At 51.0% G+C, this 72,089-nt stretch overlaps 2 protein-coding genes and 1 pseudogene across 2 annotated transcripts; 2 read left to right on the plus strand and 1 right to left on the minus strand.

Moving 5' to 3' along the window:
- The first annotated feature begins 35,389 nt into the window (after positions 1-35,389).
- LOC149328361 (uncharacterized) lies at positions 35,390-36,052 on the plus strand. Its single transcript, XM_089558970.1, has one exon. The coding sequence runs from the start codon at positions 35,390-35,392 to the stop codon at positions 36,050-36,052; it is 663 nt and encodes a 220-aa protein (XP_089415096.1).
- Positions 36,053-36,259: 207 nt separating this feature from the next.
- On the minus strand, positions 36,260-39,013 carry LOC149328362 (uncharacterized; annotated as a pseudogene).
- A 26,248-nt stretch (positions 39,014-65,261) lies between these two features.
- On the plus strand, positions 65,262-66,945 carry LOC149328363 (uncharacterized). The gene has a single exon (XM_089559990.1). It carries the CDS (start codon positions 65,262-65,264, stop codon positions 66,447-66,449), a length of 1,188 nt encoding a protein of 395 aa, XP_089416116.1. The 3' UTR covers positions 66,450-66,945.
- The last annotated feature ends 5,144 nt before the right edge of the window (positions 66,946-72,089 follow it).

Consider the following 72,089-nt stretch of genomic DNA (forward strand, 5'->3'; position numbering starts at 1 on the left):
GAGGACTGGAAATTACTCAGTAATTCTCTGCCATCTCGGTGGACGGTAGACACCCGAAGTGAAAAATAGAGGACGGGACCCTTAGCGAAAAAGAGGATGTGCTTAAAATGTATTTCAAACATATTGTATTAATTTCATATTTAGCATTTTTTTTGTCCTTATGCTTAAACTGCAATACGAATGCTTTCTAAGTATACTACGAATAATATTTTGAACGTTCTTCAAAATGCGTGAAAAGTACATTTTTGCCCGCTTAGCATATTTATTATGCATTAAAATATACTAAAATATGCAATAAATACATTAGATGTCATTAGAAATACACTAAAAATATACGTTAAATACATTAAAAATATATCCACATCGGCTTAAAAAATGTCTACTGGTCGGCTTAACAGAATGAGACCGGTTAATGCTGCAAGTGCAGAACAAATTGTACAAGCTCAGTGATCATCAATCAATGTAAATGAGATTATAAGGTCACGTGATGGCATGGGAACGGCAAAGATACCTACTCTGCAAATCATGACGGAAGAAACTCAAAAACAACGAATACTCCGACAAACTGTTGTTGTTGTGACTGAGAGAAGGATGAAGAGGAAATTGCACGGGCCTGCTACTGGCTCTAGCCAAGCCACCACCGCTGCCACGTGCAGATAGAGGAGAGTTAAAAGCTCAGAGGAAAGAGAAAAAGGAAAGAAAAGACGCGCGTCGCAGCAACAACTGCGTCCGCCGGAGCGGACGCTGCTCAAAAAGAAGCGGCCGAAGCCGCGCTCGCCGAAGCGAGAACAGATACTCCTCGTGGCCATACTTGGCTTGCCTTATATATATATATACCCACCGGGTGCGACGCACTATCTTTCCCGGTGAGGCGTTTTTTTGCGCAAAGACTGTGGGCCCAAAAATTATCCCAGAAGAGCCCTACTGGCCGCGTTCGAATCGGGAGGCGATCGAGAAGAGAATTGCTAGTCGAAACTTGCGTCAGAAATAGGTCAGCAGTCGAACTGTCAGGCCGATGGGACCCCGATGCCGAGGCTGCGGCGACGGTCGGCGGTCGCGTCGGCCAACCTGGTCGTTCCCCAACTCCAGTCACACTGCACCGACGACGACGACGACGGCCCCAACGACCCAGCGTCGTCCTAGTGTGACATCGCCGCCGACCAAAGATGCCGACGAGACCCGTCGGCCGACGTGTTTTGGGCAGATCGGTGGCCGAGCGAAAACATTCGCCGACCAAAAGCGAGTATCGAGCTCAGACCGCGAAGTGCAATCATTAATTAGATAAATAATGCACGCGCAGCAACATTCATCAAGCCATATGGCCACTTGGCCGACGCGCCGCACCGCTCGTCGCTTGCGAACTGCCGCCCCGCTGCAAGCAGGGACACACGGAGTGATGAGTATCGCTGCGCCGCACTACCCAAGCTCCGCCCGCAACCGGCGTCACACTTCGCCGCCGTGCTGCAGTGCCTGAGCGCTGCTTGGGATGGTGTACAAATATCGCAAGAAAAGACCAGATCGCCTTGTTATCAGAAAGACTGCTCGAGCAGCGACAATGCATGCCTGCTTATGTTTCCACCTTTCGGCAACGGCATCGCTCGCCGGCGCTCAGGGCGAGGAGCTCTTCTGCTACCTGGTTGCCGTGGTCGTCGCTAGGCCTATAGCCTCTTTCGCATCGAAGCCGCAGCGGCCGGCGCTTCGGAAGTCGCATGCGCTATAATAAAAGGCCTACTCTACATATCGCTTTACTGTCAACAGCATCATCTTACAATAAAATAATAATATGGTAAATTTTCGCGATGCCTTCAGGAGCGAAGCGAGCCGGGGTCCAACGCCGAGCCAGCGGCAGCAACGAGGCGGTTGTGGCAAGAAGTTTGCTCGTATCACAGTCGTTACCTTTGCCAACAGCTCAGAATTGGTCAGCGATCCTCAAAAATGACACATTTTTCAGAGTTCTTGACCCAGGGTTTATTATTTACGTCAAGAACACACTTTAGCTCATTTTTATGACGCCGGCAGAAGGGATACCAAAATTGCATACGGGATACGCACCCCGCACACCGTTACCTCATATGGGCCCCTGCTCATCAGGGGTTGGCAGGAAACGAGGCAGCAGACTCGGCCGCCCGCGCGCTCTCTCACCGGGCTGTTTTCTCCTCCCCATCCGATCAGGAACCCGATTTTAATCCGGTATATACATTCAAAGATATTACAACATAGTATCAAAATTGTCATCGCCTTTACCCTAGCCCATGTAAAGGCCTGAAGAAGGCGGATGAGCGGCTCCTTCTGCGCCTTCTCACCAATACATTGCTGTGCCCGGCAGCGCTAAAACATTTTGACCCCTCCTTTAGCGGCAGCTGCCCACACTGTAGTGCAGTGTCTTCTGACACGTATCACATGGTGTGGGCCTGCCCCTCCAACCACGCTATTCCCCCCATCCCCAACCCAACCCGGGAGGACTGGGAGGCGACTCTGCTCGGCTGCCTTAGTCGGGCGCGCCCGGGCGGCGGCAACCGCCACTGGGGTCCCATACTAGGGACCTCCACTTAGTGTTTGTAAGGATCGGTCCCTTACGGGCTGATCCAAACATACCTCCTGTTCATTTGTAATAAATGTTTTCACCACCACCACCACCACCAGAAGGGATCCAGGCTGGACGGCCAGCCGGCATGCTCGGCGTACTTCACGTTCGCTCAAGAAAATACAAAACAGCCATGATAGCAGAGAGGATGCTTCCTAGATTAGAGCAAGAACAATATGCTGTGCAAAAGTGGATCTTACGGACTGCGGACAGCGAATTTGCTAGAATTTAAGTATTCTTTGGAAGAATTGATTGCGTATTTACGGAAGTACACTTCAAATACGTTCACAACACGCAAATGCCACTTCATGAAACGCGATTTCGAGCACACGACTGTTCAACGGGAGCTAGAAGTGTGCTGCAAATACGTTTAAAAGGACTGCCCGTTTGTTATAATTGAAGTTTATTTCGGATGAATTGATTTCAAATTTACGAGAGTACACTTTTAATACATTGACAAGATGCTAAAACTGCATACATATATGTTTACAAGGACTGACCGTTTTGTAGAATCGAAGTATATTTCGGATGAATTAATTTCATATTTCCGAAAATACACTTTTAATACACTGACAAGGTGCTAAAACTGCATACATAATTTTTCATGCATTTGAAAAGTGCTCGAAGTATGCTTTAAGTGAGGTATTTTCTGCATATTTTAAGAATATATTTCGAATACCAAGCATGAAATTTCAGGAACGTATTTCCTACATATTTTTAGTGCATTCACGAACACAAAATATGTTTAAAATACAATCTAAATAGCCCACCATATATTCCAAACGTATTAGTTTTTGCTAAGGGGAGGAACGCCACCAATCGTTTGGCGCGATGCCTTGCCCTTTGAAAGCAACGTTTTTTGAGGAAAGGAAATTCTCTGTCATCTCTGTAGACACCCGAACCGCACTGTACAGGAAGGGAGGAAGTGGGAGTGAAAGAAAGAGGGGCCGTAATGAAGGAACTGAAAAATGTATTTGAGGAAAGGAAATTACACAGTAAGTGTCTCGCATATCTCGGTGGACACGTCAAAACGCGGACACATCTGCCGACACGGCTACTCATCATCATCATTATCGTTTATTTTACCCTTAAAGGCCTCTTTTGAGGCATTACATAACGGGGGGGGGGGCAATGGAAATGCAACTGAGAATAATACTTTAATACAACAAAACATAATTCAATACAATAAAATGAAAAACGATAGGTCACTATACAACGTTGGTCAATAATGAAGGGCGCAAGGCTGAATTAGGCTGCTAACGACAGTATGAGGCATTAAAAGCTTTCGGCTTAAAATGGCACAACGCTGTCAGTACCAGCGCATGTAGCGCGCACCTGTCACTACCACCACGTAGCTTAAAGCACGATTGAGGTGTCCACTGTTCCAAGAGGGCAGTTATTCGCATTTCCTTTCAAAGCTCCCGCTCCATCGGTTTCGCGGCTTAAAGCGCGATGAAGGACCAAGGTGTGCACTGATGGTTACAATGGGCAACGGCGACGGTGACAGCGGCGTCGCAAAACGCTGAAACGGGCACCAAAGAGCCGCGCTATGAAACAACAGATTCCACAGAGATATGCAGCCAGAACTGGTTGCCGAGACGAGTTGTTCGACTGAGCGTTGGGCTCACAGGGCTGCTTCTAGCGCCTCCTGCGACACAGCGTCGCGAAGGAACGTTGGCTAGAGAGATGAAGCGGAAGCGTGCTCTAGTTGGTGGAGGCGATGAAGAACGGGTGTTAGTACGTCTGGAGAAGCAGCGGCACAGGCAACACATGTATCTCAAGCGGAAAAGGGCAGCGAATGCTGCCAACGCCTCCGCTTTGAGATCCGTCACTGGTTCGGTTGCTTTTCGATACGTGTAACCCGGCTCAGCCAAGTTGAGCCACACCATTTTGCGTTTCGTCTCCATCGAAACACGTCGTCGCATCAAAATGAAACTTGTTTCGAGGGAAGGCAATAGCAACTGTCTTGCATCTCGATGGACGCTTGAATAACGGCGTAAGGGAAGGAATTAAAGAGGGAGTGAAAGAAATATGACGTGATAGCGAAATTAGTTAATTTCTATATATGCAGAAGGCCATTCGCAACACTCATAGATCCCTGGAAGCACTGACCCCGCTCTTGGCGCAGCGGTGTAGAACGCTAAAGCTTCGCCTTTAAGAATGGACCGCGATAGAACGGGCAGCAAGCCACTGGATGTGCGCTGTGTTGTTCGCCGCTCAACGCGTGATTCTTGCGGCTCCAGGACGCGATCACATAACAGTAAACCTGTTGGCGAACCTGCCGGACTCAGCCTACCTCCATTTATTAGAATACATCAACCAGATCTGAGACGGGCGTCCCCTCCCTCCCGAGTGGAAAACGTCACTTGTGACGTTTATCCCTAAAACAGGTAAGGCCGTGAATACGGACAACCTGAGGCCCATGTCACTGACCTCATGTGCGGGCAAGCTTATGGAGATGATGGCACGGGATCGCCTCTGTCCATACCTGGAGAGTAAGGGCTTCTTTGCAGTCATCATGTTCGGGTTTCGCCCCCACATGTCTGCACAGGACGTCCTTCTCCAGCTGCACAGGGATGTAATACAGCCCACAACTACGCAACACAATGACAAAGCCATCGTCGCCCTTGATCTCAAAGGGGCTTTCGACAATGTTAAACACGGAAGCATCCTGGCCAACTTGAGTTCTACCGATTGTGGGGCTAGGACCAACGCGTATGTACGAGATTTATTGACTAATCGCCAGGCCTTTCTTCGGATTGAGGGCGAGGAATACGGCCCTTACATGATGGGAACACGGGGTACCCCTCCGGGAGCAGTGTTATCACCGCTCCTGTTCAACATTGCTATGATGCGCCTCCCAAGCCAATTGGCCCGCGTGGAAGGCATTCAACACGCGTTATATGGAGATGATATTACAATTTGGACCACTCAGGGGAGCCTTGGGGATATGGAGGACTGCCTTCAGCAGGCTGCTTCCATAGTCGATGCATATGCTATTGACTGTGGGCTCCAATGTGCTCCAGCGAAATCAGAGCTTCTGCATGTCAGAGCGAACCCAAAGGATAGGACCGCAATAGACATCTGTCAGGAGGTCCTATTATAGAGGTGGAGGCGCTCCGTATTCTGGGCCTTTTCATTCGCCACAGAATCAGAGCGGACTCCACTATTGCGAAACTCAAGAGGGTAGGCGAACAGGTAGGCGCACGATCCGCCGCGTTTCCAACAAGCGGGGTGGTCTGCGGGGCAGGGACGCGCTTCGGCTCGTCTATGCCTTCGTGACTAGCCGGATCCTCTACGCCGTGCCATATCTCCGCACTACTAAGCAAGACGAGGCGCGAATAGACGCCATTAACCGCAAGGCAACTAAGCGAGCCGTGGATCTCCCGGTGGCTAGCTTTAATGCTAAACTCCTACCAGGAGCTGCGGGAGGCCCACCTCGTGAACCAATACACGCGGCTCATGCAGACGGCTCCTGGGCGCCGCCTGCTAAACCACTTACACATCCAACACGACTGCACTCCAGAGGAGGAGAAGCGTATCCCAGTACTGTGGCGCCATATGCTCTGGGTCTCCCCGCTCCCCCGTGTTTCCAACAAACGCGGTGGGTTACGAAGTAAGGATGCCTTGCGGCTGGCAAACGCCTTCGTAACTAGTCGAATTCTCTATTCGACTCCTTATCTCCACCTACGGAAACAAGAGGAGGACGCCCTTGAGGTCATCCTTCGCAAAATTGTTAAACGTGCCCTTGACCTCCCTATCACTACTTCAAACAGCCGGCTTATGGCTCTTGGGGTGGTGAATACTTTCCGGGAGCTCCGGGAGGCGCACCTTACAAACCAGTACACGCGCTTGTCGCTAACGGAGTCGGGTCGCCGCCTTCTTGCTCGACTCCATATCCATCACACCCCTCCAATGGAAGACAGGTTTCGCATCCCGGAACTGTGGAGACGTGCCCTCCACATGCGGCCTCTTCCAGCAAACATGTCACATGAAGACCATATTGGTCGGCGCCTGGCACGAGCGGAAGCGCTAGCCCGATATTATGGCAACAAAACAGGTGTATACTACGTGGACGCCTCCGGCCCTCACCATGGGGGATGGTACACGGCCGCGGTAGTTCACAACAGCAACACAGTTAACGGCCTAACTTTTAGAGCTCGCAGTGCAACACAAGCAGAAGAGGTCGCGATTGCTCTCGCGGCCTCACATTCCAATTCAAAATACATAATCACCGACTCGCGAGGGGCCTGTCGGAACGTCGAACAAGGCTGCACTCCCTTCCTAGCCTATCGAATATATCAAAATTGCATACGGGATACGGACCCCGCACACCGTTACCTCATATGGGCCCCTGCTCATCAGGGGTTGGCAGGAAACGAGGCAGCAGACGCAGCCGCCCGCGCGCTCTCTCACCGGGCTGTTTTCTCCTCCCCATCCGATCAGGAACCCGATTTTAATCCGGTCTATACATTCAAAGATATTACAACATATTATCAAAATTGTCATCGCCTTTACCCTAGCCCATGTAAAGGCCTGAAGAAGGCGGATGAGCGGCTCCTTCTCCGCCTTCTCACCAATACTTTGCTGTGCCCGGCAGCGCTAAAACATTTTGACCCCTCCTTTAGCGGCAGCTGCCCACACTGTAGTGCAGTGTCTTCTGACACCTATCACATGGTGTGGGCCTGCCCCTCCAACCCCGCTATTCCCCCCATCCCCAACCCAACCCGGGAGGACTGGGAGGCGACCCTGCTCGGCTGCCACGACTTACAGGCCCAACAAGCCTTAGTCGGGCGCGCCCGGGCGGCGGCAACCGCCACTGGGGTCCCATACTAGGGACCCCCACCTAGTGTTTGTAAGGATCGGTCCCTTACGGGCTGATCCAAACATACCTCCAGTTCATTCGAAATAAATGTTTTCACCACCACCACCCCAGTAACATGGACATCGAAATGCACGAAAATAGCCGACAAGCGCGGGCTCGGGCTCTTGAGAGACAACACGGCTCCCGACCCGGTGTATATTATTTAGTCGTATATTATTTAGTCGTATTATTTAGTCGTGTATATTATTTAGTCCCTGCCCACGAGGGCCTCCGGGGAAACGAGACAGCGCACGCATTGGCCCGAGGACTAACACACCGGGACCCCAATGCGGTCTCGTCGATCAGAGAGTCCCTTCAGACGAGCGAGGAGCTGAACAGGTACCAAGATATTCTTAGCCATTACAGATTAGGAAGACAGACATTACCTGGAGCATGCAAGGGCTTCAGCAAAAAGGAAGAGGTCATATGGAGAAAGTTACAGGCGGGAGTTTTTCCGAACCCACTCGCACTAAGCAGATGGCATGATCCACATGGTGTGGACATGCCCTAGCCACAACGAACCAGACAGGAATATAGAGTCCTGGGAGGCTTTAATGGCCAGCCAGAAAGAAGAAGAACAAAAAGAAGTTATCCGTCTGGCCCTGGACACCGCTGAATCCCAAGGGATCCCAGCCTGCTGAAAGGGGAGGAAGATGACGGCGGTCAAGACTCGTCTTTTTCGCCCTCTGATTACTTGACGGGTGCCAATAAAGTTATTTCATCATGACGACGGTGCAAAGTAAGTTCGCATGGCGGGTGGCAGTCCGGCTCAGCAGACTGTAGCCAAAGTGCTGTGCTCTTCGACAGCCGGTAATGCCGCCGACAAGATTCGTCGGCCAAGGCAAACTGGTCGCGATGTCCGCGGACACGCCACTCTTCTTCGCAACTCAAAAACCAGGCAAGGAGAGTGGGATCCATGGCGTCTAGTATCAATTTCGTAGCCCATCGCCCGCGCGAATTGCTTCAGCGCATTCCGTTCAACTAAGCGCAGTAAATTGGGGTGACGTCACGATGACGTAGCAGGGAGGCGGATCCGTGTCGTCACGCCGCCGTCACAGCGGCTCGAGCCAATCAGCGAAGAGCGAATGCGACATGTCGCAAAAGGCGACACCGGGAGAATACCACCCCTGTTGTTTCCCGTGTTGTGACGCTGATGTCCGGACGCCGGCAGCGCTATTTGTCTTGAGGGCCGGGAAGTGGCCAGCGTCCCTGCCGCTGGGCGGTGGCGGGTTGGGGGGGGGGGCGCAGTCCTGTTCCCGGGCGGTGACTTCACCATGCCGTCAGCCCCACGCGGCTTTCCGGCACCGGCACCAGAACTGGGATGAGTGGCTGCCGGCCAGGTCTCTGTTTTCCTGGGAGCTCTGGGCGCCTAGCCTTGCAGCCGGGCACCTTGAGCTGCCTGAATTTTCCTGTGCAGTCCCGGGAGTTGGCTTGCCCACAGACTGCACAGGACGGAGTGCACTCATGCGGTGTCTTCACTCCTTCGACGGTCGACACCGCATTGCCACACAGGCCACACTTTTGATCCGGGCAGGGGAATGTGTCCGCTGGGTACCGCACTTCACGCAGGCCGGGATCGTTTTCTTATATGCACGCACAAGGGTGACTTCTGAGTTGTAGTGAACGTATCGCGGCAACACTTTGCCCACGAAGGTGAGCGCCGTGACGTCCGATTTTCCAAGCTTGCGGATATCAGCAAGCTCTCCAGCACGCCACTGGATCTTGTTTTGGAGGGACTCACTGGTCTCGTGCTTGGCCACGGTGATGACGCCGCGGCACACGTCACCAGTGAGTTTCAACTGGCCGTACATGGAGAGCCGGCCCTTCGGTGCTGTGAGTTCGAAGCCCCGCAATAGCTTGTCTGCGACGTGCGGCTCTCGGGTGCCTGCGACGATCAGGTTTTGCTCTCATGTGGGGAGCAGGCTGAGGGATGCTGCGGCCTTGGCGCCCACGTAGGCCGCGAACGCTGCTCCCAGCTCGCCATGTTGATAGACATCCTTCAGAGGGACGGTCACCCGGGACTTCAGGGTGATGGCAATGTCTTCGGGATGAAGCCGAGGAAGCGGCTTCGGTTTCCAAGCAGGCCGGGTCTTACAATGGGGTCCACCGTGAAGCGCTGCTGCGCGCGCAGCAGCGTTGTGCCGTGTTGAGCGGCCTGCCGACGCGGCGTCCGCTTTCTTGGAGGTAACGTTCCGCTCGTGGGAGTGGCGTTGCACTGGCTTGAATAGGTTCAAGTTCTCGATGGGTGCAGTGTCCGGGGTATCAGGCGCTGGATATGCTGGAACCTCGAACCAGGCCATGGCGTCCGGGTCATAGCCACGTTGTACGTTTGGGGAAGCCATCTTGCTGCGGGAGGGCGACTCACTCACGGCCGGGCGCCGGCGTAGGCGTTATGCCTAGCGCCGCCGCCACGATACCCAAGTGATGATCGGCCCTAAAAGGCCTAAATTTTGCCCCACCTGTGTGCCAGTGGTATCCACAGGTAGCTATCGACTTCGCGAAGACAGACGCGGCTGTGTTGACGGGGTTGCGGTCGAAGTTCCGTGGCTCCAGCCAAAAGTTGGCGGAGCCCTCCACTACAGTACCTCTTTCTCCCTTTCTTCTCTTACTCTTATTCGTTTAATTACGGCGCGGTTCAGGTGTCCACCTCTATGTGAGACAGATACTTGGCCATTTCCTTTCCTAAAAACAATTCTCGTCTCAGTCTCAATAATCTTCGGGATCTGTCGTGTCTGGTTGGAGTCTCATCTCTTTCTTCACGATTCTCAACGGTTCATTATCAGATTAGACATTTTTATATAACCGGCATGCAGTTCAGGATAACAAGTCTACGCAATCTCGTAAATAAAATGCGATTAAAGCAAGCTTGGATTCGCGAGGGAACTTCTTCATTGCAGTGGGCAGAAAATACAAGTTGACTTGAGGCACCTATGCATGTTTTCCAACATGGTTATGAGACTCTGCAGTCCGGTAAGTTGAATACAATGGCGGTATTACAACTCCACCAGTGCGGGTCCAATTCATTGTAAAAATATGCATTCATTTTTATGTCAGTCTTCCTGCTTTTAAGGCGGTAGCCTTTAATGCCTTGTCGTTGTAAGCAGGAGTTGCCGACAGAAAAGTCACGCTTTTAAATTGCTCGAAATGCTCGTGACGTCACAGTGCGCTAATTTCAAACGGGTCCAATTGTACTTTGACTAGTCGACCACTTAACGCGACCTCTTGCCAAGCTCTTCCCTGGCGAATAAAATGTTTTACAATCAATAGTAACCATGCTACCAATTAAAGGGATCGTATAGTGATGCTCCAAGTAAATTGGACTAAGATTCGTTAATTAATGAATTAACCAATTGACCTAATTAACCTTTCCACGCAGACCAGACAAATAAATAAAATCGAGTAGGAAATTGGTCGAATTGGGGCATCGAACCAGGGTCTCCAGAGTGCGAGACCAGCACACAAACCCCTCCGCCAAGCCACCTTTTTAAGCATGAAATGCTTTTAGCTCCTGTTGTCGGCAGTGTGGTGACGTCACGCCGAACCGAGAGCCATCATCCGGGCTCTGAAACGAGAACATCCGGGCACCGTACGAGACTTCACGAGATTTAACGAGACTCTCTAAGCCCTCCTACGCGACCGGCATGCAAGCGCCGGTTGGTCTCCAAACGAGTCACAAAAAATAACTGCTGCCAGTGCCTTCTCAATGTTTGTCAAGATATCAGTCGAGCTGTCGCTTGATAATGCACATAATTATAATTTCCGATTTCTAATAACGTCCAAAAAGCACATACATGCCGCAATATTTAAGCATGAAATGCTTTACGGTGCGGTTCGGGTGTCCACCGCGATGACAGAGAATTACTGCTCCATTTCCTGTCTCAAAAAACGTTGCGTTCAAAGGGCAAGGCATCGCGCCGAACGGGTGGTGGCGTTCCTACCTTCCTGTAAGGTGCGGCTCGGGTGTCCACCGAGATGGCAGAGAATTACTGCGTAATTTCCTTTCCTCAAAAAGCGTCGCGGTCAAAGGGCAAGGCATCGCGCCGAACGGGTGGTGGCGTTCCGCGGACTGCCTGGCAGCGCTACAACACGCTGTCGCGTTCCACTCCTAAAGGCGAAGCTTAAGCGTCATTAATTAGCAGTTTATTAGTATTTAGTCATTAATCAGTCATTACACACTAATCAGTAGTTTGTAATTACTTCGTCATGAATTATGTGTGACGTAATCCAGTGGTAACATCACCAGTGTCACATATGCAAAGTGGTGCTGAAAACGCTTTCGCCTCTACGCACTTCGGGCAGTTTCGAACGCGCTGCATATACATTCTTGTCAGGCCTGCGTCTCGTCGTGTCCGCGCGCGCTTCGCATTATGCCCGTAAACATTTCATGCTTACTCTACTCTCGGTTACGGGAGAGGCAGAATTTTTTAATTTATTGCCTGGCTTTCGGGAGTTTTACAAAGCAAAATAGATAAAGGGCTACCACTTGGATGGGGTATCATTTGATCTTATAATGCTCTTGTTCCTCCACTATACTATATGGCACTAAAGTGATAGTATTAGTGATTGGTTTTATTAGATGATAAATGGAAGGAAAAAGATAGTTGCCAGCGCCGGCGCCTTCCTTCGCTGCTGGAAGCACCTGAGCTGGGGCAGCGGAAATAAAGGATGGCAGGCAGTGTGTAGAAGGGAAATGAAAGAGGTGAGGGGATAGTAGAAAGGACAGGAGGAGAGGTACACTGACAATAAATCTCTTTACATATTAACATAATAACATATATACAGGTCGCACGCGCGTGAAGGTCTTGAGAGCACAATACAAATACACGCGCATGGCACAGAGCACCAGGCTCGATCCTGGCCGCGGCGGCTGAATTTCCATGAAGGCGAAATTCTAGAGGCCCGTGTATCGTGCGGTGTCAGTGCACGTTAAAGAACCCCAGGTGGTCGAAATTTCCGGAACCCTTCACTACGTCGTCTCTTATAGTCTGAGTTGCTTGTGCACCTTAAACCCCAATAAACTAAACCAAACCAGCTTGAGTGGGGGCGTCCAGCTGTTCGCTCAAGAATGGCAGGCTATCATTGTGATAAAGATCCACGACCTGTTGTTGTTGCGACTGAGAGAAAAATGAAAATAAAATTGCACGGGCCTGCCAACTGGCTCCAGCCGAGCTACCACCGCTGCCACGTGAAGATAGAGGAGAGTTAAAAGATCAGAGGAAAGAGTAAAAGAGAAGAAAAGACGCGCGTCGAAAAAACCTCGTCCGCCGAAGGTGACGCTGGCTGAGAAAAACGGATAAGCAGCCGAAGCCGCGCCTCCTCGCCAAATAAAATCCAAACTTTTGATTCAAAGTTCCAGGTCAAAGGTTGTCCACTAGGTGGACCACACATGGTTAGGTCTACGCGCGTAGCAACACTAGTCACGACTTATCTCAAGGTCATGTCGAGGTCATTCAGAGGATCACGGCGAAATGCGTGCAAACTATAGAATTGTAGCTTTCGTTACAAAGCTTCCAGGGACTCCCTGACAGCGCTGCAAGACGCTGTCGCTTTCCACTCCAAAAATAGGCAGTGGCTTAGCTCGGCTCTGCCAGGATATACGTAGCGAAAGCAGGCATGCGACACAGTGGCGAAGCTGGTTTGACGTCACACCAAACCGCGGCGGTGGCCCCCTGGCGAGGCACGCCATGTGACCTCATACCAGATGGAGCGGCGTTCGCCAGTTGCGGCGGTCGCTAGGCAACGGCTCATGGTGGGTCTCTGTGCCTCCTTGGAGAACCGCCACAGTGAAATTGCGAGTTCGTGGCCAATGTAGCTTTCGGTACAAAATGCGAAGCTTAACCGTTGTCAAGTTTTTCTAGTTTTCCGTACTTCGCATTAGCGCGCCGCCACGGAGTGCTCCGGCAGATGTTCACTTCGTCGTCGCCACTTCGTTGCGGAGAGGATGAAGGGAGGCTCTCAGGTGTGCAACGTACTGCCTCCGAGATGTCCACGTAGGGTTTAACCCTGCGCACGGACCCCGTCCGCGCAAACCGTGTTGGGAACTCCGTGACACGAGATACGTGTCCGGACTTAACCTTCACTCGCAGCTGATGACACGCAGACTGACTCAACAGCGAGGAGACCCTCGGTAGCGACCACTGCGTCCTTTACACTACACTACGCACAAGCCCCCTCAAGCATTCCAGAACACAAGCCCGTATCCCAGATTAGACGAAATTCAGGCAAAATTTTAACTCACCTGATAATACACCTATTACCGTACAAGGCTACGCTGCATGGCCGCAACAACTGCTGACACACCTCTGCTCGCATGAAACTTAGAACCGGCTCTCAGAGGTGGCCACCGACGTCTATAACCTTCTTCTACAACTCTGGGAAGCCCGGCGCAGCCTCGCCCGCCGTTGGTGACGCCAGAAACACAATAGAAAGCTTTAAGCTCGAATTGCGTAGCTTACCCAGAAAGCGGGAGCACGCGGCCCAACTCGTCGACTCCAGCTGGACGGATAGATGCAACACGACCATGCGACAAATGTCCAGCAGCAACACGTGGCGCATCTTTCGAGCCATGCACGCTTTCACTGGCAACATGGCTCAACTGGCACAGAAACTTCGGGACCAGTATTTGTGTACAGCCCAAGACCACCCTGCATCAGCGTACTTTTATGCAGGCAAAGCAAGGAGGATATATCCTCCTTGAGGCAAAGAAAACACGGACCTGTAGGAACTTTTTCAGCTCCTTGATCTGCGGGCGGCTCTCGCCAGAATGAAACGGGGCAATGCGTCAGGAAGGGATAAGGTCACCTTCAAGCTTTTGACGAATCTGCCCGGCTTCACACTCCCCTGTGAATCGATGGAAAATGGCTCTGGCCACTTTTAAGGCGGAAGCCTTTAATGCCTCATCGTTGTAAGCAGCAGTTGTCGACAGAAATGTCACGCTTTTCAATTGGTCGAAACGATCGTGACGTCTTAGTGCGCGAATTTCAAATGGAGCCAATTGTACTTTGGCTACTAACCATGCAACCAATTAAAGGGACCGTATAGTGATGCACCAAGTAAATGGGACATAGTTTAGTTAATTGCTTACTTGAACAATTAGCCTAATTAACCTTTCTAGTAAGACCAGATAAATAAATAAAACCGAGAAGGAAATTGGCCGAGCTCGGGAATCGAACCCCGGTATTCGGAGTGCGAGACAAGCACACTACCACTCCGCCATGCCAGCCCGATGGTTCGGAATGAACAAAGGCGCGTCTAGTGCATACGGTGTCTTCCTTCACTCCAATCTTCCGCCCTTCCCGTTAGGGCAAGGTTTAGGTGTCCATCGAGATATGAGAGACAGATGCATTTCCTCTCCTCAAAACCAATTTACCGACGAGCAAGGCATAGAACCACACGGGCGATGGCTTTCTATGGACTCCCTGGTAGTGTTGGAAGACGCCGTCGCGTTCCGCTCTTAGAGGCGGATTGGTTGGTTGGTGGGTTGGTTGCTTGCTTGCTTGCGACTGAGAGAAGGACGAAAAGGAAAGTGCATGGGGCCTGCCTGCCGACTGGCTCAAGCCGAGCCACCACCGCTGCCACGTGCAGAAAGAAGAGAGTTGAAAGGTAAGAAGAAAGAGAAAAACAGAGAGAGTAAAGACGCGCGTCGCAAGAACCGCGTCCGCCGAAGCGGACGCTGGCTGAAAAAACAGATAAGCGGCCGTAGCCCGAAGGCTGCAACCGCCTCTTAGAGGCGAAGTTTAACATCTTAACCACACATCAGTGACACAAGCAGCAAATCCACGCTTAAGGCTTTCGCCTCACCGCACTTTAGGTCGAAAAAGTGCCCCCCTTAGTTTTTATTCCTAAAGCAGGCAAAGCAATTGACACAGAATACCTCCACCCCATCCCTCTCACCTCCTGCGTGGGCAAACTAATGAAGATGGTGCGGGAACGGTTATCTGCATATCATGAACACAAACATGCCTTTGCAAGCACCATGTTCGGATTCCGCCCATACAATTCCGGACAGGATGTCCCACTGCGACTCAACTGGGAAGTCCTTGACCCCCTAGAATGCCCCCCTAATGACCGGGTAGTACTCGCCTTGGATCTTGAAGGAGCATTTGTTAATGTAACACACGAGATCGTACTCAGTAACGTAAGCCAGACCGACCGTGGCCTCAACACATTCCGATACATATGCCAATTTCTAATGAATTGCCAATCCTACATCCGCATCCAAGATAGAGAGCATGGTCCTCACCTACTCGGCACGCAGGAAATCCCCCAAGGCGCGGTACTCACCCCGTTGCTCTTCAGTCTAGCTATGATGCACCTGCAGGCCAAGCTGAGTGGCGTCGCCGGCGTGCAGCATGCCCTGTACGCCGACGACATCACTCTGTGGGCCACGCAGAGCAGCACAGGGGACATTGAAACCAGCCGGCAAACAGCGGCAACGATAGTAGACCGCTATGCCCGCCGCTGCAGCCTTCAATGTTGGCCTCAAAAATCGGAATTTGTGCACCTCCGCTCCTCACAAACGTGCATAACTAAAATGTATTTTTCTCTTGAGTGTGGACCCCTGTGCGAAACTGATGAGATACGGGTACTCAGACTCTATATCCACAAACACAGACGGGCAGACACTACACTGGCCAAACTCCGCAAGGTGGGAGACCAGGTGGGCCGTATGGTACGCCGGGCTTCCAACAAATGCGGGGGGTTAGGAAGTAAGGATGCCTTGCGGCTTGCAAACGCCTTCGTAACCAGTCGAATTTTCTATTCAACTCCTTGTCTCCACTTACGGAAACAAGAGGAGGATGCCCTCGAGGTCATCCTTCAAAAAATTTTTAAACGCGCCCTTCACCTCTCCACCAACACTTCAAACAACCGGCTTATGACCTTTGGGGCGGTGAATACTTTTCGGGAGCTCCGGGAGGCGCACCCTACAAACGAGTACACGCGCTTGTCGCGAACGGAGTAGGGTCGCCGCCTTCGTGCCCGAACGAGACGAGCGGGAGGCGTTAAAGCCCCTCAATGAAACAAAAGTAGCGAAAAGCTTTGATCTTTCCGACACTCGTACTCTCCTGGCGCGCCGCCGGAGAATCGAGCCTCACATTGGCCGAGGCACCGTAGTCACGTGTTATCGCGCGCTTTTGGCTCCGCAGCAGACGCCGGCGCCATTGCCGGGGCTGGTAGTCGCGCTTCATTTTCTTTCTGTGCAACAGTTTTGGCGGGAAGCGTTTTTTTTTTTCATCTTTGACGGCGTCTACGTGTTGCGGCGATGCCGAGCTTCTGTTGCGCGTAGAGGCAACACCGAGGTAGCAGTGGCAAAAGATTTTTTGTAATTCCTTCCAGAAAAAGCAACGCGGCTCGCCGAAAGGTTTGACAGCACATGATTGGCCGGGCAAACTTCGATAATGTTGTGGATCCGCGTCTTTGTGAGATAAGTGGTACTTTTTCAGTTGCAGTAGCGTTTTTTTCGGATGATTAGGTGTGAAGCGCCAGCGGCTGCAGTCTTTCTTCGCACTAAATGCCGTTTTGCATGATTTTAAATAGACTCGTTCGCTAGCGGGTGCGAAAGCCGTGCTGAAGTGGAGGTTTAATGTTGCTCGCATTGCGCGGCGTGTCAGCTTGGTTTCAGTCGGGCTCGTTCGCATGTTGTTTGAGCCCCGCCGTTTACGTTGCTCGCTATGCAGGTCCAGGCTTCATGTTGCGTGCATTGCTTGCCGTATTTGTGTTGCTGCAGCTGGACTCCTAGGCTCACGAACTCGATACTAAAGGAGCGGTACTCGCTTTTTGAGCCTACGCTGCTCGTGCTGCTCGCGGTGCAGGTCTAGCTTTCATGTTGAATGCATCGCTAGACGTATTTGTTTTGTTACAGTTGCACTCCTTCGCTCACGAACTCGACACCAAAGGTGTGGTACTTGCTGTTGAAGCTCCTGCTGCTCATGCTGCTGGTGATTAAGGTCTAGCTTTCATGTTGCACGCATTGCTGAACGTATTTTTCAAGCAGGGTTCTAAACCGAAATCGGGCGTTACTGTGCCTAGGCACATTCACGCACCTGTCGCTTGAGTACTCGATATCTGCGTTGATAATACTTGAGAATGCAAGCAAGGACCTCTAAAACATAGTTTCCGACATTTTGGGTTGACGCCGTCGTCGCTGCCGCAAATTCCTGCGAAAATCACGCTGCGTGGAGCTATGTAACGTGGATATAGGTGGTGTCAAATGAATCACTAACGAAGGGGCGCGCGCAATGATCCAGACCATTTCCAAAGTTCGATATTGGAAAAGCTCCTCATGGCTTTTAATGCGGAGTGGTGACGTGTTAACAGTTGTGTATCCTTTTTTCAGTTATGAAATGTCACGCTGTATATTTTTTTCGTGCCTTGTATCTCCCGCGCCACAATCTCAATGCGGTCGAATCGGAGGCAGGAAATGCAACAAAAATCATGCGGGCGCGCGGTACGCTGCGCGCCGAAGCGCGAGCTACGAGAAAGCCACTCGTCGAGCGATGGTAGTCACTCTAGTGCCGCGAACTCGCTCGCGCGCGCCACTTCCAACGTGTGCTCCGCAGTCAAAGCGATAGAAGAACAAGAAGTTTCTATAAAGCAATCCAACGTTGGTCTGGGCAGTTATTACAGTAACTGATGTTTCAACCTCTCATTTCATGATGTCATTTTGACCGAAGCCAAGTCACAAAAGGCAACGCAAAGTTCATTTGGGCGCGCGGTCTGTCGGGCGCCAAAAGGCGACGGTTGGTAGCATGGAGGAAGGAAAAAAAAGAGGAGAGTCCCTTTCCACACAGCACCCTGGGAGAAAAGTGTGGAGGAAATCACGTGGCTTTTTCTCGATTGGGAGGCCATCTTACTCCGGCAGCTTAGCAACGGCGTCGTAGTTGCTGTTTACAAACCGGGCGATACCAGACGGCCGCGGCGTAGCATTTGAGGTGCGGCGTAGGCGTGCTTTCCTCAACTGCTCGAGTTTGTTTTTGATCGTGCTCACAGGCTGACGTTGGCGCCGTTCACTCATATCTCAGGTGGAATTCGCTGCAAAACTCTCGTTGCGTGCATTGATTTCAACGTGCTCGGCGACCACGATCGCACGGGCATTTCGTCTACTGCATCACTGCTCGGAGCCGTCGGGAGACCGCCGCTGCATTCGCGCTGTTCGTTCACCAGTGATTCAATACGGCGTGCGCTAGAGCGGTCGACGGTGCGTTGTGCGGACGTTTCGCGTCCTGTACGTGCAGTGTGTGTGTGCCATTCGCGCTCCCGTTTACATCGGCAGTGAAACCTCGTTGCTACCTATGCGTGTTCTTGCAACGCTCCAGCGATTGTCACTGACGTCGGTATAACTGTCATTTTCGTTTTTCAACGATTGCGCTTGTTTGAGCGGCGGGTGCCATGACATGGGCGGAGAGCGATATTGTAAAGGAAGCAGCTGCGCTCGCTTTGCTCTTAGTATACAGAAACTTTGTTACATGCCCGTTTGAAGCGTGTAAGGATTGAAGCGTCTAGCGAGCTATTTTCCTCTGGGACGTGCCGGGCTCAAGTGTATTCGTTCATATTGTAGCGTGCAACGCGAAATCGAACACCGGAGCACGAAAAACTGCGGCGGTCCCTCAGTGGTCCGAGCGCGCCAGCGAGAGCCAACTAACTTCTTTCTCCTCTAGTGCATGCACTACTTCTGTCTCTTCGAATGCATGTATCAATATCGTGGCCAATTATGTGCTTTTGGTCACGCGCTATGTTTAGACCGCTTTCCTGTAGCAGGTTTGCAATTGCTTTTCTAGCTGATGTCATGGTCAAGAAGTGCGAAAAAGGCGAAGCTCTAACTGAATTTGGAGGCCTTTTCTCACATGTATTTATTGTGCCCATGTCCTGTGATAGTGTTATTTGTCGTAAAAAGTACGTGGTGAAATGAGGATCCGCATGTGCGCTGAATTTCATTGATATGCTTGGGGTGGTTATTGTGTTCAGGAAAGTAAAAACAGCGCTATATTTTACACAAACCACACAGAAAGACGGACAGCGCCCGTCCTGTCCATCTTTCTGTGTGATTTGTGCAAAATTTATGCTGTTTTTACTTTCCTGAACATAATGTCACACCAACTAGCCCAGCAAAAGGGCCTGTGGTTATGTTGAAGAAAAATAATTTGATGCATTCATTACGTACAACAGATCGACTTTCATTGCCTGTATTGTCGATCACAAGTAAAGTGTGCTACTATGCAGTGGCATTACAAGCTAGTATTTCACCAAGTAGAGAAAAGTGGAGCGTACAGTAGAGCGTATTGACCTTCACCTCTCCCGGTGAAGGCAAATTTCTAGCGCTGAGCTAAACAAGCAAGCATACTAGTTTCGTCGAATGCAGCCTTCAGATTCCCGGGGACAGGCGTTGCCAGGGGGGGAGGAGGGTCTTATGGCGTTTGTGACCAGGGCCGAGCAGTTGGAGACGGCACGAATACGACGCAGTATGAAGCAGTAACTGGAAGTAGCCGCCTGTCTGACACGGGTATTTCCGCTTTATTAACTTTTCCGCTGACGAACACCAGCATAGGGCACCCTAAACCGGCAAGCAGCCAAGCGCCACTCGCGCGCGGGCTGCGCCCATGCGGTAGCACGCTCCTTCGTTGGCTTTGAAACGCGCGCGCAATCGGCGCGGCGGCCAAATGTAAACAGAAGCCCGCCGGAGTAAGATGGCGCCGAGCTTGTTTCCGGCTTCACAAAATGTCACGTGACGGCCTGTCCTCTTTTTTCCTTCCTCCATGGTTGGGAGCGTCTGCTAGCTGCTCCCGGCCTAGATGCCGCCACCGTCGGCGCCCGGGAGGAGCCGAGAGAAGGAGCGCCGGCATAGGAGGAGCAGGGAGGAGATGTCGCTACTTTTAGTTTATTTAGAAGCTTTAGGAGGCGTTGCCATCGCGCGCTATCTGTTGGGGCAGCGGCGTACATTGAGAGGAGGAGGGAATGGTTTTAGTGGGCACCGCGTGATGGCACTACGTGCGCCACCAAGTGAAGAGGAGAAGTAGCGGAAACATACTTTGCTACTCGCTTAAGTGCGACTTCTGTAATTCCCATGCTCATAATTACTAATACACACCCGAGTACATGTCTGTAAAGCACCCTTCTAAGACAACACCGTATTCACTTGACGTTTCTTTGTTCATTCCATACCATTGAGGTGGCGTGCCAAAGCCAGGCAAGAAATAAATAAACAAATAAAAAGAATGCGTGGTGGAATGGTTACCGCACTCGTCTCGCTTTCGGAGGACCTGGTTCAATTCCAGAACTCGACCAATTTATTACTCGGTTTTATTTACTAACGTTTCTTGGATTTTTCGCTTACGTCCAATGCCGCCGACGATGATATCGGCTTCTCCGAGACACGTTGCCCTTAACGCTGTTGCGTCAAAATAAGCTGCGGTTCAACTACCGCTGAACCCGGTTAGAGAGCGAAAGCCAAGGCATACCGGCCAAGAGTACGCGGCTTTGCCTCTACAACGTTGAATGCGTTCCATACTCTGGATAGGCAACCCACCCATTCTGCTACCCTGGTAGGTGGTAGGTAATGTTTGATCGCAAGTGTTTGCTCCCGCAATGAACGCTACGGCCTATTGCGGTGGTTATGCATGCTTTCCCTGGCAACACAACTCAACTGGCACAGAAACTTCGGGACCAGTATCTGTGTACAGCCCAAGACGCCCGTGGATCTGCGTACTCTTATGCAGGCAAGGAGAACACGGAGCTGGATCAACCTTTCCAGCTCCATGATCTGCGGGCGGCCCTCGCCAAAATGAAACGGGGCACTGCGCCAGGGAGGGATAAGGTCACCGTCAAGCTTTTGACGAACCTGCCTGACTTGGCATACCAGTCCCTCCTCGCCTACATCAATGCAATTTGGCGCGGGGACACCCCCCTTCCAATTGACTGGAAAACGGCTCTGGTCACTTTCATCCCTAAAACAGGCAAACCAGTTGACACAGATAACCTCCGTCCCATCTCTCTCACCTCTTGTGTGGGCAAACTCATGGAGACGATGGTGCGGGATCGGTTATCTGCATATCTTGAACACAAACATGTATTTGCGAGCACCATGTTCGGATTCCGCCCACACAGATCCGCACAGGATGTCCTCCTGCAACTTAATCGGGAAGTCCTTGACCCCCTCGAATGCCCCCATAATGACCGGGTAGTACTCGCCTTGGATCTCAAAGGGGCATTTGACAATGTAACACACGAGATCATACTCACTAACCTAAGTCAGACCGACTGTGGCCTCAACACATTCAGATACATATGCCAATTTTTAATGGATCGTCAATCCTACATCCGCATTCAAGATAGAGAGCATGGTCCTTACCTACTCGGCACGCGGGGAACCCCCCAAGGGGCGGTACTTTCCCCGCTGCTCTTCAATCTGGCTATGATGCACCTGCCGGCACAACTGGATGGTGTCGCCGGCGTGCAGCACGCCCTGTACGCCGATGACATAACCATATGGGCCACGCAGGGCAGCACAGGAGACATTGAAACCAGCCTGCAAACAGCGGCGACGATAGTAGACCGCTACGCCCGCCGCTGCGGTCTTCAATGTTCCCCTCAAAAATCGGAATTTGTGCACCTCCGCCCCTCACAGAAGTGCGCAACTAAAATCTCTCTTTCTCTTGAGAGTGGTCCCATACGCGAAAGTGACGAGATACGGGTACTAGGACTCTACATCCACAAACACAGACGGCCAGACACTACATTGGCCAAAATCCGAAAGGTGGGGGACCAGGTGGGCCGTATGGTCCGCCGGGTTTCCAACAAACGCGGGGGGTTACGAAGTAAGGATGCCTTGCGGCTGGCAAACGCCTTTGTAACCAGTCGAATTCTCTATTCGACTCCTTATCTCCACCTACGGAAACAAGAGGAGGATGCGCTTGAGGTCATCCTTCGCAAAATTATTAAGCGTGCCCTTGACCTCCCCATCACTACTTCAAACAGCCGGCTTATGGCTCTTGGGGTGGTGAATACTTTCCGGGAGCTCCGGGAGGCGCACCTTACAAACCAGTACACGCGCTTGTCGCTAACGGAGTCGGGTCGCCGCCTTCTTGCTCGACTCCATATCCAACACACCCCTCCAATGGAAGACAGGTTTCGCATCCCAGAACTGTGGAGACGTGCCCTCCACGTGCGGCCTCTTCCAGCAAACATGTCACACGAAGACCATAATGGTCGGCGCCTGGCACGAGCGGAAGCGCTAGCCCGACATTATGGCAACAAAACAGGTGTATACTACGTGGACGCCTCCGGTCCTCACCACGGGGGATGGTACACGGCCGCGGTAGTTCACAACAGCAACACAGTTAACGGCCTCACCTTCAGAGCCAGAAGTGCAACACAAGCAGAAGAGGTCGCGATTGCTCTCGCGGCCTCACATTCCGATTCAAAATACATAATCACCGACTCGCGAGGGGCCTGTCGGAACGTCGAACAAGGCTGCACTCCCTGCCTAGCCTATCGAATATACCAAAATTGCATACGGGATACGGACCCCGCACACCGTTACATTATATGGGCCCCTGCTCATCAGGGGTTGGCAGGAAACGAGGCAGCAGACGCAGCCGCCCGCGCGCTCTCTCACCGGGCTGTTTTCTCCTCCCCACCCGATCAGGAACCCGATTTTAATCCAGTGTATACATTCAAAGAAATTACAGCCTACTATCAAAACAGCCATCGCCTTTACCCAAGCCCATGTAAAGGCCTCAAGAAGGCGGATGAGCGGCTCCTTCTCCGCCTTCTCACCAATACATTACTGTGCCCGGCAGCACTAAAGCATTTTGACCCCTCCTGTAACGGCAGCTGCCCGCACTGTAGTGCGGTGTCGTCTGACACCTATCACATGGTGTGGGCCTGCCCCTCCAACCCGGCTATTCCCCCCATCCCCAACCCAACCCGGGAGGACTGGGAGGCGACCCTGCTCGGCTGCCACGACTTACAGGCCCAACAAGCCTTAGTCGGGCGCGCCCGGGCGGCGGCCACCGCCACTGCGGTCCCATACTAGGGACCTCCACCTAGTGTTTGTAAGGATCGGTCCCTTACGGGCTGATCCAAGCATACCTCCTGTCCTTTCTTAATAAATGTTTTCACCACCACCACCCGCGAGTCTGTCATAACGTTATCAGCGCTAATAGATCCAACCGACTTATCTCTCTCACCACCTCGTCAGTGGACGCGCAGTTAGGCGTCCACTGGCCCAGGGAGCTAGTTATGGGCTCTTCCTTTCCTTAAAATGATCGGAGTGTAAGGCGTTGGCAGCGCCAACGCCAATTAACACAATGAACGCCGACAGTCTATGGTTTCAGCGCCTTGTTTCTGCCACAATGTTGCAATGCCTGCAGGGAGCCAGTTATGCCCACTCCCTTTCCTTAAAAAATTCAGGGGCACTTTGACGGTCCAAAGTGCGTAGAGGCGAAAGCGCTTTCCGCACCACTTTGCCTAGGATGGATGGATGGAAACAACTTTATTGTCAATAAATTGGTGTTCCTGACCCGTACGGGTCACTGGGTGCCGTGGTCGATCCTTGGTCCAGGATGCCGCACTTGACTGCTGCCATTGTGGCTCGGCGCACAAGGAATCGTTGTGCTTCCTCGTCCTCGCTGGCCAGCAAGTGCTCCCAATGCATAACACTCGGGTTTATTTTTGGCTCTAAATCTGCGTCAGGGCAGGTCCATGTGATATGTTTTAGTGTAGGTTTACCCTGACACCACGGACATTCGTCTGCATATTGTGCAGGGAAAATCTTGTGTAGTTTGTGCAGCAAGAGACTCTACAAATCGACACCATACTACGCAAAGCATACAAAACGGCGCTCAAACTTCCAATGTCCACACCAACCGAAAAACTAAGACGAAGGAGGGCAAGAAATAACCAGCGCAACGATAAACAACCCAAACATAGAAGCAGGTGAAGAAGCCGACATTGCTCTGGCAATATCGCACGGCAACGCAACAGGACACAACCTCGCTACAGTGACGGACTCCAAACAAGCATGTAGAAACTACACAAGAGGCAGGATCGACAGCATCGCCAATCATATTCTACATACGACGAGAAGGCACAAAAACACTAAACATAGTATAGTGTGGGTTCCCGGACATGAGGGGATGAGGGCAACAGCGCAGCGGACGAGTCAGCTCGAGGATACGTCAACCGAGCAGACTCAGCACTTTGCAGCACAGGCACCTTTGACCCAGTTACCCCCACGTACTCAGATATACTCGATCATTACAGGGGTCGGCGAAAACCATACCCAGCCCCACACAAAAGGCTCACCAAAGAGGAGGCGGCGGTGTTACTTTGCCTATGTAACACTGGTGACGTCACCGAAGGATGACGTCACACATAAATGGTGACGAAGTGATGATAAGTTACTAATTAGTAACTAATTACTGATTATTGACTAAATACTAATTAACTGCTACATAATGGCGCTTAAGCTTCGCCTTTAGGAAACGCGACAGCGTGTTGTCGCGCTGCGAGGCAGTCCACGGGTGTGTGTGAGACGCCACTGAGCCGCGGGCCTGTACCTCGAAAGCCAGTGATTGCGCATCCCACATCCAGGAGACCCAGGAGACGCAGTCACTCCGGAACGCTACACCCGAGAAAGAAGCCGGCTCTGCTAAAAGCGGTGAGTTGTCCGTCCAAGCAGCCTCCACTCCCACCTCTTTTCGAAACCCTGACTCCCCTATTACACCTCAAGAGGCGGTTAAACAGTACATACATTCCGCTGAATTTCGCTCAGGAATCACTACCATAATAAATATTATAGTTGCTGAACAACTCGGAGCGATGCAGCAACAGCTCATACTAGCCCAGGCACAGTTGATACAGTCCATGGCTGACAGGATAGAAGCTACGATTAACACACGCTTGGAAAAACATGAAGCCGGCATCAACAAGCTTTTCGAACTTGTACCGCATCAGGAATTGCCTCGCAAGCAGCGCGCAGTTGAACCCGCTGCCTGTCCTCATCCACTCTATCCAGACCAGCAACATGGCGCAGAACAATAACACTCGAAAATGTCGGCGGCGACACCAGTCCAACACACCAGCAGAAACAATTATATGACAATGGAACTGTCGGTGGTGGTGGTGGTGAAAACATTTATTCAGAACAGGAGGTGTTTGGATCGGCCCGTAAGGGACCGATCCTTACAAACACTAGGTGGAGGTCCCTAGTTTGGGACCCCAGTGGCGGTAGCCGCCGCCCGGGCGCGCCCGACTAAGGCTTGTTGGGCCTGTAAGTCGTGGCAGCCGAGCAGGGTCGCCTCCCAGTCCTCCCGGGTTGGGTTGGGAATAGGGGGAATGGCCGGGTTGGAGGGGCAGGCCCACACCATGTGATAGGTGTCCGAAGACACCGCACCACAGTGCGGGCAGTTGCCGCTAAAGGAGGGGTCAAAATGTCTTAGTGCTGCCGGGCACAGCAATGTATTGGTGAAGAGGCGGAGAAGAAGCCGCTCATCCGCCTTCTTGAGGCCTTTACTTGGGCTAGGGTAAAGGCGATGGCTATCTTGAAAATCCCCCTCCATGTCATCGCTCTGCAAGAGACGGAAACAAATCGCATTCATATCCGTGGTTATCACACGGCAGCCCTTACACCACGTGCGGCAATCCTGACACTCGCATCCATGCCGTGCTAGACCGCACACCGACAAACACGCCCGACAGCAAGGGCACTCAATATACCGCAATAGAGCTCAGCTCACCAGGACACACATATGGCCTCACTATTATTAACATATACAGAACTCCTAAAGATAAAGGCAGAGTTATTCCGGGTATCCTGGGCTCCTTCCGTTCCTCAAACCTTCTTGTGGTGGGTGATTTTAATGCACGTCACACGCACTGGGGATACAACTCGGATACCCCAAAGGTAACCTGATTTCTACCGCAATGGCTGATTACAACCTTAGCCTGATCACAAGCCCCACCGTACCCACTCGCATTGGCACAAGCGTCACCCGCGACACCACACCCGATCTCACATGGGCAACACCGAACATAATTGTTAAATCTCACACGGTGCTCCAGGATAGCCTTGGAAGTGACCACTTTCCAGTCTCCACTATTATATCTTATGATTCCAAGATTTTCAACCCTCGTTCGCAGCTTCTCACTGACTGGGATAAATTGCGCTCATATTTGGCAACTGATTCGACAGAGCCCCGTACTGTCACTGACTGGACAGACCGTCTGGTAAAGGCCATCCAGGCGAACAGCAAAATCATTAAAAATACCCCTAAGGCACCGCAGGTTGATCCGCATCTGGCTCATCTATGGGAGGCCCGACAGGGACTTCTCAAGCGCTGGCGTCACCAGCGACACAATCTTAAATTGAGACTCCGCATAGCCGCACTCACTCGCGAGGCAGAACAATACGCGAACACGCTAGCCCGCGCAAACTGGGCAACCTTTTGTAACGACCTCAAGGGTACATTAAGCACTAAACGCACGTGGTCCCTCCTACGCGCTCTCTTGGATCCAACAACAACTAAATCTCAGACACAAGTAAACACACAACGTCTAATACAACTAGAGCTCCAAAAGGGGACCGACGTAATTGGCCAACTACGGGACACTTATATACCCACATCTCTTCAGTCGGCAGATCCACCCAATCTACCTCCACCTAAGCCAGAACTTGATGCCGACATCACCTTAAACGAAGTCCGCCGAGCACTCTTTAGTATTCGCCGCTCAACGGCGCCGGGGCCGGATGGCATAACGTACAAGGCACTACTCAATCTGGACGATGTCTCCCTCCAGGAACTCACGGAGCTCTTTAATAAACGCTGGCAAGCTGGGACGCTCCCATCAGCCTGGACCCATGCCAGCATGCGATTGATACCCAAACCGGGCAAAGCCCTCACTCTTCAAAATTTGCGCCCCATCTCCTTAACGAGCTGTGTCGGCAAGCTCTTCGAGCATGTCATTCTCAATCGCCTGCAACTGTTTCTAGAAACAACAGGCTTTCTATACAACGTTCAATTCGGCTTCCGCCCAAACATCTCGGCGCAAGACGTACTTCTTGCCCTTAAAGAGTCCCTCTTTTGCACCAGGCGCCGTACAGCCAGTACGCGAACCATACTGGCCCTGGGTATTCGTAAGGCTTTCGACACAATAAGCCATGACCATATCCTCACGACATTAGCCACCACGGGATGCGGCACCCGCATATGGCACCATATTCGGGGCTTCCTTCAGGGACGCACGGCAGAACTCCATCTTGGGGATATTCCCTCCCAGCCTTTCCCCCTGCCTAACCGGGGTACCCCACAAGGGGCGGTTCTGTCACCTTTACTTTTTAACATTGCCCTAGCGCCACTGTCAAAGGCCCTTGCTGCTATCCCAGGGCTAAACACCGCCATATACGCATATGATATAACCCTCTGGACAACGGGAGGATCCCTTGGAACAGCCCAGGATATCCTGCAATCTGCCATAGACATCACCACCACTCATTTAGCAAACACAGGCCTCTGTTACTCTCCAAATAAATCGGAACTCCTACAACTGAAGCCCCTCCCCAGTGGCCCCCAGATCGAACTACACATGTACGGCAATCCAGTGCCCATTGCGCCTCAGGTGAAGATTCTCGGCCTTCTCATTAGCAACACACTCGATGCAACAACCACCCTTCAGCTCTTGCAAAAACAGACCAAACAGGTCGCTGCACTTATCAGGTGGGTGGCAGCACGCAATCATGGGCTGTCTGAACGGGAGACACTCAATATGACAAATGCACTAATAATTAGCCGCATTATATACCACCTCCCATACCACATACTCACTCAGCGGCAAACACAACAGGCAGACATCCTAATACGCACGGCTGTCACCTCCGCCCTACATCTTCCACGGACGGTTAGCGCGAAACGTCTCCTGGCCACTGCTACCCACAATACAGTGACCGAATTAATAGAGGCTCAAGGCACCAACCAATTAGTGCGCCTGAGTCGCACAGAAATAGGACAACGCCTACTGCGACAGCTACGTCTCAATCCACCCATTCCCACCCCAACAAGTCCTACACCTTACATGATCTCTCTGCGCACTCAGGATCACATATATCAGAAGCCCCTACCGCGCAATATGAGCGCTATTCTCCATCAGGTAGGCGGCAGGCACGAGCGAGCTATTACACGAAAACATACAGCAACCGCTCCGATATACTTTATGTCGACGCGGCAGAAAATTCGAAACCAGGCTATTTCACGGCAGTCGCAGCCTTTGAAGACGGCACAGTGGGGCCCGCCGCCACTATCCGGACTAATTCGCCTGCAGAAGCGGAAGGAGCCGCCATCGCACTTGCTCTGGCCCACTCCACCATTGACAGAAACGTAACCGAAATTTGCACAGATTCCCAGGCCGCGTACCGCCACTACCTAAAGGGCGTGGCGACGCCGGCAACACATCGTTTTCTTGCCACAGTCACCTCTCTCGACCGAACGGTAACTCTGTCGTGTGTCCCTGGGCATGCCTCGATCCCCGGTAATGAGCGCGTTCATGCGGTGGCCCGAGAACTCTCCTCCCCGACCCCGGATGATCAGGCACCCAACCCTGCGAAAGAGGCTACACCGCTCCTGTATACAGATCATCAAATTACAAAATTCTACAAACTCAGCCGCATGACACTGCCACCACCCCACAGTACCTTGTCGCCCTCATCCAGCGCCACATGGCGACAATTACAGACAGGCTGTTTTATTTCCCCCCACCGTCTCTCATGGTTTCACCCCACCTTTCCTCCTGATTGTACCACCTGTGGCGTGCCCAGATCCACACATTTCCACTACCTTTGGGAATGTCCTTCCCCAAAGGCAGTACCCCCCATCCCCAATCCCACTCATTCTTCCTGGGAGGCTGCTTTACGGACCGCTCAGCCCGCCGGCCAGAAATGGCTGGTGGATCGGCCTTTACGTGAAGCTCAAGCCCGTGGACTCCTGGAGCAGTAGGGGACCACCCTAGAAGATTTTTTTTTGTATAATAAAGTTGTTTCCATCCATCCCTATTGGAGAGGTTCTCTGCTCGGAGGGGCCCTGTAACACCTTGGGGAACCCCTGAGTGTCCTGCCTCTCGGAGGACAACGCCTCAATTTTCATCTTCTCCGCACTTCGCACCCAGGCCGCGGCCTGGTTAGGCCTGGCGGCTACAGGCTCCACCGTGACTGACCGCGCTGCTGCTGCTGGGCTGGCCCTGACACCTGGACTACACGCGGATCCGCCGTCTCCTGAGGTAACCTCTGACCTCGACACGGAACCTACAGTTGACAACCCGGACAACACGATCGCATCAGATGGACATCGTCTACCTGACCATGGTGCCGCTTCAGGTGGTGAACCCCGTTCTCTTTCGGGCTCAGATTTGACCCCCGTGACCGGCGTCCCGGGCCTTTCCTCGTCACCTGCCGGTGTCCCAAAGACCCCAGCCCCTGACAACCTAGAGCTGGTCACGGATACCTCCCTTTTAGCGGCGCACGAAGAACTGCTGTCCATCTTTAATGACGGAAAGAATAAGATCACAGCAGGGGTCCGGGCCACTCTTGTGTCCCTGGTCTCTGCCATGAATGCTAATGCGCTGCACTTCTTTGCCTGCGCCATCCGTGACAGAGAGCGCGTCCGTGCTTTGCGGGACCAAGTTATCGCCCGGGATCGTGAGCTGAAGGTCCTGAGGGCCCAGCATGCCGAAGTGTCCGTCAGGGCTTCCGTGGCCGAGGCGGAACTTCGCCTTCTGCGTGTCGGACCGAATGTTCCTAGGACTTTTGCGGCGGCTCTGGGCGGCGGCACAGAGCCGCCACAGGCTCACGCAGGGCCCGTCGATCTCGGGGACTCTCCTCCGGCCGAGGAGCCCCATCAGATGCTTTTAACGTCTGTTGGGGCTTCCGACAACATGGGTCGCGATGTTGTCGGCGTTGAATCAGGCACTGCGACACAGGCTCACCCATGGCCCGTCGATCTCGGCGACTCTCCTCCGGCCGAGGAGCCCCATCAGATGCTTTTAACGTCTGTTGAGGCTTCCGACAACATGGGTCGCTACCCTCATCAATTTGGCCATCAACCCAGAATCTGAGGGAATAGGAGCCGTCACACTCCGACCCACCCGTCGCACCCTGGTGGTTACATCCCGGGACCCTGGGAACCTCGAGCGCCTGCAGGCTGCCATCACCCGTATCGAGGCAACCCGGGCTTCAATCAATGTCCGTACGCCTCAGCGGCGCAATCCCCACGTCCGCCTATCCGGGGTTGATCCTGATATCCGTCCTGAGGATCTCGTGAGTGCCCTCAACCGGCGGAATCCGGCACTCTCACTTGATCCGCAGAAATGTAAGCTCAGATTGTCCTTCACACAGCGCTCTGGACAGCGTGTGCACGTCCTAGAGGTTGTCCCTCCCGCTTTTTCCCGGCTGCGTGACGCCCGTCGCGTCACCGTGGGTTGGACCTCTGTTGAGGTCCAGGAGGACCTCCACGTCCCGCTGTGCACGTTCTGTGCCCAATACGACCACGCTCTTAAGGCGTGTCCGCATGCTACGGACCCTTCTAAGGCCTGCTGCACAAGATGCGCGGGGTCGCACCCTCTCGCACAGTGCCCCCGCCCAATACAGGACCCTAACGCCAAGTGCGCCCCGTGCGACGCGGCTGGCCGCCCCTCTAACCATCAAGCTGGGTATGCCCCCTGTTCAATTTTGCAGGAGCGCGCTGCTCGCGTCCGTGCCAGGACCACTTAGGGCCCTTAGGGCCTCGATTGCCCTGCGTACCTCTCCCGCGAACTGCCAGGCTGCGAATGAGATTGTACTTACGGCCTCCTTCACTAATTTTTCCTTCGTATTCTTCTTTTCTCGCTGCCCTTTATCACTTGGCTCCGTAGGTGGTCCTCGGCCCTCCTGCTTCCACCACCGCCACTATCTATTAATCAATCTCTCAAGCAGCTGTCGCCCATATGTGATTCTTTTCTACTTGAGTTCCGATACTTCTTTTTTCAGTTTTCTGCAGATCAACCTTGACCATACCCGGCGTCCAACGGCTGCCCTCTCGAGACATTTCCTCTCTTCTCCGTTTTCTCTGGCAGCGGTGGCGGACCCTTACCTGGTCGGTGGCGGGGTTTCAGGTCTTCCCAGTGGGGTTGCCGTCTTCTCTGCGCAATCACATCCGCGCTCGCTGGTCTTTGTGCGGGACCCTCCTTTTGAGGTGTTCCCTATTTACGCCTCCACATTCGTTGTGGCGGTGCTCTGCACCTCCCAGTCTGCTTCCTTCCTCTTTGTCTCTGTTTACTGCCCGCCGCGCGCCCTCTTTGACTCTTCGTTAGACGAACTGGACGAAGTGGTCGCTTTGGCGGCCGGCCGCCCTATCATCCTGGCCGGTGACTTCAACGCCAAGCACGAATTGTGGGGCCCCGCACTCTCCAACTCGTGTGGCTCCAAACTCGTCCACTTCGCCCTGGCTCACCAACTGACAGTTTTAAATAATCCTACTTCGGCCCCCACATACAACTATTACGCGGAGTCGTGGATTGATGTCACGCTCGCTTCCCCATCCCTGCTCAGCTCCGGATACACATGGACTGTCTCGGACGCCGAATCTCTGTCCGAGCATTCTTATATTGAGGTGTCGATTGGTCCTCCATCTCCGAAGCAGCACCGCCTATCCCGGACTCGTCTGCTTCAGTGCTTCGCAAGGGACACATGGTTTCTTCGGGTTGCTGGCGCCGATCTGCGCTCTCCCGATGCACTGGAGACCGTCGTCAACCGGTTCCACGGCCGAGTTAACACGCTGATTGAGCGCCACAAGCGTACAGTTGTGAGTGCTCCGGCACCGATGTCATGGTGGTCCCCTAAGCTCGCCATTGAGCGGCGCCGGGTTCGAGCTTTGCGCCGGCGCTTCCAGCGTTGCTCAGAACCATCGTTGCGCCCTGTCTACCGCACCGCATTTCAGGCCGCACTTGCCTGTTACCGTCGCAACATCAGTGAGGCGAAGGAAAAGGTGTTGCGCCAGGCCCGTCATGATGCGACTCGGAAAAACCTTTTCGGTGCACCCTTTCGGAAGACATTTGCCAAACTGCGTGCCCTCGTATTCTTACCACCTCTGTACACAGGAGGCGGCGTTCTGACGACTTCTGTCGTCGAGTCAGCGGCACTTTTGCTCCGAACATAGGTCGTGTTTGATGATTCTTTGATAGATTCACCATTCCACGCGTGTATCCGTGCATCCGTCGAGTCGCCTTACCATCCTTCTGCACCGCCGGACGTCTCGTTGTCGCGGAACGAGCTTCAGTTACTCGTGAACGCACTCGGTACTGGCACGGCTCCCGGCCTGGATGGGCTGACTGCGCCCTTGGTTACGGGTTTCTGGCGTGCCCACCCGTCCTTCTTTCTTTTTCTTTTCAACGGTGCCCTCCGTCTAGGCCACTTGCCCTCCGCGTGGCGCAAGGGGCGGATCATCTTCCTTCCTAAGCCAAACCGTCCCTCTTCCCTCCCTACTTCCTACCGGCCAATAGTGATGAACTCAGTCCTCGGTAAATTATTAGAACGCCTACTTCACGGTCGTCTTTACTATTTCTTGCACGCCAGGGGCCATCTCCATCCCAACGGACAAGGCAGAGATCCTCACTTCGCGCCTTGTCTCATTTCTGTCGTTCCATCGTTCCCTCCCTCCCTGTTCTCTACGTAGCCTTTATTTCGAAGCAATACTACAACCAGCTTTAACTTTTGCCGCGCCCGCTTGGTGGTCTCGCAGCGCCAATTCCCGCCTTCGGAGAAGGTCGTTTCTGTGCAGCGCGTCCCTCTTCTCGCTTTCACAGGGGCTTTCCGCACAACGCGCACTGCTGCGCTTCAGGTACTCCTCCGGGTACCCCCTCTTCCCTTGGAATTGATCGCCTCTGTGCGCAATACAACCTTTTAAACGGTGTAGATCCCGTCACCTTTGAAGGTCACACTTATCTACCATCTGATATCTTGCTCCGCTTTGATCCCTGGCGCGACCATGCCTCTCTGGCTTCCTCATTCTCCTTCACCCGTCTTCTCCCTTCTCACTTTCCCTCTCAGTCCTGCCTTCCCGGACTTCATATATTCACGGATGGCTCTTATACGTCCCACTCTGCGGGTGCTGCTTACGTCGCATTCTCATCTTCCGGCGCGCTGCGGAACGTGGGCCGGTTTCGTCTAGAGACAGCCTCTAGTGCCTTCTGCGCAGAGGCTGTTGCGTTTCATGAGGCCTGTTGTTACGCCCGGCGCGCCCCCTCTCCTTTACCCTTGCATGTCTACTCTGCCTTTCTCTCCTTCAGGCTCTTCACTCTCTTTCTACGAACGGCTTACGCGTCTGAGACATCAAGCGCACTCTTGCCGCCATTTCTCTTCAGCGTCCTGTCTTCCTCTATCATGTCCCCGCCCATTGTGGTGTCTGGGACAACGAGCTCGCTGACTGGGCCGCCTCACTGTCGTCGGCGCGTGGCCTCCTGCGGCCGTCGTGGCTGTCACCCTTCTCAGTGCGCACCCGCATGCGTACCACCGTACTCAGGCTTTGGTCGGACACCTGGACTGCGGAACATTCGGACACCCTCCTGGCTGTTTTTGTTCCCTCTATAGACCATTTCATCTAGGGCGCCGCCATCTTGGGGAGGTGGCGCCGTCTATGTTCTGTTCTTGTCCCTAGCGCCATGCTGGTGTGCGCGCACGCATTTGTGCTACGCTCACGGTGCAGGACGGCGGTGCCGCAAATTGATCTGTCGGAGCTTCTAACTTATTTTGTGTGTTACAAAAGCGTCTGGGTGACGAAAAAAGCTTTTCGAGCAAGACAAACACCGTTTTGCTGAGGGATGGCCGGAACTTCGTCGGATTATGGGGCCGGAAACACTTCCACCGTCGTTCTGATGATTGACCTAGGTGAGCGAAATTTGTTTACGAGTTGTTTGTTTACTCTAGTGCATAGCAACAGTCGCACCGCTGGCTACGACGGCGGTCGAAGAAGCGACACAGGCAGCCGCCAAGCTTCTTGTATGCTATCTGATTGAGTTCGATAGACTACGATTACCAGCCAGCATGACAGTCACGTCATGAATGTTTACGTTAGCCGCACTTCACTTTGCTTAAGTGCGCCTGGTGTGCAGATGCCAACTTTATTGTTCGACCACTCACGGTGACAAATTCGTTTCTTGATAGATAACCCGAATGCAGTTCACAGTTTCAAGCAGGTACTACAGTGCACTTCTCAGCGAGATACGCGTCGTGACAGATTCAGGCGCTTGAAACCTGGCGTTATCTCTGTGTTTCAGCGGATTATCACTTTGAGATAAATGCTCACCCACGAGCAGATCTAGGCGGTAGGTGCGAGAATGTTTACTAAGCCAGAGCGCGCAGGCACCGAACGAAAGCACTGTCTACGCTAGTTGACATCGCGTATGTCACCGTCGCTTGCTTGGGGCACCGAGCGAGCGCGAGCAATGGTCGTTCTCGCTGCCTCACCACTTTTTTTCTTTTACGTGTCCACTCTTCACTCGACGATAGAAAAGTGTTGCGGCCTCAAATAACTGTCATGCTAAACAACGAAAGTTACTTTAGAGGTTGCATGGGTATTTGCTACGCGGCAGAAGAAATTCGCCACGCCACCCGCACCTCGATTGTGCTTTGACGAGCAAGCGCGTTTACGGTCGTCATTAAGCACGCTACGCGTCTTCACACAAGTTTTGCAGGCTTTGGTATCTTGAGAACTGGTGCAATGAGCACACTGTTTTGCTTCTACCAAGGCCCGGTAGTTCGCGGTAGCAACATTGCTTACTCAGCAGTGCTGTAATACCGCATATTATTTGCTGTCATATTTAGCATGCAACAAAAATTTTCGAGAGGTTTTTTTTTCTGCTTATCTGAACTATCAACTTCCATTGCTCTGATTTTGTGACCTCCATATTTGTCTGCAAGTGGCACGATGTACAGTCATCCAAGCGTTGTCACAGACTGGAGTGACGACTTAAAGAAGTGGCCACAAGTCCAGATGCCACACATTATATTTTACTTGCTTGAAAAGAAAGCATGTGACCTCAAGGAGGTGAAATCATTCAGGAGCATGGAATCCTACTCATATTTGCAGAGTGGATGGGTAGGGACAGTGCTCGTACATACAATAGATACTGAGATGGCATTGCTGAAATGCCAAGTACAGGCATCACAGTGTGTCAAAGTGCTTCACGAAGCATGGGTGTGCTGCGGCAAAAGCGGCGAGATTATAAATAGTGGCTGCTCTTGTATGGCAGGGAAGGGAAAAGTGTGCAGCCATGTGGGTGCGCTACTGTGGAAGATTGACCCGGCCGTATCTTCAGGCCTCACCGGGGAAGCATGCACGGATAAAGCAGGTGCTTGGAATCGAGGCACGAAAAGAAACTTGGTGCCAGCAGCCCTGGAGGATATTAACTTCAAGTTGCAGAATCGGACAATTGACCAGGAGAGGAAGAAAAATCAGCCACTATGTATCCCCCGCATCTTCGACAGCGATAAAGATCTGGCAGAGTTTTACGAAAACTGCCCTTTTAAGGATGTTCTTAACATTCCCGGTAAGTCATTTCCTAGATATGTTTCTGCATCATTATTTTAATGCATGCATTTATGTTAGCTATTCTGCAGAAGTTCTGTGAAGATTTTTCCATTCTGTTTCCCTATACTTTTACAATACTATGCGCCCTGTTAAGTGGATGTCACCAGAATATTTTAAATGTCACTAAAACAACTCCTAACAAGAATTAAAAGCCGCATACTGTAGCCAGCCAATATAACAAGCAAGAGTTTTTCAGATTGTCAATCACTAAGGCACTCCACCTGCATGGCAAGAGATTTGATGTACGGTGCATGAAAGTTAATTTCATATGTTTTGACTTCAGGGACTCTCCTTCATGCAACAATGACAGCTGCTGTGCAACAACCACCTTCAAGACCGGCCCAACCACCAATTGCTGAGCATGCCTCTCATGAGGAGAGTGAGAAATTGCCAGAAGCATGTGAATTATGCAACAGATTTTACCTTAATTACATAGCAATTTCTACAAAGGCAACAGCATTGTTGGGGGCAGCCACAAACAATCAAAATGGCAGCTTATGGCACACCTCACGACGAGTGCGGTTAACAGCTTCGAACATCAAAAGAGTGCCCAAGAGGCAGACGACACCAACAGAAAAAGCCTTGTTGTCGCTTACTGCTCCCACATTTCATGGAAGTGCTGCAACACAACACGGCTTGCGATATGAAGCCGTGGCTCGACAACAATTCGAAGCCACCTTTGATTTGTCAGTTTCATTGGAAGGCATTCATGTATGTAAGGATGAGCCATGGCTCTCTGCAACACCTGATGGCATCATAGCGTCCAATGATGCAATCCTCGAGATCAAATGCCCAGTAGTCGAGGATTGTAGAGACTTAATCAGCACTGGGAAGTATGATGTGAGTCTAGATAATGGAACCTATGTTCTAAATGAAAATGGACCCAACAGCTATTATGGCCAAGTACAGTTCACAATGCTGTGTGCCAGGAAGAGCCTATGTTTCTTCTATGTATGGTCCTTAAAATGGGCCATAGTTGCAGAGGTTCCTTTTGACGCGACATATGTGGAGTAGACGATGCAAAGGCTGCGAAAATTTTATTTCAGTAGCATGCTGCCCCGTCTTCAAATTATGGAAGCAGAAGGCAAACTTGACCTTTCAGAATACAAACAGATCTTAAATCTCTAATGTCATTGCAGTCCATGGTAGAGAGAGGGTATGGTAGATGGTCCTTGGTGACCATAAAATGAACAAGGGAGGGGAAAACCTCAGGTTGCTTGAGCGAAGGCCCTATTTAATCTCTGCCAATGATGAACGCTTTGCCCAGACGAAGACAAGTCCCCTTGACGAAACGTTGGCTCAAGCAACCTGAGGTTTTCCCCTCCTTTGTTCATTTTGTGAGGTCATTGCAGTGAGTCTTGTGGTTCATTCAGTTACAGCATTCTGTGTAACAAAATGAAAAAAAGAACTTCAATGTCAGTTTGCATGAAAATGTTTATTGCCTTTCACAGCACTCCTGATCAGTCCTCGGTTAAACTTGCTGAATCGACTTTTTTGCTTCCAGAGGATTGTTCACCTATTAATGGCATTTTAAAATTGCAGAGGCCTGCACATACGAAGACCATTGCATCAATAGTTTTTTTGCATTTGATGCTGAGAGCCGATTTGAATATGCGATAAGTTTTTATGCGATTTATCGCCCTCTCGACGTGTATCCGCTCTGATGCAATGCGCCGTGTCTGTGTGACCTCCTGCTCCGACAGTTGATGTTTGCCTGCAAGCAAAAAATTTCAGCATGATGCATGTATTCTCTTGAACCTCAACATTAAAAAGAAAGCTGCTTGTTACAGATAAATGTAGCAAACCATAATGTGCCAGCCAAAGATGAAAAAGGAATGCCGTTTTAAAAACACTCGTTAGCAGCGCTACTGGAGCAAAGATTTATGAAGCCTTGTGCCAAACAACTGCTAACCACAACAGCACTGTGCCCACTGAACAACTGTTGAAAAAGAAGCAAACAGCCTTTAAAACCTGGTGATGCATTTCTAGAAGGAAGTTTCCCTTTTTTTATCATTAGATAAGTTCTGCAAGATTGTGACTCGTTACCTCTAGTAAATGCTGCGGTATTCAGCTTGATCTCCTGGGCCTCCAGGTACGGGTCCAAGGTAAAACCTCTATCGGCCATTATCACATCGCCTCGAACAAGGTACTCATGGACACCGCACTCCCTAACAATGTGCTTTTCAGAGGCACGTCCCCCAAAAGTACGGGACACAAACATTATGTACCCACAAGGGGCGATAACAATCAAGAATTTCACTGTGTTGTGCCCTTTGTAGGAACTGTATGTTTGAGCTCTTGCTCGTTGTTTTTTTGGCCTTTCCAGAGCAACCTCCGTGCAGCAAAAATGCAACGAGTGTTTTCATAGCCATTCTCTGTGAATGAATATGGCATGCTGCTTTCAATTCTAGCTTTCGGCAGCCAAATCACATAATAGTTCATAATTTCTTTCAGGCATTCTAGAGTGCTATTAAAGATTTTGCAGACAGACGAAACAGATATTCTAAACCTGAAGGAAAGGTCTCTGTACAGCAGGCCAAGCCTGAGGCGCATAAGTGTCAGAAGAAGCTGGTCCTCCAATGCTAGCCGTGACTGTGGCATTGGAATTTTTTCCAGACAAGTCAATAACGTCCTGAAGACATGGTTAGACACCCCAGTGTAAAAAGCTATGTCTTGACAAGTCATCTGTGATGCCATCAGCACTTGCTGCCGTAAAGTGTAGGTGTGGTCAGCCAGAGAGGGGTCTTCCCACTGCACACTGTGGTCTCGTGTGCAGACCTGGAAATGCAAATATTTAGACACACTGTATTAGTAAGCCATACCTTTTGAAAGTGAAATAGAGAGTGGTCACTTAGTTTTGAGGTCATGCAAGGAAAACTTGTATTTAGTGTACAGTAAATGCTAGAATAAAAAACACTTACAGTTTCTGTCTGTGTTCCTCTGCTGCTTGTGTTTGTTGTGGCTGCAGAATTGAGCGCCTGCAAAACATGCTGTATTTCAAAAATGCAACTCTGTCCTGCACAGATTAACATGTAAGAAAAAAAAAGTAAAGCCTACTGACATGGTGACTGTGACCTTCCAGTGTCTGGGTCGGGCAAGCTGCAGGCATGCATTCTTCGAGGCACAGTGATGACTGAAATAAATTGTAAGTTTTACTACTGCAAGCCTAAAATAGACTGAGTACAAAGTTACATTGCTATCTGTTGCCTCTCCTTTCTGTCTTGGAGAAGGAACCATCTGTTTATCTGCATACTGCTCACACAAGTGCATGGCCTGAATAAATAAACTGTAAAACTGATTCACTGAGCATGCAGAGTGTACTGAAGTTTAGCAGCTTACAGCATTAAGGTCCGACTTCAGCACGACAAGCATGCTGGGACTTCCAACATCTGTATCCTGCAAAGGAAATTTAAACAGCACCTGTGTCACACCATGGCATAACAAGAGTCAGAACACACTGCAAACAGTAAGAAACTATTTGCAGGAAGCAATACAGATAATCCCTATGGGTGGCCTGCGGCTAAAGGTTCGGAAGCCTGACGAGGCCTTAGCCCCCACACACTTTTGCAGCAGCAGAATCACATTTTCTTTAGTTCAAAGGCTTACGTGGTTACAAAAGTTATGAAAGTGAGTAAAAGAGATGACAGCAATGACTTAATGAGGCCTAAGCGATCAGTGATAGCTGTAAAAGTATTCTTTCATAAATTTGTAGCAGAGGAAAACAATGCTTACACTGCAGGAAGCACACAGAAAAACCATACTCCTACTGCTTTTAATTCATTGCTTTGCTACAGGCTATTACTGACAAATAGTGTTCTTGAACATACAGATACCCTCCGATTCAGCTAAGAGTCCAAACAAATACCATGTGTTCTAGCTGCTTATTTAAAATAACTTTGTTTCATTTAAATGTCTCATAGTATGTGCGTTAGTATTACTTAATGTTACTTCTAATATAGACTGCTAAGTAATATTGTCTCAAACAATGCTTTTTCTTTGAGCCTGTGAGGCAATTCCCCCAAATAAATATAGTCCTTCAAGCACCACATGCAAAAATGCAACTCTGAGATAACAAAAACCTAGGAACGGCACTGCCATGTAGAGGACGATGTGGACAGTCTCAAAAGCTGTAAGCGACAGCCCATTATTGTGCTAAGCACTGTAGATGCCATTCTGCAAGTACGTCACTCCATAAGTGTATGTTAAAAGTGACTTCATTCACCTGATCGACTAGAGCGCAGTTTAAATCTTCATTAGCAGCAGGTACGACGTCTTGTACTGCATTAGGTGCAGAAGTATCAGGGCTGGTCTCCGTGTCTGGCTCCACAACCAAGATAAATGCAACAGAACAGAGTGAAAAAGCAACTTTTTCTTCACTAAATGCCTCCTGAAGTTGATTGCACGATCCACTCAATTTTTCATGGACGTGATGTGTGTACACTGCTCAAGTTGCACATGCATTAGGAACAAAGCAACTTATTGCATCCATTGAGCACTCAAATAATGAAGGTGGTCCACAGCACGTATCCCATTGTTAAGAGAATTAATAATTCGAGAACATGCAGCAGTGGACAGTGATATGCTGCGTTATCTACAGGTACAAATGCCTTTTCTAATACCTAGTTAGTACCTCGCATACAATAAGCTAATAATAAATATCATGGAACAATCCAATTATGCACTCGAGAGAATGTTTCTCAAGAATAGGTGATTAGGTACAATGATATCTTCTCATGACTCATACAAAAAGCAGAATGTACAGAGGTTGAAATTCACGTTATTACATTAGAGTTGAAACATATTATATGCATAGGTATTTAGCATTAAGCACCTGTTCTGCATGATGAACCCAAGCAAGAGATAACATCTGTTTACATAAATCATGTCCAGTTGGGCCGATACTTGATTAAAGTTATGAAATTTCACCTTTGCAAAGCTAGCAAACAAAGCCTCAAAAGAGATTAAAAAAAACCATTGCGACAAGGATTGGAGAAAGTCTAGATTACCAGTTTTGACAAAGCCTGCATCAATTGTGGCACTGACACCAATGTTTTCATAGCAGCTGAGCACAGTTCATGCAGCATTCGAAACTCGGGATCTCAGCAATATTTTTTTAAATGTACAAACGACCATATAAGGTAGGGATCTCGAGTCTTTTGGCTTTGTGAAATACAGTGGCACGATTTTATTGCATACTGAAAAATCCACAGTATTTTTAAGAAAAACTTCACAACGAATTTTTGCGATATCGCACTCTGTGTGCTTGTTATGAGTAATTGATCCGGGGAGTGAACGGTGGGGTTACAGATCATCAAAAGCAGTCAAGGGATAAAACACTGACAAAACGGCGAACTTTCTGCTCGTTTGCCCTTCATTTCTTGCACCCTACTTATTTTCACAGCGCTTGTGCGCTGTTAACATTTACGCATTTTCGACCTTTTCGCGCTAAGCAATGAAAACACTTAAGACGTACAACTCGCCTAACTAGCGGCTTTTTTTTTGCATTTTCATGAACAAGATACCATGACATGCGCGAAACGAACCTCACCTTCCTTTTTTTCGTCGGCACGAAGTCCGTTCTTGCGATCCGTCTCCTGGCGGTCTTGACCTGAGCGAAAGTTGTCGCGCACAATTATTCTGCAGTACAACAGTCACCTGATTAAAAATTCCCGTGTTTGAAGGAACCACGCTTTCACACACGGCCACATACGTACGTAATGCTTACCTTTCGTTCGTAGCCCAGCTTAAGCATAGGCACGGAGTTCATGGCTGTCCGTTGTCCGCCAGCAAAGTGTTCCGAGCAGACACGAGAGGCGGCCGATGGCATCAAATCCTTTCTGTTGACGCTAGCCAGCCAAAGACGTCGCTCGTCTTCATCCGACGGAAAGCGATGCAGTTGGAACAAGTTGCAGCCGCACTGAATCCGCGGCTGTTGATGCTGCGCACATGGCTCTGGGGCTATTTTTTTCCGCTTGCGGTAGTTGTTGGTGTAGCCAACAGCGCAGTGGTATCCTGATGACCTCGGCTCACGTTTCATGTTCACAGTCAGCATCAAAACACGTAAAAGCTGTTTTCTCGCGCAAAAACAGCAGGACACGCACGGCACTCAACGCGTACCTCGCCGCTCGCGCATACCAGGAGGAGACGAGGAGGAGAAGCGGCGCCGCGCGCGCGCTGGTTTGAGGCTATTTTCCTCCCCGCGCCGAAAACGGTCTAATTCTTGTCCATGCGGGGCAGCTGTGGGGTATGTTCTCCATTACCTGCGTGTCTGCCCTCTCACCGCAGACATAGAAGCACGGCTTCTCGGCTATCCGCACTTTCTTTCCCCTCATGACTTCCCCTTTTTATTAGGTTCCCCTCGGTCTCGTGCGTTGCTTAATGGCGTTGCTGTTCGCGTTTCTTCCCTTCTTTCACCTGTCTCTCGTCTTTATTCCCGCCCGGATGGCTCGTAGACCTCCCTGCCATTTCTGCGCCTCCCCATGTCTCATGTGGTCGGGGGCACCATATGGCCAATATCGGTGGGCCGTGGCCCTGCCCCTGCCTCACGGGCATGTGGATGGTATGTGGACCTTGATATTTGCTGGCTTTGCGTGCACATGCAGTCTTTCTTTTGTTTGGTTTTCGTTTTTTCACGTTTATTTTTAATTTCTTTTTGTTGCCATTCCTTTTCTTTCCGCTAGCTTTTATATTTTTCATGTTTTAATTGTTTTTTTTATGAATTTCGCTCGTTCTATTTCTTTGTTTATTTTTACCTGCCTTATGTCATTTACTTGATCCTCTTTTCTATTTCCCCTTTTTTATGTACCCCATCTGCTTTCTTAAGCCCAGTATCTCCTGTTTGTTTGTTTGTTTTTTTTCCCTCGCTTTCTTTTCCTGTCTCTTCTTCCTTCTTACAGATCCCCGCACCTTCCCTCCTCCTGTGTTCCACCTGAGGTTCCGAGCAGTGCGGACGTGCTCCGCATGGCCTCTGGCCTCGTGTCCATTTTTTGGCAAATTTCATTGACTGCTGTTCCCGTGAATTGTGCGAAGGATTCGGAAAGGTCCTCCATGCCAGCCGATACCGGATTTCGCCAGGTACGACCACTGCTTGCCCATTTTTCGGGACTTTAAGTGCAAGTGTCAACACTTGGTGAACCGCGTTTGGCCTAACGCTAGGCCGAACGCCGGTGCCGTGCCGGTGGGACCCGCTCGCCACGCGGACCACCCATAACGATCGCATCATGGAATATGCCGTAGAAGGCGAAGACGTTACTCCGGCTCAGCTTGCCGAAGGAGGATGGAAGACCGTTCTCAACCTGGAAGAACGCTACTGGCGCCCCGGAGCGAAGAACGCCATTCATGGGAACGCAGACCCGACGAACGCGCCGGCGACGCCGGGGAAGGAACACGGCACCGCTACCGGCGTTCCTCGTAACGAAGGGAAGCCCAACTCTGCTCTTCGGAAAAAACCACCCGCCCGACGTAGGCAGGCACCGCTGCCACGTCTACCAGCAAACGACTACAAAGTCGTCGTCAGGCCGCGAGGCATGGACTTGCGCACCGTCGCGCCGCGCCACATTCTCAGAGCTACCTGCGTAGCGTTCGACCTACCGCTTGAAGAGGTGTTGACTGAAGACAGCCTTCGTGTTAACACCATTAACAACACATTCACTATTAGCTCACCGAATAAGCTCAGGGCTTCGGTGTACAGCAATCTGAGACTGCTCAAGATGGGCGACAAAGAGTACGAAGTGTCATCGTACGTGTCGGCGCCGGACGACTCCACGCGAGGCGTCATTTATTATGCATACGAGGGCGGGACACCTGATGAGGTCCGACAGGGATTCCTGAAGCGCAACCACGGGATTCCGGTGGTGGATGCTCGCCGCCTCGGACAACCAATGTCTATCCTGGTGACTTTCGCCGGCAAGAAGGCTCCAGACACCATCTACTATTGGGAGAGTCCTTTCCGTGTGCACCCGTACAGGGAGCAGGTCGAAACCAGTTTCAACTGCAGAAGAGTCGGTCATCGGGCAGACGTCTGCTACAGACCCAGGACCCAGCTGTGCCGCAGATGCGGCGAAGAACACCCTCCCCCAGCCGAGGGGGAAGAACACACCTGCACGCCAAAGTGCATTGTGTGCAAAGGCGCCCATAACACCGGCAGCAGAAACTGCAAGCATCGCTTCGTCGACTACCGCCCCCGATACAACCAACAACAAAAGAAAGCGACCAGCGAAGAAAGCGACCAGCAGTCCGGACACAAGTCGCGTTCCAGAGACAAGGCCGGCAACCGATCGTCCAGCCAGTGTCGTGGCAGCAATTCCCGCGACAGATCCACCTCCTTCCCACCACTGTCGTCGAGCCAGGGTGCCAGTTCGAGGCAGGGGAGCAAGGACAGACGGAGGAGTGCGAGCAGGAGCAGGAGTGGAAGCTGCTCGACAAAGCTGGTGAGCTGGCCGGATACGGCCTCCCATAACTACACCGCTCGCGAGAAGGAGCTCCTAGCTAAAATACAGTCCAGAGACGAAACCATTGCGGAAATGCAGCGAGAGATGGCCGAAATGAAAAGGCTGTTTAAATCGCTACAGCCACCCGCAACAGCCATGCCGAACGCATCTCGCACGCCCCCCTCTCCCGCGCTCAGCGCTACACCTTCCTCCAGTAATGCTATGGAGACGGATAGCCGCATTAACCTCAAAAGGCCGGCTCCTTCAGACGAGGGCTCCGAATCGAAACGCGCTGCGGAAGCGTCCAAAGAGGACAACCCGCAACCGACAATCAAACCTAATGCTTCAGACAAGATAAGAGCCGAAGTGAATGCCCTCGAGAACAAATTTAGCGGTCTCGAGGAAAAAGTTAACAATCTTACGAGGGAAGTAGCCCAACTGGGTACAAACATCGCTGCCTTTTTCCATCAAGTAGTAGAGCGCCTCGCGGCCTTAGAGGCAAGCCGTGACGTTATGCCACCAGGCGCGACCTTGCCCGTAATCATCCCTCCCATATCCCACCATGGCCCCTCGCCAACAAATTGAGGTATGTCAATGGAACTGCAGGGGATTCCGCAACAAACGGGGAAACCTGCAGTTTCACATCCAAAACCTAGGTAGACAACCGGACGTGATAGCCCTTCAAGAAGCTAGCGGCCCGGCGAAATTACCAGGCTATAAATCATTCATTCCACCCTCAAACTCAGTGACGATGACGACGACCCCGTTCACCGCTACCTTTGTGCAACGCAACATTACGGCTATACAACACACTATAGACAGTTGTAACGAACAATACACGTTACTAGAAATTGTGCCGAGGAAAAAGGGAGACGCCAATCTCTTTACTCTGAACTTATACATTTCTCCAAAAGACAAAGGGTCAGGAATTCTAGACCTACTGCTTAAAGCCATGCGCCTGGCCGCCAGGACAAAACTCCTTGTGGTAGGCGACTTTAACGCCCAACATTCGGCTTGGGGCTATCGCAAAAACAACCCCAAGGGCACCAAGCTGTGGCAAACGATCCAAAACCTGGGCCTCACAATTCTTAACGATCCCCAAGAAAACACGCGGGTCGGAAATAGCGTTAGCGTAGATACCTCACCGGATCTCACACTATCCAAAAACATTCGCGACGCCCGCTGGTCGAACACGAAACACACGCTGGGAAGCGACCATTATATAATAGCCACATTTGACACGAAACTACACAAACTGCACCTCATGCGCACTCGCATTACCGACTGGGATAGGTTCAGGCGCTTACGAGAGCAGACTGCCCCCGGCCAGATCAACAACCTAAGGGAGTGGATCGCTGCACTCAAAGACGATGTCAAGACCACTACGTTCGAGACGCCTATTGAGGAGCCGCATCAAACGACCGACTCTAAACTCCTACACATGTGGGAAGCGCACGCCAGCCTGCTGAATCGCTGGAAGAAACAGAGACACAACAGAAACCTACGCAAGCGTATTGTGCAACTCGAGCGCCATATCGAAAAATACACATTACAACTACAAGAACAACAATGGGGCCAAATTTGGGATAATATGAATGGGAAGATGGGATGCAAAAAATATGGCTATTGCTCCGCCACCTGCTCTACCCAACACGCACAAAATCCACACAACGAGACCACCTCACGAAACTAATTCACCAGTATCAGGGTACAGACACAGAGCTACTCGCCGAACTGCAAAAACGCTACCTGAACACGTCGCATACGGACCCCTTACCCGCATACGAGAGCCTCCCCAATGAGACCCTGGACGCAGACATAGTGGACGCCGAGGTCTGGTTTGCTCTGGGTCAGCTCCGTACCACCTCCGCAGCGGGACCGGACGGAGTGTCGAACAAGACGCTCAGAAACCTGGACCCCAAGTCTGTCGCGGCTCTGACAGACCTAATGAACACCTACTGGAGGGAAGGCGAGATCCCCCAGGAATGGAGGCATGCACGGGTGACCTTCATCCCCAAACCGGGAAAGAAACTCTCGATCGAGAATCTGCGGCCCATCTCCCTCACGTCTTGCATCGGAAAACTTATGGAGCATGTCATCCTTAACCGACTGCAAAATTACGCGGAAGATCGCGACCTACTTCCTCCCACAATGTTTGGCTTTAGGGCTAGCTTATCCACGCAGGACGTGATGCTCCAGCTTAAGATGGAGGTGCTCGACCCTCCACGCGGAACTGGGACGAAGGCAGTGCTCGGGCTAGACCTGAACAAAGCCTTCGATAACGTTTCGCACGAAGCCATTCTCACGAACCTCTCTAAAATAGACCCGGGAGAACGGACATTCAATTACGTCCGATCATTCCTATCCGAGCGGACCGCAGAGCTTGTGTTAGGTGGCCTCAAATCGGAACCCATTCCTCTTGGCAGCCGAGTCACGCCACAAGGCTCGGTGCTCTCGCCTTTCCTCTTTAACCTTGCACTTATTACACTACCCCCCAAACTTGCCGCCATGCCGGGGCTGCAGCACACCCTATACGCGGACGACATCACCCTGTGGGTAACCACTGGGAATGACGGCCAAATTGAGGATACCCTGCAGCAGGCAGTTGACATAATTGAAACTTACGCGTCGGGAGCGGGTCTTGAATGCTCGTACTCGAAATCGGAACTGCTGGTTCTTAGAACCAAACCACGCGGTAGAAACGCAAACCTGATGCCACCGACCCCTCTCAATGTATATGTGCAAGGACTTCTGGTCAAGGAGGTAAAAACCATATGCATACTCGGCATGTACATACAGAACAATCGCAAAAACACCGAAACAATCAACAGACTCACTGCCACGGTCAATCAGACTGTGCGGCTAATCAGACGGATCTCCAGCAAAAAACGAGGCATGAAAGAGAAAGATCTATGTCGACTTGTGCAGGCTTTCGTGCTGAGCAGGATCGTCTACTCCCTCCCTTACCTGCAACTGCAGCTGGCGGAAAGAAACAAGGTCGAAGCTACAATCCGGCAGGCCTACAAGGCGGCCCTTGGGCTCCCGCACAGTACGTCCACGGAGAGGTTGCTGGCCCTTGGGCTTCACAATACTCTCTCGGAGTTGTGCGAGGCGCACCTCGTTTCACAGCTCGGACGACTCACTCGTACGAGCGCGGGAACGGCCCTCCTATACAGACTAACCGCCGTATTCCAGAACGCAACTTAAGCTCCGACTTAAGTTCCGACTTAAGTTCCGACTTAAGTGGCAGAAAAGTATAAGTATAAGTATAAGTATAAGAAAGTTTCGAAAACGGCACTTAAGTCCCACTTATGAAAGTAGCACTTTCAGATGTAAGTAGGCACCATGGGAACGAGGCTATGCAAACATTTACGTGAAACTAATAAATTTACGAACAAATAAAGAACAGAAGCGCCAAAAGAACACTGGTAATACATAGTACAAATGTCAAGAAACATTTTAACAACAACAAAAAGTTTTGTTGGCTAACTTTGGAGAACTATTATTATTTGTCTGGCCACAAACGCAGACGTCACTATAGTAACGCGCGTAGCATTGCTGCTCCTGTCGACGTCGGAGTCTTCCCGCTCGCGCGCTTGCCTCGATAGCATCATCGCCAGCATCGCCAGCTCTTTTTTCATTGTATTCATTGCTCTCGCACATTTCTATTGTAAATTCACTGTTTGTACTGTATATATTTTTCGTTCGATATTTTTTGTTAGTGTATAGAATTTGTAGCGTGTTCTGTTTTGTGTAGTGTGCTTTATTCTTTTGTGGTGTGTTGCGACGCGCGCGCGATGGAGAGATCGGAGAAGCTGAAGATCAACTTCTCCGCAATGGAGCGAGCTCTTCTCATTGAGCTCGTCGAGAAGAACCCTGTTCTAGAGAACAAAAAAACCGACGCCGTGTCCGTCGCGAGGAAGAAGAGGGAGTGGGAGCTAATAGAGCGGCAATACAACTCCCAGCACAACGTCCGCCCGCGAACGTGGCTCCAGCTCAAGAAGTGCTGGGAGAATTTGAAGGCCAAGTGGAAGAAAGGGAGTGCGGACAACACGCGGGAAATTTTTAAGACAGGTGAGTACTGTTTTTTTTTCATCCTTTATTTTTTATTTTTTTTTGCTGAATAATTGACAGTTTCTGTCCCAGATTACAAAAGTACTGCTCCTATTGCTTGCTGCATGCATAGCAGTCTCCTTATGCATTTCCAGAGTCGTCACGAATCTAAAGTCTTGTATTAATAACGTTGTGCAACGGCATGGAAGCTTACAACCACTGTGGCGAGCTGTTCCGCGTCTAGGTAATGCTTACAGTTAGGATCACGGTATCATAGCATAAAACTCTAAACAGGTGCATTGAGAAATATCGTGCAGCTCATTCAGTTACAGGTGCTGCCAGTTATGTTGCTGTGCGTTTTCGCCGCCACAGTTTCCATCTAACTTTCGCGCACCCGCAGTTTGGAATGAGTGGCTGTGTTTCACCCGGCGAGTTTACGAAACATACGCAATTATCGTGCGTCTTTCACAAAAAAATTCTGTGTGGGGGTATAAACATGGGCGTTTTCGTCGCTTCGCAGCGCGTGAATTCCGAAAACTACTTTGGTGCTCATATCGAATGTATACCTAGCGCTTACGAATATTCACCGAGTGATTTTCCCAATGGTCTTAACAGCACTTTCTGTGATTACACAGGCGGCGGCTCAGCTGCCCCGAGCCAGCTCACCGACGAGCTGCAGAGGGTCGGCGCTGTCGCCTCCCACATGGGGGTTCGCTTGGCGAACCCCTTTGACAGCGACCGCGACCGCCACCAAGAGACTGCAGGCTCAGAGCCCCGGTCTACACCGTCGGTGGCCGCCCTGCTTTCGCAGACGCAAGAGTCTGCAATTCCAGGAGCCAGTGGTATGACTTTTGTGTTTATATTGTACTGCAAGCTCCGAAAATATATTTGAAATTATGTTTCCTAGAATACATATTCTGTGTATGTACTGTTTTTGTGTTTTTATGCTTAGATAATTAGATGAAACTCTCCAGGAAAATCAATTGCAGCCTCCCTGCCTTGCACTCGTGCGTTACCAGTTTTTCTGTTGTGAGCTGCTTCCGAAACTTTACATTTTATTTTTCTCTGTGCATAAGAGCTCTCCTGTTATTACAGTGTGCACATCATCTGTAGCCATGTCCAATTTTTATGCGGCATCTGTGTTGTCTTGGCCTGTCATTAAAATATTGGTCTGTGCGACCAAAGCTGTCAAAGCTACTGCTAAGAGGTGCAAATTGACTGGATGAACACATTTGCCAAGTTGGTCGTCCAAACAGCATGACTGGCAGTGCATGTGACAAATGTATTCCGGAAATGTTTCCCTTCAAAGCAGGCAATGTCCATGTTTTATGCTCCCTGCTATGTCACATAACCTCTGAAGTATTGATTGAGTTACTGCATGACTCAAAATGGCAAAATGTCACCTAAAGGACTTTGAAAGCAACGAATGCTAGTGTGAACAAAAAGTGCAGAATGCATTTCAAGTACCCACTTTATTGTAAACCATTCAAAGGCTAAGGTGGCCTACAGTACTAGCAAAGATTGAACAATGTTTCTTGATCCAAATTGACATTTCATTGCATTTGCCCTTGTTGCAAGGTCTAATAGCAAGCACTTCCTCCGCATAAGGTGATGCAGACGACCAGCTGTGGTCCTGGCACTACCCGAGCCCGCAGCACGATGCAGAAATGGAGGAGCAGTCCATGAATTGAGAAGCTGTTCCTGCCACTCCGCCTGCTCCACCTGCACCAGCTGCTGTGCCTGCAGCAAGCAACTCTTCCGAGCCAGCCACACCGGCAGTCGCAGCAGCTTCGGTGCTTCCTGCTGCCTCTGCAGCAAGGGCAGCAGGTACCAGCCGCACTGCCGCAAGCACACAGAAGCAGTCGCTAGCTCACCAGGAGCTAGCGGCTCGCCTCAGTGCTGTGTCTTCAGATAGGACAGAAAGGACAAAGGAGCACCGGCTCCGTATGAGGCTCTTGAGAGCTGAGCACCGGGACAAGCTGGCCAAAAGAGCTGAAACACATCAATTGGAGGTCGAAAACTTAAAGTTAAAAAATGAAATTAAGAAGGCCAAAAAGATTCTTTTAGAGTTGAAAATTAAAGCTCTGAAGGGTGAACTTTGAGGAGGATGTGGTAGGGGTGTGGTTGGAGGTGGGGCAGGGGGGAGGTTACTGCACCTGTCATTAACTGTCGCCAGGATGCCTGAGGGAAGGGATGAAAGCGTTGGTTGGTTTATGGGGTTTATGCGTCCCAAAGCGACTCAGGCTATGAGAGACGCCGTAGTGAAGGTCTCCGGAAATTTCGACCACCTGGGGTTCTTTAACGTGCACTGACATCGCACAGCACACGGACCTCTAGAATGAAAGGGGGGGATGCAAAAAAGGAGCCGGATAAAGTCAACATAATGCTAGACTCTCCAATGTTCTTTGACGTGCACTGACATCGCATAGAACACAGGAGTCTTTGCACTTTGCCTCTATCAAAATGCAGCTGCCAGAGCCGAGAGCCAAATACCATACCCTGAGCCATCGCAATAGGTGAAAAATTCTTAACCTCTTAAGGCTGGCTTGAATTTCTATCTTGCTCAGCTTCTGTTATGTGCTTTTTGTTACGAAATGTTTCTGATGTTTCGGGCAGTCAAGCTGCCGTAGTGCTTCAGTGGTTTATGGCACTCGGCTGCCGACCCGAAAGGTGCAGGTTCGATCCCGGCCGTGTTTTCTGTCCTTCTGTCCTTATTGTTTTTGTCCTTTGCCACGATTGTCCCAGGCAGTGCAGTAACTGTACTGATGAATGTGCTTGGCAAGAATGTTCGATGCTTCATTGCACTTGGTAGCGTACCATTGATGCGCTTTCAGTTGTACAGCAAATCTCCATTTCACCTATGAATACAGTGCCGCAGTCTCTGCTCGGAATGTTATAAGTTATTCCTGAAAACTTTTTCACCTTGTTCCAAGTTTTTATGAAATCACATGTGCCAAGTTCACGTTGTATTTGGAAAATGCATGCGATAGTGCTTCGGTGACACTGCAAATAATGAAATAGCAGTGTGAATTTTACAGTTGCACTGCTCTGCATTGGGCAAAGAATTTAATTTTTTATCTTTTTCACCACATGAACAGTTCAACCATTTTTAGACGGTTCTCAACATGTGATGCTCAGTCTGTCTTGGAGCTTTGTTTTATCAGAGCAAATGTGGTGTGGCTTGGGTCACCAAAGACAAAAGCACCAATTTCTTGGGCGTGCACAGTGGGTGCGATCTTTCCATACATAGGAAGAAACTGCACTGCTGAATGACTTACGTTGTCATTCAGGAAGGGAAGGCTGTTTTTGCGCTCAATCTTGACTGTAAACTGCATGCAGGGTCCCACCATGTGTGGGACATCTAAGAATCCTGCTACATCCTTTCTCTTATCGATGCAGAAGCAGTCTTCCACCTAACTAAGGGAGGCTTTTGGCGCTGGCATAAAGTTGTCCAGTACAGTCTGTTCAACTGCTTCCACGATGATGTTCACAGTTGTCACCCAATATGGAAGCAGCCATTGCTGTGCCATGCTTCTGCATGTGTACTTTGGTCTTGGTAGAGAAATATGTGTTCTCAAGACACCACGGGAGTAATTCGCACAGTTCTGGGACATTGAAAGGTGTTCAGCTAGCATGCTTTCTGTCCCAAAAAGGACGAACTGGCAAAAAGTGGTGATTTGGCTAGTTTGTTTATTATGAATACGGAGAACAGTGCGAAAAATAGTCAGTGCATATGTTGTCACTCTTTTCTGTCATGCGTGTGCTTTGCGCTGTTTTCCCTCTTGCAAAATAGGGCTTCTTTGCAGGCTCGTACCACCAGATCCATGGGGTGGCTTGTGCATAGTGACGTCACATTAAACGACACCATGGCATCTTTGTCGATGAGGTCTGCTTAATTGCTGTTGCTGGTTGTCTTGCTTCCAGTTAGTGGGCTCAGAATTTTGTGTTATACCCGGAGAGATGTTAGAGTGGAGACTGTGAAGTCAACGATGGGGTGTAATGGAACACCAGGCTTGTGTTTCTGTGGGAGACTGTCGATATTGGGAGCCGAGCCATTCGTGCATAGCAGCCGATAGTACAGCTGCTTCTTCTCAGCTGGGACCAAATGAAATAACCTTGGGAGTAGTTTTCGAAACTTGCTCTGGAGGCTGCTGGTAGGATCCTTGAGATGATCGTGCATATTCCCATCGCTCAGGAGCTCTGGCATCTTATCATATTCGCTCCAGTTCACCACATCAGTGTCAACAAGAAGCATGACAATGATATTGTTGCTGTGCGTAATTCTATGAGTTGTTTTTCCATGGCCGTGAATCATGTTCCTCAATTTCGTGAGCACACAAGCAGCTTGTGTGTGGCCTCATTACAAACTTGTGACAGCAGTTTGCCAATGGCCCTTACTGCAGTGCAAGCCACTTTCTTGGGATCGGCAATGAATCAGTGTTGGAGTTCATTCCAAGGCCTAAACAGCAAGTTCTATTTTGGTTGGCTGTTAGAAAAACAGATTCAGAATGATGTCCTTTTCACACTTTTGTACCTTTGGCCACAACGAATGCAATTTTCTGTGATGCGAAGCTTTGAACAGGCATTTTCTCATATCCGTGACGTATGAAGCTTTATGTCCGAAAAGTTACTTGAAATGACGGGCTTGAGCTAGCGGCTTGCAAAAATCGCTTCTGTGTCTAACACTCTAATTTTTTGGCACCACTTATGGATATGCACAGCGAGTAGGTTTTTCTAAGCTTGCCTGACAATCCGGTGGCCCCATGGTGTTGGCACAGGTGTTTTTAAATGCCGAAATCTGGGCTTCAAATGCCCATTCTTGCAGATTCAGTTTGAAATTTGAAGGAAGCTATGCACAGTGAGTAATATAATTTGCCATATATTCGTCATGACTTATGTGTGCTTTGCCCAACAATTTACATATTCAAGAGCTCGACAAAACTTTGTGGCCAGGTATCGCAATCGAAGTGAAGGAATGCAGTCACTGATCAAAATCCTTTGTAGCTGTGCAGTTGGGTGTAGGTGGATGCTAATCAGTGATTCCTGTCTTATTTGAAATCTATATGTCCGTAGAGGATTGCTGTAAGTAAATTGAATGAAATTAGTATGTATTAGTGCCATAAAGAATGATGGTACATACGTAGTAATATGCCGACGAAACTGTCAAAATCTGAAGGTTTTAACCGGATGCTCGGTGGACCATTTACAAATGTACAACACTTCAAAAAATAAAAAAATGGTATTTTTGTATGTCAAGAAAAAGTGTGTCTACAACGTTGAATGACAAGCGCTCTGTGTGCGTGCAAGCCTATAATAATAATATTAATAATATTTTTATTTATTCATTCCAATACAAATGCTGGCCTGCCAAAGCCTTAGAAGGCTTGAGTGGCAGCGCCCGCCAGCAGACGGCACACAACTCATGCACCGAACACACAAAGTGCCAAAAAACAGAAAGAAAAAGTGGGGGATAAGAAAAGTAAAATAAATCCAAAGAGCGGAGTAAAAAAATGCAACAAACTGAAAAATAAAGAACACGTAAAATCATAGAATCATAACAGAATGCTGGAGCTAACAACGAAGTTTCTGAAGAAAAGCTTTCACTAGTTTTTTGGAGTTAGCAGAAAACATTTCTTTAGGTAACCGGCACAGTTTGCAGACAGAGCTCAAGTCATTGACATATAAGTTAAACAAAATAGGTGCAAGTATAGATCCTTGAGGAACGCAATCTGCAGCAGGCCACTTCTAAATTTACCTAATGCAACGAGCTGTGAACAATTGGAAAGATAGTGAACAAGAAGTGACAGAAAAGGACCCCTAAACCCATAATTGTGGAGTTTGTCAGACAACACAACATGTTTAACCGTGTCGAACGCCTTGGACACATCCAAAAATAAAGCACAGGCAAATTCATTTTCTTCAATGCAGCTGTTTAGTAGATCACATAGTTCATCAAGTGCGTTCAGCGTACCACGACCCTTAATAAACCCGAACTGATTGCCAGCAAACACGTCATGAGCTTCGAGAAAACTTACCATCACCGTCGAAATGTGTTTTTCTAAAACAAGCGCAATGCATGGTAGGATCAAAATACCACGATAATTTTCAACTTTATTTTTTACTCCATTCTTATAGATAGGGATAACCACCGCCCTCTTCAAGCCCTCAGGTACTATTTGGGTGGCGATTATACCATTGATAATCGTAGGCTTTTGCCTTGGCAGCAGTACGTGTAGCCCAAAAAAGTTCTCTGTTGCTTTTTGAAAGGTTCTCGGCGAAGAACAACTTGGAGTGTTCATTGCTTTGATCCAAAGATCGGAGTTTTGACCGAGCAAGCAACCACTTATCTCGAATGCTGACGGCTGAAAATCTTACTAGAACGGGAGCAGGACCGTTCCTACGAGGGGCAAGCCTATGTACAGCCACCACCTGATCCTGTGAGAAGGAATCAATTGCAAGCTCAACACTCAAATCCTTCAGGACTTCCATCAGGTTCTCATCCGGGTTTGTGGGAAGGCGATGTATCTCTAGGTTGGACAACCTGCTGTATTGTTCAGATTCATTTAAATCGGACTGTAGTTTCATGATAGTTGAGGATTGAGAGGTGACGCATGTTTCTACGGACTGCACCTGAGTTGTCAGCTCAGCAATGGTCTCATCTTGAGCCAGAGAACGAGCCAGAAGCGAGTCATAGTTTTTAGAAAGACTATCAAGGGATGACTGCACTTCACTTACCACAGATATCAGAAATTCGACTTCAGGTTTTAATGAAAGAAGTTCATCCAATTTTAGGTCTAACATGGAAATAGAGTCTACACGTTCTATAAAGAAGAGAAAAGGCTTTGAAGGGGAAACTTGAGACGCCACACTTTATATATGACTGAACAGCAAACAAAACAGCGCACTACACATACACCAAAATAACGCTACAGAAAACACCGCAGTCCTACCACACTAATGGTCCTCACACATAAACCACAAAGTCACACTCATGCAGGCTTGCTACCAAAAGCGGGTGGTTTGCATGCTATCTCAGACGTGCAGTACGGACAAACACCCGGGTGATACCTTGTTTCAAGAGACAGCACTGTTCCTTGAGAGTAGTGTTGAGGAGGATCAGCTGAAGGCAGTCGGTGCGGCCACGTCGCCTTAGCTGGCTGTCAGCGTTGAAGCATCCTCGTATCGGTGACAAGGTCTGGGAGGTTAACACCAGCTGCCAGCTGAGTCGTCGTACTGGAGGCGTTGACACAGGGCTGGTGTTCCTTAGACGCAGTCAGTGTTGTGATCCACGGGACTGGGGCATCAGCCGGTGGGGAGCGCTCCTGGACAGTACGACTCACGATCGAACACCTCTTGCTGCAGCTTAAGGCTATGCGCCAACGTCCACACCTGCACTGCACTCTCTTTTTTTCACTCTTCTCTTTCTCTCAAGCGCCACGTGCCAATTAACGTGCCTTTCCTTATGTCCAGCGTTTTACTCATCCCTCTTTTCTTTTTTGCTTGTGACAATGTAACAGTGCGTACAAAAAGGAGAAAAATATGATACAGCATGATACAGAAAACAATACAGTACACTCACAGTACAACACTACTAAAATTATCAAAGCAAGAATACACAGGTACACGAGAAATATTGCCGCCGCGGTGGCTCAGTGGTTATGGCGCTCGGCTGCTGACCCCAAGACACGGGTTCGATCCCGGCCACGGCGGTCGAATTTCGATGAAGGCGAAATTCCAGAGGCCCGTGTACATCCTTCACACATCACCTCTGCAAGCTCCATGTCCAGCATAGTTATGCCCCTCAATGAAAATACTGGGCAATGATCCTGTCTCTGGTTCTAAAACCACTTGCCGAATATACTAATGCCACTGCGGGTGGCTGCTGGGCTCCTCCAGAGACAGGAACAGGCGGAGTATAATCACGAGGGGCATCGTGCTGTGGAGAGGGTGGGATGGGGTCCTTGAGCAGCCGGCCCAAGTTGTGCAGCGCCGCACATGCTGTGATAACAATAGGCACCGTGGCCGTCTTTATCTGAAGGGTCATGTCGAGGCATGGAAACCTTCGCTTCCATACTCCGAAGGCTCGCTCGATGGTGCAGCGTGTTCTTGCCTGTGACTTGTTGTACCTGTAGAAAATAAAAGTTTTTGTTTATTGTAGTGCTGCCTTGTCCTTTGTTAAAGCTACAGCTTGAGCTTACTTGTACTGTGGACTCCCTGGTGGCGCGTCATCCTTCAAAGGAGTCATGAGGTATGGCCTGCATGCATACCCCATGTCACCAAGCAGGACACCGGGGATGTCACCCTGTTCGTACTGCACCCTGGCCCGGCTGTTGTCAAAAATGCGGCTGTCATGAGCCGAACCGGGCCAGCTGGCAACCAGGTCCAGAAACTCGAGCTTGGGACCTGTGATTGCCTGCAAAATAAAAAAATGTGGTGCTGAAAGTGTTGAGTAAACCACTTGAAAATAACATCAACACTGCCTGTTTGAAGTAATTTTTATTTCTGGACTGCATAAAACTGTTTCAGCAACAATGCACATTTGTCACATACTGTTACATTATATTTGTGTCTGTCATATTGCTGAAGGCATGTGGTACATATTGAAAACAACTCGCTTATGTTATAGGTTACCTCTGTATTGAAAACAATGAACACAAATGTCTGTGATATTGCTGAAGGCATGTGGTACATATTCAAAACAACTCGCTACTGTTATAGGTTACCTCTGTATTGAAAACAATGAACACAAATGTCTGTGATATTGCTGAAGGCATGTGGTACATATTCAAAACAACTCGCTACTGTTATAGGTTACCTCTGTATTGAAAACAATGAACACAAATGCTTATTTGTGATGGAATAGGACCAGGTAATTGTTTTCAAAGCTTACTATGCTGAAAAACAAGAATTATGTTCGCATGTCCTAGGGCCTGTGCTTTACTGTAAATCGGAAAAACAACGCAGATTTGAACATTTCTCATGCAATTGTTCATTAGTAGCAACATACATTCTTTTTTATGCTATTAGTGTTGTGGTTATCAGCAGGAGCAACCTAACTATGAGGAAATGACGAATTTACCATATCAGCACGAACATAACGCGTGGGAGCGAGAAAATTAAAACAAAATTATGGTTGTAACGTAGCCTCGATCGAACTGCTCAGGTCAAGCGTATAGCCGAGGGTACGAGCGCCGCGTACATACTTTGCGCCAATGAAAAGTTGGCTTCTCCTGGGTTCTCGCAAGCATGGTGGCGAAGGGTGGTTGATATGCCGTGATGAGTTCGGGTAAAAAATTGCACTATTTTAATACCTTGAAATCGAAAATAGCGCGAAGGGCATTCCGAAGCATTAAATGGTGCCTCCAGCGGAATACTGAAGATTCTTTGTTTTCATTTCGCCGAGTATGAAATTTTTCGTCGCACGGCTTACCTGCACATTGATGGAGAAGTATCCTTTCCTGTTGCGGAAGACTTCTGCATCATTTCCTCCCGGGCTCTTTATCGGGATGTGGGTGCAGTCGATGCAGCCGGTCACGCCAGGGAACTTCGCCACCCCATAGAACTCTTCCATAACTGCCGGGGCTTCGGCGGCGCTCGGGAACTTCACCAGCTCCGCGAACAATGTCTGTGATATCATGCACGATATGCGCGCGATGATGCGAGACACTGTCGGTTGCGACACGTTCACAAGATCGCCGGTGACGATCTGGAAGGTCCCCGCGCCGTAGAATCGCAAGGCGACGAGGAGCTGAAGCAGCGGCGGCACCGGGAGGCCGCGTTCGTCGGTGTTGGCGCGCAACGGAAGCCTCCCAAGCAGCTCCAGTACCGCTTGTTTTGAAAAGCGATACCTGCTCAAGAACTCGGCGTCGTTGTAAATCTTCATAGGGTTTTCAGTCAACATGTTACTTTACCACTCTTTGTTCTCTTCTATAGCCAACTACGGATGTATGGTGTGGGCAACAACAACAGCTGAAAATATTAACAAACTCACAGTGTTACAAAAACGAATTATACGCATTGCATGTAAAGTGCCATATTTCTTCCACACTGCGAGCCTTTTCCATCGACACAACGTCATACCAATGAAGTCCATGTATAACTATAGGCTGTGCTATAAATATAAACTCGCCATAATGAAAAATGACGACTCCTTACTTACACTGGCTGGGCTAGAGCAAAACAGAACTGTGTATGATACCCGCGCAGCAGAAACTTGGAATGTTAAGAAATGCCGCACAAACTATGGCAAACAAATGTTGCAGCATACCTTACCGACACTTCTGAACCAGTTGTACTGCCACAAGAATCTTGATCTATCAAATATTTCTCTGAAAGAATTGCCCCAAATGTTCATGTAGTTTTTTTTTCTTCCTATTACCACTTTGAGTGCACCTGTCAATTTCGCTGTCATTTACTTTCTCCTCCCTGTGTTTGCCTTTATAGTCTCTTTGATCTAATGTAGTTCTTCTTTCTTTTATAAGCACAATGTACTGCGTATTGAACGTACATGTCTCATTCTCTGTACCGAACACACTTTACTTACATTTTGTTTGATGTCGTACTCCGCCACCGTCAATGCTGCACTGTAAGAGGAAGCCAGGACCTCTCAAGCTGTCTATACAGCTTTTTCCCTGGCTGTCCTCGCAACACCCAGTTGCGGAAATAAACCTTCAAACCTTCAAACAATACAGTCTCACTTCTCGATGGACACCTCAAACGCGCCGATAAGGAATGGAGAAAGTGGCAGTGAAAGTAGAAAGAGAAACACCTATGCCTCAGTGGAGGGCTGAGGAATAATTTGGACCAACTAGAGATCTTTAATGTGCACTGACATCGCACAGCACACGCGGGTGCCTTTGGCGTTTCGCCTCCAACGAAACGCGGCCGTGTTCGTACCCGGGCACACCGAATAAGTAGCCGAGCGCCCTAAACACTGAGCCACCACAGTGGGCAGTGCAACATTTACATCTGAAGCGTTCGTTGTCAAAGACAACAGGTACTAAACTAAAGCCCTCACTATGGGTCAGTGGTGCAATAAGGAAAACAAAAATGCCTTAGTGGCTGCGGAGCTCGGCTGCTGATTCCAAGGTTGCGAGTTCGATCCTGGCCTCTAGGGCCGCATTTAAATGGAGGCGAAATGCGAAAATGCGCGTGCGCTGTCGCACGTTGAAAGAACATTTCCAGTGATTTAGCCCTTCTAAATCTAGTTAGACAGAGCGAAAGCTCCAGTACATTTGGCTGCGCTTTGTTAAACGCCTGCAACGCCTCGGAGGCACAAACAGGTGCTGTCGCTTCATTACCCGTGCAGGCAGCGTCCATCCATACGGCGTCCGGCTCGGAGCCGTACGCTCGATGAAGTGCCTTCGCACGGGCTCTGCGGCACTGCTCATGGTGGGACGGGTGCATGTTCCTCGGGAGCGGCCTGATGAGGAGCTCCTGGTGAAGGAATAGTGGGATGGCGATGAGGGTTGGGTCGTTGGCAGGTATTCTGATTCTGAGGGAGTCCAGGATATACCGACCTGTGGAGGTTTTTGTGAGCCTGATGTATTGGGCCTGTCGGTGGGCCTCCACCAGTTCCCCGATCGTGTTGTGGAGGCCCAAGCCTAGTAATCTGTCAGTGGGTGTGTTGAAAGGAAGACGAAGTGCTACTTTGAATGGCTTGCAAATCAAAGCATCCAAAGCGTTTACGTCATGTTTGGATAGTTGTAAGTATGGGGTAGTGTACAGCACACGGCTGAGGACAAAGGAATGAATGAGGCGACATAGGTCACGCTCCTTCATGCCTCTATGATGTCCCCAAACCTTGCGGATGAGGTGGGATATCGCGCCTACAACCTGCTTGAGTTTCTTCAGAGTGGTGGTGTTTTTGCCATCGTTCTGGATGTGCAGGCCCAATACGCGGAGGGTGCCAACCTCAGGCACCGGGTCACCATTCAGTTCAATGGCAATGGGGGAGCGGGGACAGCGGTGGTTCTTAGGACGGATGAGGAGCAGTTCGGACTTCTCTGGGGAGCAAGACAGTCCGATGGTCCGTGCGTAATTTTGGGTGAGGGTGGCTGCTTCCTGTAAGGTGTTCTCTATGTCGCCGTCACTGCCGTGGGTTGTCCACAGGGTGATATCGTCGGCATAAAGAGTGTGCTTCAGATGGGGAATACGAGGTCTGTTAGAAAAGAATCCGACTTTATTTTTTTTTACAAGCACCTGACGGATTTGAAACAAGCACGCTTGCACCAGCGTACCTTGAACCTTCGTGCGCATGCACAAATTTTTTCTCGCCTGCCGATAACGCCAGTCACTCGCACGCAGCGTTTGAGTGAGGCAGTGCGCAGTGCTCTCGTCGGTTTTTTATTGCAATTAAAATGGCGGAGGTATAGGAGCAGCGCTACTGCATCAAATTTTGCCAGAACTAGGCGACAGCCAAGTGGAAACCATTCGGAATATTCAGACGGCTTTCGGTGACAATGCTATGAGCAGCACACAGATTAAGCAGTGGTACAATTGGTTTAAAGACGGCCGCACATCGGCGCAGAGAAGGCCACGCTCCGGTCGGCCATCAACATGCCGAAATGACCAGGTCATTGCCGAAGTGAACGCTGTGGTGCTGCGGGACTGCTGTTTGACTATCCGAGAAATTGTGGAAGAGGTGGACATCACCAATTTTTCTGCACATTCCATTATCGCCGAAAATTTCGCCATGGAGAAAGACGCGGCGAAATTCGCGCCGAAGGTGCTCACGGTGGAGCAAAAGCAGCGTCGTGTTGAAGTCTCACAGGATATGCTGGAACAGTGACCCCGACTTCATCAACACGATAATCGCTGGTGACGAGTCTTGGGTGTACAGCTACGACCCGGAAACCAAATCGCAGTTGTCACAATGGCAGCATTCCACGTCACCAAGACCAAAAAGGCCCGCCAAGTGCGCAGCAATGTGAGACTGATGCTGACTGCTTTCTTTGACTCCCTCTGTGTGGCACACCACGCGTACGCACCCCACAAAGTAAACATTGACCAAAAGAATACTACAGGGATGTCCTCCGTCGCCTGCGTGGTGCTGTGCGGCGCAAGAGGCCGAAGTTGAGGTCAACAGGAAATTGGCGCATCCATCATGACAATGCTCCTGCACATTCCTCGCAGTAAATTCACACTTTTTTCGCGAAAACCAGACTGCTGTAGTTAAACAGACTCCTTACTCTCCTGATATGGCCTCCTGTGACTTCTGGCTGTTTCCCAAAATCTAGAGGTCATTGAAAAGAGCGCGATTTCAGACAAGAGAGGACATTATGGCTGCAACAACAGCTGAGCTAAACTCCATTCCGAAAGGGGCCTTTTCGGAATACTTCCAACAATGGCAGCACCACTGGGAGAAGTATGCGGAGTCCCAAGGGGACTACTTTGAAGGTAATTAGGTTTGCAACGCTCCAGTTTTGCCAGTTTTTTTCTTCGGCAAAAGGTCGGATACTTTTCTAACAGACCTCGTAGTTGCCAATTTTCGGGCGAGGGGGATGAGGGTAATGTTAAAGAGAAAGGGGAAAGGACGGTCCCGACTGACTGGAGCTTCAGCGAAGACCAATTACTCGCACCACGAGGTGTCGGAAACTTCTCAATCTGGAGGGTTTGGTAGATGCAAAATCCACCAGCTTTTCACCTTATACCTCATCAGATGCATTATGCCTACACATAGGCGATTTTAATTATTTTTTTGTTCATTTCATTTTTCAGCTCTTGCCGTAAATTCGCCTCTTTGCCGCGGACATTAAAAAAAGTGGGTAAATTGAGAACATCTCTCATTCATCAATTTTTTTTGCATTTCTTATTTTACATATCGATATGCAAGAAAAAAACCAAACCGCATAACGAGGTCGGTAACAACCCATCTGCGTTCTAAATTTTTTTTGTCCTGAACCCGTTTGAACCGGTTCCGTACGGTTCGAACCGGTGCGAACCAGAACAAAATGTTGATCTAGAGCCGAACCCGGAACTGAACCCGAAAGGTGTGAACCCGAACCTGAACCGAACCCGAAAAAATTCCGGTTCTACACCCTGCTTAGGAGGGACCAGGAAAAGCCGATGGCGTTCGCAGTAGTCCAGAATTTCCGTTAACCGAACAAGCGGTTGCAGAACCTTTGAGCCGGAAGAGCCTGGATGAGGTGACCGGTAGGTGAACGCTCGGGCGACTCGTCCGTAGTGTCATTACCTTAACGCCCTGTTGGCCCGCAGTCTAAAATATTCGTTTGGGCGAAGGGTCCGATTCCCTCACTGAGCGCTTTAATATACAGTAGACTAAAGGTGAAACATCTCCAGCCAGGTAATGTTCACAGGCTCGACGCGAATCTGTCACGATTACCTTCGAAATGGAGTCTGAGGTGGTGGTGGTGGTGGTGAAAACATTTATTACGAATGAACAGGAGGTATGTTTGGATCAGCCCGTAAGGGACCGATCCTCACAAACACTAGGTGGAGGTCCCTAGTATGGGACCCCAGTGGCGGTTGCCGCCGCCCGGGCGCGCCCTACTAAGGCTTGTTGGGCCTGTAAGTCGTGGCAGCCGAGCAGGGTCGCCTCCCAGTCCTCCCGGGTTGGGTTGGGGATGGGGGGAATAGCGGGGTTGGAGGGGCAGGCCCACACCATGTGATAAGTGTCAGAAGACACTGCACTACAGTGGGGGCAGCTGCCGCTAAAGGAGGGGTCAAAATGTTTTAGCGCTGCCGGGCACAGCAATGTATTGGTGAGAAGGCGGAGAAGGAGCCGCTCATCCGCCTTCTTCAGGCCTTTACATGGGCTAGGGTAAAGGCGATGACAATTTTGATAATATGTTGTAATATCTTTGAATGTATAGACCGGATTAAAATCGGGTTCCTGATCGGACGGGGAGGAGAAAACAGCCCGGTGAGAAAGCGCGCGGGCGGCTGCGTCTGCTGCCTCGTTTCGTGCCAACCCCTGATGAGCAGGGGCCCATATGAGGTAACGGTGTGCGGGGTCCGTATCCCGTATGCAATTTTGGTATATTCGATAGGCTAGGAAGGGAGTGCAGCCTTGTTCGACGTTCCGACAGGCCCCTCGCGAGTCGGTGATTATGTATTTTGAATTGTCCCCGTAGTCGCCGCACGCCGCATGGGCCGCACACGACATTTCGTGGTGACTATCGCCAATGCCAAGCTACCCCGCTACGTGAGGTATCTCGGCTTCACTTTTGAGGTGTTCCCCTACAAAAGCTGTCCAGAGGCATGATTCAACTGCCGGAAGCTAGGCCACAGGGCGCATGTGTGCCCCCACCCGCGACAACCAACCTGCCGACGCTGTGGCGCAGCCCATGACCCTCCTTCAGCTGGCCAACCGCCCACGTGCCAAGCCTCATGCATCGTCTGCAAAGGTGCCCACCGTACAGGCAGCAGAAGCTGCAAATACCGGTTCACGTCCTCCACTCGGCCCAAGTCTTCCCCGTCGGTCACTGACACCGATACCGGCTACAACTCGGCAAACCCCGGACGCCAGTCCCGGTCCCGAGACCGCAAACGCGGCGACCACAACCTACTGCGGGACGGCTCCTTCCCCCCGCTTGGCAGCGACGGCAGCGACAGCCCTTCCAGCCGCACTCGCAGCCGTTCCACATCCGCCTCACCTAGCTCTCGGGCCAGCTGTCAAGCCCGGCCGGAGACCAAAGCAGCCAAACAAGTTGGATGGAAGACTCCTGCACAAGTCACCGCTTCTCCACCAGATTCACAGGTAAGGGAGCTGGCAGATATGGTCAAGGAACTACAGCTGCAATTGGCCAAAGCAAACGCTAAAATTCATAGCCTAGAATCAGCACAGGCAAACCCCAAATTGCAACCGGAGCAGGTGGCTCACGCTCCCACATCTGACCCTGTAGGTGATCCACCCACGGACACTAAGCAGCCTAAGCGCACGAAGCGTAAAGCACCTCCCCCCTCCTCACAAGCAGACATAGATGCCAAATTCGAGGCAGCTGATGCGTGAATGGCCCAATTCGAGGGCGCCCTCCTTCGACTCGCCCCCACCATTGACCGTCTAGTAGAAAGCTGCGCCACAATGGCAGCCAACATCCAAACCCTTCATGCCAGGCTCGATACCCTCACGAATCCCCCGACATCAGCAACCCCCTTGAAGTCGACAACCCCTCCTAACTACCCAGCACCCATTATTGTCGCCACATCGGAGAGTGCAACCGCGCGCTCACGTGCAGGCGGCATTCTTAAATCACCCGTCGCGCTATCACAGCGCCCCGAACCCTACGGGAAACGCGATGGCTAGCTCCCCCTTCACAGTTTGGCAATGGATCTGCAGGGGCTTCAAGGCAAAGCGGCGAGCCTTGGAGCACACCCTGCAGGCCCAGCCGCACACCCCCCACATCATCGCACTTCAGGAAACATACATGGACACGAAACTTACCAGCTACGCCGCATATAACCAACAAACGACACCAGACCACCATCTCATCACCGCCATCCTGGTCCACCGAAATTTAGCAGCTAATCATATTGTTACCGATGGACCGTGAACGAAGAAGTGGCGGTGCGCTGAACGACGACGACGTTGACCGTTGGTAGCTGGGCCCTCGGTGTCTGAGCTGAGTGCTGGCCATCTCAGAGCAGCCGCCAACACAGACTTACCGCCGTAACATCCCCGTAACATCTTTTGGTGGAGGTCGCGGGTTCGAGCCGACATGCGGACGACCCGACGAGCCGACGAGGCGACGGGCCGAACGGGCGAGATGACTACCGACCCGGCCCCTCCGTCTGCGCCTGCCACGCGAACTGTCGTAGTAGCCCACCCTCGCGACCCGGGCACATTCTGCGGTACAGATGGCGTGGATGTCGAGGACTGGCTCTCGCTCTATGAGCGTGTTAGCCAGCACAACAGGTGGGACGCCACGCTGATGCTGGCCAATGTAATATTTTATCTTGCCGGCACCGCACGCGTGTGGTTCGAAACCCACGAAGAAGAGATTGCCACGTGGGATGCCTGCAAGCAGAAGCTCCGCGACCTGTTTGGGAAACCAGTTGGCCGTCAGCTTGCTGCCAAAAAAGAACTTTCAGCTCGCGCCCAAACGGCCACCGAATCATATATTACATACATTCAAGACGTCTTGGCACTGTGCCGAAAGGTCGATCCCAACATGACCGAGGACGATAAGGTAGGCCACATTCTTAAAGGCATTGCCGACGATGCCTTCCACCTTCTTCTATGCCGGGACTGCTCTACGGTTGACTCCGTTCTGCAGGTGTGTCGACGCTTCGAGCAGGCCAAGCACCGGCGCATTGCACACCGCTTTGATCGCCTGCCTAATACCGCTGCCAGTTCCACGTGCGAGGATCTGCCGACACTGAGGCAGCCTTCAAACCCCGACAACGTGACTCGCATTGTGCGCCGTGAACTGGAGGCCCTGGCTCCTGTTACGACCAACGCGCCCTTGTCGGACAACACCCTGGCCACAATATCCCTTATTCAAGCTGTCGTCCGCCAGGAGGTCGCCAACTTGGGCATGCCCTCCAGCCATCGTCCCGTCGAACCACGGAATGCGAGCCCCATCTCTCCCGTGGTCGCTTCTGCTACGGCCCGCAACACCTTCGTCCCAAGTTACACAAGGTATCGCAATCCCGATGAGTGGCGTACTCCTGACGACCGGCCGATCTGCTTTACGTGCTCGCGCGTAGGCCACATCTCTCGCCACTGCCGCAGCCGTTGGTCCCCACCTCCCCGACCTTTGCCCTACGTCGACCGTCGTTATGACTATGGACCCCGTCGCTTCACGCCTCGGAATGACCCACCCAGCGCCGAGTCCACACCGCCTCCTCGCAGAACCAGCCGCTCTCCCTCTCCGACAGCCCACCGTTCCCGCTCACCTCTTCCGCACCGCAGTTACTCACCGTCCTCTGCAGGCCGCTTCGCGGGAAACTAGCCAGTGCAGCTCCCGGAGGTGATGCTGCATTGGTGCCCCGACCTGAAAATCCTCTACTGACCCAGCCTTCGCCCTGTAATCTGCTCGACGTTTTTGTGGACGGTGTTCCTGTTTCTGCCCTCATTGACACTGGTGCCCAAGTCTCGGTTCTTAGCTCATCCTTTTGCCGTCGCCTCAAAAAAGTTCAGACCCCTGCCGCTTCGCCCACCGTTCGCGTTGCCGATGGCAGCACTGCTGCCGTCACTGGCTTGTGCACTGCCCGCGTCACTCTTGCCGGTCATAACATCCCAGTTTTGTTCACCGTCCTCGAACACTGCCCTCACAATGTGATCCTTGGTCTAGACTTTCTAACCGCTCACTCTGCCCTTATCGACTGCTCCAGTGGCCTTCTACGATTGGACCTGCCTCTCAGCTCAGCCGACACACCCTCAAGCTCCACGCCCCGCCTTCGCTCCACCGAGTACGCTCGCCTGCCCCCCGACTCTGCCGTTTATCTGCCTATGTCACCATTTCCTGCTGTTCCTGATGGGGATTATCTTGCCTGCCCACTCGCCGATGTCGTTCTCTCTCGCAATGTTGTTCTTCCGCACCTTATCGTGAGCGTCACCAAGAATAGCACCTACCTCCCTGTCCTCAACTTCAGCTTGTCACCACAAGTTCTTCCTGCAGGCATATCGCTTGCTACTTTGTCTTCTCTCACCGACTGTACCGTCACTGCTCTCTCACCTGGACCGCCTTCTACTGTCTCTCAAGCGCCCGACATCCCGTCCAACCTTCCGCAATCCATTTCTGCGATGATTGCTTCTGACCTGAGCCCCGAGCATGCACAGGATCTTCACAACCTTTTGGTGTCCTACACCGACATTTTTGACTTCGCTTCTGCTCCTCTGGGTCAAACATCGGTAGTGACTCACCGCATTGACACCGGCGATGCAAGACCTATACACCGGAGGCCTTATCGTGTGTCGCTACCAGAGCGCCAGGTCATCCAGCGGGAGGTGGACAAGATGTTGGCCAACGATATCATCGAGCCTTCAAACAGCCCTTGGGCATCTCCTGTCGTGCTCGTGAAAAAGAAAGACCAAACTTGGCGGTTTTGCGTCGACTATCGTCATCTGAACAAGGTCACGAAGAAAGACGTCTATCCCCTTCCGCGCATAGATGATGCCCTGGACTGTTTACATGGTGCCCGCTACTTTTCTTCCATCGACCTTCGTAGCGGGTATTGGCAAATCTCTCTTGACGCAAGAGACCGCGAGAAAACAGCTTTCGTCACCCCTGATGGCCTTTACCAATTTAAGGTCATGCCCTTCGGCCTTTGTAACGCCCCTGCCACATTTGAACGGATGATGGATTCGTTACTCCGGGGCTTCAAGTGGACGACCTGTCTTTGTTACTTAGATGATGTAATTGTTTTCTCGCCCTCTTTTGAAACCCACCTGCTTCGCCTTTCGTCCATCTTGGCACTTTTCCGCCGCGCAGGTCTTCAACTCAACTAAAAAAAATGTACTTTCGGCCGCCGCGAACTCAAAGTCCTCGGCCATTTGGTGAATGCGAGTGGCATACAACCTGACCCTGATAAAGTTCGTGCCGTCAGTGCTTTTCCCTGTCCCCGCTCGCCCAGCGATGTCCGCAGCTTCATCGGTCTCTGTTCCTACTTTCGCCGGTTCGTCCCGAACTTCGCAGCCGTCGCTCGCCCTCTCACCAATCTGTTGCAGAAAGGCGTTCCTTTTTCCTGGGGACCAGAGCAGGCTACTGCATTCTCCAGCCTTATCGCCGTCCTCACTAACCCTCCTGTATTGGCCCATTTCAACCCGTCTGCCCCGACTGAACTTCGCACTGATGCCAGTGGTCACGGAATTGGCGCCATCCTTGCTCAGCGACTACGCGGCCAGCACTGCGTGATTGCGTACGCCAGCCGTCTTCTTTCTTCCGCCGAGAAGAATTACTCCATCACAGAACGCGAGTGCCTGGCTCTTGTTTGGGCCATTGGAAAATTCCGCACATACTTGTTTGGCCGCTCATTCACTGTTATCACCGACCACCACGCCCTGTGCTGGCTCTCCTCTCTCAAGGACCCTACTGGCCGTCTTGGCCGGTGGGCATTGCGATTGCAAGAATACACCTTTTCCGTGGTTCACAAGTCCGGTCGCCTTCATCAAGATGCAGACTGCCTGTCACGCTATCCCGTCGATCCTCCTTCTACAGACTGTGAGTCGGATGCCTGTGTCCTCTCCATCTCCGACCTCTCCCACATTGCCGACGAACAGCGCTTGGATCCCGCCCTCACCTCTCTCATCGACCGCGTCAGCACCGACCGGCGCGACACTTCTCTGGCCCGGTTTTTGCTCGACGGGAACACGCTGTACCGCCGCAACATGCGACCTGATGGCGCTGAGCACTTGCTCGTTGTTCCCCGACACCTACGTTCCACTATCCTCCAACAACTGCATGACGCACCTACGGCTGGTCATCTTGGTGTCTCCCGTACGTACGACCGCGTGCGCCGGCGTTTCTTCTGGCCTGGTCTGTACCGCTCCGTCCAACGCTACGTTGCCGCTTGCGACGTCTGTCAGCGCCGAAAGAAGCCCGCTGTCCTGCCGTCTGGACACCTGCAGCCGATTCCCATCCCAACCGACCCGTTTTCTCGTGTTGGGCTAGATTTACTTGGGCCCTTCCCGGAGTCCTCCTCGGGGAACAAGTGGATTGCCGTCGCCACCGATTATGCCACGCGGTACGTGATCCGCGCCATTCCAACCAGCTGCGCCACTGACGTCGCTGACTTCCTTCTGCACGACGTCATATTACACCATGGCGCTCCCCGTCAACTCCTTACCGACCGTGGCCGCTGCTTCCTCTCCCGAGTTGTTGACGAAATCCTTCGTTCGTGCTCCGTTCGTCACAAGTTCACCACTGCTTATCATCCTCAGACGAACGGCCTAACGGAGCGTCTCAACCGCACGCTTACAGACATGCTCGCCATGTACGTATCCGACGACCACCGGGACTGGGACATAAGCTTTCCTTTTGTCACCTTCGCCTACAACTCTTCGCGCCATGATACCGCTGGTTACTCGCCCTTCTATCTTCTCTTTGGACGAGACCCCTTACTGCCCTTCGACACTCTGCTGCCCATAGCCGGCCCTGTCACTACATATGCGCATGACGCTATCGCCCGAGCAGACGCCGCCCGCCAGGTTGCTCGTCACAAGCTCTCCGCCTCCCAAGAGGCTCAAAAACACCGCTACGATGGCCTGCACCGTGATGTGCGCTACCCTGCTGGATCTCTCGTCTTGCTGTGGCTCCCATCCCGTCGTGTAGGGTTATGTGAAAAACTTCTGCCGCGCTACACAGGTCCTTATCGTGTATTACGGGCAGTGACCGACGTAACCTATGAGATCACGCCGCTGCACCCAAAGTCGACGTCCGCTCCACTGAAGTCCGAAGTCGTTCATGTAGCTCGCCTCAAGCCCTATCACCCACCATCGACATCGCACGCCTAACACGCACCGGGACGTTGCCTTCAGCCGAGGGGGATAGTGTTACCGATGGACCGTGAACGAAGAAGTGGCGGTGCGCTGAACGACGACGACGTTGACCGTTGGTAGCTGGGCCCTCGGTGTCTGAGCTGAGTGCTGGCCATCTCAGAGCAGCCGCCAACACAGACTTACCGCCGTAACATCCCCGTAACAATATAGACCATAGTTACCCCGAGGTTCCGCACACTTTCGTACAGGTCCTACCGAACAGTCGCTCACAAGCCCCACTCCACATCCTCAACGTCTACAGCCCCCCTAGCGACAAAAGCACACGAGTGGCAACCCTCGTTCGTAAGGCCTGCGCGACTGCACAAACAGGGATGCTACTCATCTTAGGTGACTTCAACGCGCCGCATACCGAGTGGGGCTACCCCCGCAAAGCATGCGGTCGTAAGGGATCCAAAGTGTGGGAGACAGCCCAAACACTGGGCCTGACACTACTCCTAGACCCCGACAGGCCTACTCGCATTGGAAACAGTGTGTAAGGAGATAGCGCCACCCAGCGGCGTTCGTGAGGAGAAGACAAAGCACGAGGAGCGCGTGCGGAGGGGAACGCGGGGCAGGTCGAAGAGGATTACGGGGCAGAGGAGAGAAGAGCGCGGTGGGCGACGGACGTGGACGAGTTCTGCTGGCTCCCCGAGTTCCGGGCTTGGGCCTTAGCCGCAGACGTCCGGGCCACCAGACCTGGACTTCCATCGTCGAGAGCCTCAACCACCAGGCTCAGGCGCTACTCTTCTCCGTCCATCCGTCAGCTGCTCCACACAGGCCGCTTCTGGCGCCTACGTGACTTTTCCGGGATACCAGACCTGGAAACCGTGCCGGGAGCCCACGGACGCCGACGCTGCGGTAGCGTTGCATCGACATTGGAACGCCAAGAGACTCCCTGACTGCCCGACACCCAGCCAGTCCTCCCCGCTCATTGCTCGAATAAGAGACAAGTAGTGTGACTTTCCTCTTTGACTTTCTTTTTTTCTGCATTTTTCGTAAGCACTTTGTTCTGTTCCCCCGTGTGTTTGTACCGTGTGTTGCTGCCTTGCTCTCTTGTTCCTTTCCTTTTCTTCGCTCTCATACTGAAATTGGTTTCCTTTTCGATAAAAGCCGCCTCGTTTATTGTTTGTACTTTTGTGTTTGTTTAAAATAAGACCTGCAATCTCACAGATCCTCACACAGTGTCACACAGGACAGCTGCCCCGATCTCACTTTCGCCCGCAACATCCCAGACGCACGCTGGGAAAACCTCGGCATGAACATAGGTAGCGACCACTATGTTCTCAGCACAACCTTCACGGCTACACACAGCAAAGCCCCCAACCGAACAATCAGGCACACTAACTGGGATGCCTTCCGATACGTGCGCGCCAAACGCACTTCGGCCCCCATAGACGACCTGGACGCATGGTCAAACGCGCTTCTCGAAGACAGCGCCAATGCCACCTCCACGACTACCCAGAACGAGGATGGCTCCTCTCCCGACGCCAAACTCATACACATGTGGGAGGCCCAGCGCAGTCTTAGGGCTCGCTGGCTCCGCCAAAAGCACAATCGACCCCTCAAGCTCCGCCTCGTTCGCCTCGAGCGAGAGATCGAAGCTTACTCCGTCAAACTGAGTCAGGAGCAATGGCATCAAACCTGCGACCGTCTTAACGGCCAGTTAGGATGCAAAAACTCGTGGTTCTTGCTCATACATCTACTGGACCCAACTCACACCAAATCCACATCTCACAAGAACCTCACCCGTGTCATACACGCTTTTCAGGGAACAAATGAGGAAATCCTCGCTACCCTGAAAGACAAATACATCAATACTTCCACTGAAATTCCCATCCCTTCAGGATACACGGGTGCTCAGAACACCAACATGAACGCCGACATCACGGCAGGAGAAGTCCGCGCCGCCCTCAACCAGATTAAAACCACCGCGGCCGCTGGCGACGACCACAGAACCAACAAGATGCTTCGTAACCTCGAAGATCAGTCCGTCGAGGCACTCACGGACCTCTTCAACCAACACTGGCATGAGGGTCCCCTTCCAGACACTTGGAAGCATGCCAAAGTGATTTTCATACCTAAGCCAGGCAAACGACTCGAGCTGGGCAACCTT

Source organism: Amblyomma mixtum, chromosome 9, assembly GCF_055824585.1.
Source record: "Amblyomma mixtum isolate Tamu chromosome 9, ASM5582458v1, whole genome shotgun sequence".
Taxonomy (NCBI): domain Eukaryota; kingdom Metazoa; phylum Arthropoda; class Arachnida; order Ixodida; family Ixodidae; genus Amblyomma; species Amblyomma mixtum.

What these genes read in the sequence shown, in the direction of transcription:
- LOC149328361 (XM_089558970.1), top strand. Translation starts at nt 35,390, where the DNA reads ATGTACAGTCATCCAAGCGTTGTCACAGACTGGAGTGACGACTTAAAG.
- LOC149328363 (XM_089559990.1), top strand. Translation starts at nt 65,262, where the DNA reads ATGACTACCGACCCGGCCCCTCCGTCTGCGCCTGCCACGCGAACTGTC.